Below are 63,467 nucleotides of genomic sequence, written 5' to 3' on the forward strand. Positions count from 1 at the left end.
AATACCTCTCATAAATAAAAGATGTAATAAGTCAATCTCTCTTCCACTTTCAGCCAGGAGAGATTGACATCCATATTATTAATATTAGCTCTCTTTGTACATCCAAGGGCCAGCCGTGCTGCCCTGTTCTGAGCCAATTGCAATTTTCCTAAGTCTCCTCTTTGTGGCACCTGACCACACGACTGAACAGTTGTCAAGGTGTGACAAAACTAGGGCATGTAGGACCTGCCTTGTTGATAGTGCTGTTAAGAAGGCAGAGCATTGCTTTATTATAGACAGACTTCTCCCCATCTTAGCTACTACTGCATCAATATGTTTTGACCATGACCGTTTACAATTTAGGGTTACTCCAAGCAGTTTAGTCATCTCAACTTGCTCAATTTCCACATTATTTATTACAAGATTTGGTTGAGGTTTAGGGTTTAGTGAGTGTTTCGTTCCAAATACAATGCTTTTAGTTTTAGAAATATTTAGGGCTAACTTACTCCTTGCCACCTACTCTGAAACTAACTGCAGCTCTTTGTTGAGTGATGCAGTCATTTCAGACGCTGTAGTAGCTGACGTGTATAGTGTTGAGTCATCCGCAATACATAGACACTCTGGGTTTACTGAAAGTCAGTGGCATGTCGTTAGTAAAAATTGAAAAAGCAAGGGGCCTAAACAGCTACCCTGGGGAATTCCTGATTCTAACTGGATTATATTTGAGAGGCTTCCATTAAAGAACTGTCACGGGCGTCGTATGAATTGGATCAAAACGCAGCGGGAATGTGAATGCTCATTATCTTCTTTATTAAACAAAAAATGAACACTGAACAAAAAGAACGACGAAAACAGTCGTCAGGTGCAACACACTAAACAGGAAACAACTACCCACAAATTCCATAGAAAAAACACCCCTCTTAAATAGGACCTTCAATTAGAAGCAACGAGGAGCAGCTGCTTCCAATTGAAGGTCAACCCAATAAACACCACATAGAATTAGACATACTAGAAGTAACATAGAAATAGACTAACAAAGAACATAGCCCAACAAACCCCAAAACACTCTAAACAAACTCCCCCTGCCACGCCCTGACCAAACTACAATAACAAACAACCTCTTTTACTGGTCAGGATGTGACAAGAACACCCTCTGTGTTCTGTTAGACAAGTAACTATTTATCCACATTATAGCAGGGGGTGTAAAACCAATACACATACGTTTTTCCAGCAGCAGACTATGATTGATAATGTCAAAAGCTGCACTGAAGTCTGACAAGACAGCCCCCACAATCATTTTATCATCTATTTCTCTCAGCCAATCATCAGTCATTTGTGTAAATGCTGTGCTTGTTGAGTGTCCTTCCCTATAAGCATGCTGAAATTCTTTTGTCAATTTGTTTTGTATCTGGTCAAACACCCTTTTTTTCCCAGAAGTTTACTAAGGGTTGGTAACAGGCTGATTGGTTGGCTATTTGAGCCAGTAAAGGGGGCTTTACTATTCTTGGGTAGCGGAATGACTTTTGCTTCCCTCCAGGCCTGAGGGCACATGCTCTCTAGTAGGCTTAAATTGAAGATGTGGCAAATAGGAGTGGCAATATCGTCTGCTATTATCCTCAGTAATTTTCCATCCAGATTGTCAGACCCCAGTGGCTTGTCACTGTTGATAGACAACAATAACTTTTTCACCTCTTCCACACTGACTTTTTACGCAATTCAAAAGTACAATTCTTGTATTTCATAATTTGGTCTGATATACTTGGATGTGTAAGTGTCAGCGTTTGTTGCTGGCATGTCATCTCTAAGTTTGCTTATCTTGCCAATGAAAAAGTAATTAAAGTAGATTACAATATCAGTGGGCTTTGTGATGAATGAGCCATCTGATTCAATGAATGAAGGAGCCGAGCTGACATTTTTTCCCCAAAATTTAGTTTAAGGTGCCCCAAAGATTTTTACTATCATTCTTCATATAATTTATCTTTGTTTCATAGTGTAGTTTATTTTTATTTGTATTTAGTTTAGTCACATGATTTCTTAATTTGCCGTACGTTTGCCCATCAGTTGGGCTGCCAGACTTAATTGCCATACCTTTTGCCTCATCCCTTTCAACCATACAATTTTTCAATTCCTCATCAATCCGAGGGGATTTAACAGTTTTTACAGTCATTTTCTTAATGAGTGTGTGCTTATTAGTAACTGGAATAAGTAGTTTCATAAATGCGTCAAGTGCAGCGTCTGGACGCTCCTCATTACACACCACAGACCAGCAAATATTCTTTACATCTTCAACATATGAATCACTACAAAACTTATTGTATGACCTCTTATACACTATATTTGGCCCATCCTTTGGAACTTTAGTTTTCCTAGATATGGCTATTATATTGTGATCACTACATCCTATGGATTTGGATACTGCTTTAAAGCAAATATCTGCAGCATTAGTAAAGATGTGATCAATACATGTTGATGATTTAATTCCTGTGCTGTTTATAACTACCCTTGTAGGTTGACTGACAACCTGATCCAGGTTGCAGGCACTGGTTACAGTTTGAAGTTTTTTCCTGAGTGGGCAGCTTGATTATAACCAGTCAATATTTAAATCACCCAGACAATATACTTCTCTGTTGATATCACATACATTATAAAGCATTTGACACATATTATCCAGATACTTATCCAGATACTTATCCAGATACTGAAGAGAAATCTCTTTGATTATAATCACAGCCGTGTACATCACCCTACCCCCCCAAGCAGACACCTCAACAGCCCTGAAAGAACTTCATTGGATTCTATGTAAACTGGAAAGCACATATCCTGAAGCTGCATTTATTGTAGCTGGGGATTTTAACAAGGATAATCTGAAAACAAGGCTCACTAAATTGTATCAGCATATCGAATGTGCTGGCAAATCTCTGGATCATTGCTACTCGGATTTCTGCGACGCATACAAAGCCCTCCCTCGCCCTCCTTTTGGCAAATCTGACCATGACTCCATTTTGTTGCTCCCAGCCTATAGACAGAAACTAAAACAGGAAACGCCCGTGCTCAGGTCTGTTCAACGCTGGTCCGACCAATCTGATTCTACGCTTCAAGATTGCTTCGATCACGTGGACTGGGATATGTTCCGGATAGCATCGGACAACAACATTGATGAATACGCTGACTTGGTGTGCTAGTTTAATAGCAAGTGCATCGGTGAAGTGGTACCTACGGTGACTATTAAAACCTTCCCTAACCATAAACAGTGGATTGATGGCAGCATTCGCGCAAAACTGAAAGCACGAACCACTGCTTTTAATTATGGCTAGGCGACCAGAAACATGACCGAATACAAACAGTGTAGCTATTCCCACCGCAAGGCAATCAAACAAGCTAAGCGTCAGTATAGAGACAAAGTAGAGTCGCAAATCAATGGCTCAAACACGAGACGTATGTGGCAAGGTCTACAGTCAATCACGGACTACAAAAAGAAAACCAGCCCCGTCACGGACACCGATGTCTTGCTCCCAGACAAACTAAACAACTTCTTTGCTCGCTTTGAGAACAATACAGTGCCACTGACACGGCCCGCTACCAAAACCTGCGGGCTCTCCTTCACCGCAGCCAAAGTGAGTAAAACATTTAAACGTGCTAACCCTCGCAAGGCTGCTGGCCCAGACGGCATCCCTAGCCGCGTCCTCAGAGCATGCGCAGACCAGCTGGCTGGTGTGTTTACGGACATATTCAATCATTCCTACATGCTTCAAGAGGGCCGCCATTGTTCCTGTTCCCAAGAAAGCTAAAGTAACTGAGCAAAACGACTATCACCCCGTAGCACTCACTTCTGTCATCATGAAGTGCTTTGAGAGACTAGTCAAGGATCATATCACCTCCACCCTACCTGACACCCAATAGGTCCACAGACGACGCAATCACAATCACACTGCACACTGCCCTAACCCATCCGGACAAGAGGAATACCTATGTAAGAATGCTGTTCATCGAATACAGCTCAGCATTTAACACCATAGTACCCTCCAAACTAGTCATTAAGCTCGAGACCCTGGGTCTTGACCCCTCCCTGTGCAACTGGGTCCTGGACTTTCTGACGGGCCGCCCCCCAGGTGGTGACGGTAGGAAACAACACCTCCACCCCGCTGATCCTCAACACTGGGGCCCCACAAGGGTGCGTTCTCAGCCCTCTCCTGTACTCCCTGTTCACCCATGACTGCGTGGCCATGCACACCTCCAACTCAATCATCAAGTTTGCAGATGACACTACAGTGGTAGGCTTGATTACCAACAACGACGAGCCAGCCTACAGGGAGGAGGTGAGGGCACTTGGAGTGTGGTGTCAGGAAAATAACCTCACACTCAACGTCAACAAAACAAAGGAGATGATCGTGGACTTCAGGAAACAGCAGAGGGAGCACCCCCCTATCCACATCGATGGGACAGTAGTGGAGAAGGTGGAAAGTTTTAAGTTCCTCGGCGTACACATCACGGACAAACTGAAATGGTCCACCCAGACAGACAGCGTGGTGAAGAAGGCACAACAGCACCTCTTCAACCTGAGGAGGCTGAAGAAATTTGGTTTGTCACCAAAAACACTCACAACCTTTTACAGATGCACAATCAAGAGCATCCTCTCGGGCTGTATCACCGTCTGGTATGGCAACTGCTCCACCCACAATCGTAAGGCTCTCCGGGGGGGGGGGGGGGGGGTAGAGGTCTGCTCAACGCATCACCGGGGGCAAACTTCCTACCCTCCAGGACACCTACACCACCTGAAAAACAGCTTCTATCTCAAGGCCATCTGACTGTTAAACAGCCATCACTAACATTGAGTGGCTGCTGCCAACATACAGACTCAATCTCTAGCCACTTTAATAATTAATAATTGTGTGTAATAAATGTATCACTAATCACTTAAACAGTGCCACTTTATGTAATGTTTACATACCCTACATTACTCATCTCATATGTATATACTGTACTCTATACCATCTACTGCATCTTGCCTATGCCGTTCGGCCATCGCTCATCCATATATTTATATGTACATATTCTTAATCATTCCTTTACACTTGTGTGTATAAGGTAGTTGTTGTGAAATTGTTAGATTACTTGTTAAATATTACTGCACGGTCGGAACTAGAAGCACAAGAATTTCGCTACACTCACATTAACATCTGCTAACTATGTGTATGTGACCAAATAAAATTTGATTTGATTTGAGGTTAGCACTTGGTGGTCTAAAGCAGCTTCCCACAAGAATGGGCTTTAGGTCTAGCCGTATCTACCTGTAGCCATATTGCTTCAACAGTATTTAACATTAGATCGTCTCTAAGCTTTACAGGAATGTGGTTCTGAATATAGACCGCAACACCGCCTCCGTTGGCATTTCTGTCTTTTCGGTAGATGTTATAACCGTGTATTGCTACCACTGTATCATCAAAGGTATTATCTAAGTGAGTTTCAGAATATGAATGTCATCTGTTACAAGCAAGTTATTGACTTTATGGACCTTGTTTCTTAGGCTACATATGTTAATATGGGCTATTGTTTAGCACTTTTCTGGGTTGATTGTTTTTAATGCTTTACTGGGAAGCTTATCAGAGGTAGACTTACTCATGTTATTTACATTGGAGCTAATAGAGCAGGGTGAGCTGCATAAAGTGGTCTTCCTACTCTTTCACACCACCTCAGTGCTAACAGTGTAACTCTGGTTTATAGGCCCATGATAACTGCTTACAATAGCTGTAGGATAAACAGATGCATTCGGTGCAATTAGGGGTAAATAAATTAAATTACTTCCATTGTGTTTGCCAATGCCCCTAAGATCATGTACATTTGATGCAGCATTATGACGAGTCATTGTCACAATGGTAGGGATTAACTGAGCTGGTCTTGGATCATTTACCAGTCATTGTTTCAACGCAGCCTTGAAATGTGTGGACAGAGTCCAGGAGCCAAGATGATTTGGATGGACTCTGTCATTCCTGTAAAGTATCTTCTGTTTCCAGAAGGTGTCAAAGTTGTCAATAAAAGTGACTTCAGCAGAGCTACAGTATTCTTTTAGCCAGATGTGTAATGCCAGCAGTCTGCTGAATCTTTCACACCTGCGGCCCAACGATGGTACTGGATCTGAAATTATTGGCTGTTTTTTGGAGTCTTTTAATGCTAAAATCAGAAGAAGGAATCTCTAAGCCATCGTGGCTGACTGGGATTTTCTCAAAGTGAGCTCCTAAACAGAATTTAAGAGTTGAGCTCATTCCCTCATGAATTTGTGGGAGCCAAAACCACATTTCAAACAAACCACCCCGTTTGTCTGACGCAATAACATGCAGGCAGTCCACTAAGGCTGATCATCTCTCTCTCTCTCTCTCTCTCTCTCTCTCCATCTCGCTCTCTTCCCTCTCTAGCCTCGTTTGTACCTGGTGCTAACATGCATCCTTTGTCAAGATCTTGTCCACATTCTGTTGTGTCCACATTTTCAGAAATATGTGTACACATGGTATTAACTGTGTCTCGTATCCATCTACTGTGTCCTCATTGTGACCAGATTTCCTGGTCCCTCCCTGTATGCAAATAATTTGACAGATATTCTTTCAAAATAATATGTATTTATTTATTTATTTTAAGACACATTTTGATGCCATAAGTCAATGGTGTTAACTGTCAATGATTTTAGAGGCTTACATAATGATGATTTAAATGTTTTCACAGTCTAGATCCATCAACACTTGTAAGATATACAGACACAATGCGTGCCTGACTACCTCAGGAGGTGGTCAGGAAGACCTGATCACAATCAGATCACAATGCGTCTTTTAATCGTCTACACACGTCTAAAATCTTTGACACAATCAGAATGTGGACAAGATCAGGACAAAGGACGCATGTTAGAACCAGTTATAAACGGGGCTCCTGTCTCACTCACACTACCTCTCTCCCTCTCTCTCCCACTCTCTCTCTGCATCTGGGATCAACTACTACAGACTATGAAGTACAGGGGAGGTCAGCGGAGATCAGCAAGCAGTCCAAGACTGTGGATAATGACACCACCCTTAGTCAGAGCTAAAGGAGCTTCAACTGACCTGGGGTCAGATCTATTTAGATTCCAGCGCCAAAACACATCTGGCTGCTGACAGGCTGACTTATAGCTTAGTGTGCCAAATACAAATTGTCCTGGTCACGGCCAAAGCTTCTGCGTCCAAATGATCTGGCCTTTCTTTTCGCCATACCAAGAGCGTGCGCCGGTGCACGTCTCTCCAAGCATTTTAAAGCAATGGATTTGTGAAGAAAAAGGAAGAGTTCCAGCAGATTTCTTAAACCAGTCAGTTCCTGTTAAATCATGAAGGGAAGAGAATAAGTGTGCACTTAACTGGGAAGAAAGAACAGAGAATTGGGACACAGGGATCTAGGCTGATAGTTCTGAGGTTTAAAGGGGGGTAGACAGTGAGCCACTGACTCTGACCTCAATGGACCTAGATGAAAGGGTGAAATTCAAAGTTTAAGACATCGGTCTGGAATTTGAGAAATGTGAGAATCGCTCCACGTATTCAATGGAGATTGCGTCAGTGGAATAGCAGTTTTTTTCTTGCTCTTGGAGTAGAGAGAGATGTGGATGTAATATTTTCCACACAAAAGCTTAGACTGCCAACCATTTGCCAGTATTTGACTGTACATTTAGCCTAATAGATATATTTTCCATCCATACCCCTATGTCTCTGTTGGATGTTAAACTCTGTTTTAATATACATGATGGCAGTACAGAGGGTCAAATGTCAGAAGAAGGGATAATCCACAGAGGAGTAGAGAACCTCTACATTAATCTCCCCCACAATGCCCTGCTTTCTCCTGCCTGTTGGAGCCATGACACTGACCTAAAACTGATTGGTCTCGCCTCTTTGGTCCCTCTCAGACAGGGGCATTAAATCCTCAGATACACCTCCGCTTTGCTGTCAGGTCACGCTCGGTTTAGGTCCACACATCGGTGGAAAGTAAAGTTCAGAGAAAATGAGAAATATAGTTGACAGTCTGCTTGTGCTATCATGCCAACTCTGTGTCGCTCATTGGCATGTCAAAAATTGTATGGACCAAGTACACAGTCTGCATTGAAATGCACTTGCAGTGAACCAGAGTGTAGTAATTTAGCTAATACGGCAGTTCAGATAAGTATCCATCTATCCCTGAACCTGGCGAGTACAGACATGTATCCATGGCTACCAGAATGCATGCATTCTAAATTCAAAGTTGAATAGTGAAGAAAAGTAATTGCTGCGGTGGTCCATTTCTCAGAAAAGCAATAAAGCAACGATCTTCCTGGAATGTTTGCAGTTGAATAATTCTTGAAGGTAGCCAGTGGAAACTAAGACACTTTCCTGTCCTCTGTAGGCCTTAAGAGCTACACTGGTTGTTAGTCATTTCTTAGAGAAATGCAAATGAGATTTCAAACCTTTCGCAATTTTGCTAAATCCTGAGTTTTGCCCAATCTGTTAGTACATAACTAATCACATTTGTATACTGACACTATGTGGTCTATATTGTATGCACAATGAATATGTACTTTTTATGGATGTTAAAATATAAATCTACAATCTTTCCACTTGATATCTAATTTACAGTGCCATTACACACAATTTACGATGTAAAAACATCATGATTACAGGGCTGTACACCATTACACTGAGTCCGTATCAGATACAGCTGCCTGGGGGCTGTGTTTTTACATGCACTAAACCAGGGAGGCGGATCTACTTTCACAGGGGCTCAGTAAAAACAAACAGCATAAAAATTGACCGTAGAAACAGCCCTATAATGACCAGGTAATGGGTGTTGCTGTGGCGATAAGAGATCGCATCTGTGCCATTTAGGAGAATGAGCTGGCTCAGGCTGGCAACGCCGCTTATAATGGTCTGGGACTGGCAACCCGTAGTTACAGTACTCTCCTGGATATAAAGGCTGGCATTATATCCACTGTGCCATTAGGAGCCGCTGCATGTGTGTTTGTGTTTGTGTGTGCCCGCTTACGCAGGTGTCCTGCCATATGCTGTAATCACTAGTTCTAATTACAGACAGACACCCATTAAGACCACTTTCACCAGCTGGACTGACTGACTGGCTGCACCTCTCAGGCTCATAGATACATATGTCGGATCTTAATTTTACCCCTTTCGTCACAGGAAGAAAATAATCCTGCAGCAGGAGGATTTGAATATCTGAAGAAATATTTTGAATCGCCGCCAGGGGTCAGCTGTATATACAATGCTCACTGTACCTACATTGTACCTTATGTAGGCTACAGAGAGTCCCCTGTGAATTCTTATGTGGATTCTAATAAATGTACATATTTAGGGGGTAGATGCATTTTTCGTTAGGGAAAATCAGTTGTTTTAGATCAACTGTTTTATTAAATGTTAAGGTTTCCTCAATGCATGTGGGGTCCAGCGTTTACAGCCACTGACCCCAGCACACATAACCAAGGGTCGAGTTTGAATCCGGCCATTTGACTCATGGATGAACGTCTAATTTTGATGCATTAATTCTGCATATTAACAGGGTTAGTTCTGCGTGGTTACAAGGTAAAAAAACCCCCCAAAGGTTAACAGTTTAGGCATTAATTCTGAGTGGTTAAGGTTAAGACTAGGACTATGGTTTGGGGAATGCTTCAAATAAAATAATTTAAAACGACATCGGTATCTATGTATCATCAGTATTCATAGTATTCTTAGTTCTTGCTCAAGCATTGTGAACTGCCGTAGCGCAGAGGTCTAAGCATTGTACTTCAGTCTCCGAGCCTCATGAGCTTGCGTCTAGTAGTACTTGAGCCTACATTAGGCCCACAAGGAAATGTAATTTACTTCCATGTTTTCAAGTAGTAAAACGAATAGTCTGATAATTTAAACATCAAAGAAAAGTGTCTCAGCTCAACGAAATCGTCTTTGGATAGGCTCATATGCATAAACATCTTGTCAGCTTTACGAAATGAAATATTAAAGCCACACAATACATGCTTTAATCCACACCAAAGACCAGAACTATATAGACAAATTATACATAGCCTAAAATGTGTACGAGCATCCACACTGGAGGAAAGTTTATTGTTCTATAGTCGACCTACATTTGTCAATCAACTGATGGCCCAAGTCAGCTCATCAACTCAGCCAGAGAAACAAACAGTAGCCTATTATTTTTTTTCACACATTTCATTATGTGTTTAGGCTAACGTGTAGCCGACAGAATGTAGCTCACTGGAATATAATCAAATAAAAAGGGGCCTATTGCAATCATCGATGGCACTAGATTATCTGATGTCTCGTTAAACCATCAATACGTGCTAAATAGCAACCATTATTGATCTCCTCATTTACGCCCCCTAAAAGATTATGTCGGTGTTACCTTAGCAAGTCCTGCTTGTAACCAAAGTCTTTCAAGATGTGTTTGTCCTCTGGTTGGTATTGTAATCGGAACAACTTAGTCCTTTTTGAGCAGACTACAGGCGATTTCTCTATTTGACGAGCAGAAAAAAAGTATTACATTGTTTACCACGTGGTAATTTACCTTACACTTTGTATAAATGGAAATTAATGTTGGTGTGGCATATTGTTATTATTTTATTTGTTTCCTATTTATGTTATCCAAGTGTCTGTGGTATGGTCATTTATTATCAAGATCGGGGATTAAATGTCCCGAGACTTTCCATATTTGAAACGTGTAAATCTAGTCCATCAGGGATTAAGTAAGGCCAGAATCAAACCCACACCAATATGGTAGGCCTATGTGTGAGCACTGAAGGCAGAAACCCTAATCACTAGACCACACCAGGCCATGACAGAATGACATTTGACCTTAGAATATACAGTTGAAGTCAGAAGTTTACATACACTTAGGTTGGAGTCATTAGAACTCATTTTCAACCACTCCACAAATGTCTTGTTAACAAACTATAGTTTTGGCATCTACTTTGTGCATGACGCAATACATTTTTCCAACAATTGTTTACAGACAGATTATTTCACTTATAATTCACTGTATCACAATTCCTGCGGGTCAGAAGTTTACATACACTAAGTTGACTGTGCCTTAAACAGCTTGGAAAATTCCCGAAAATGATGTCATGGCTTTAGAAGCTACTGATAGGCTAATTGACATAATTTGAGTAAATTGGAGGTGTACCTGTGGATTTATTTCAAGGCCTACCTTCAAACTCAGTGCCTCTTTGCTTGACATCATGGGAAAATCAAAAGAAATCAGCCAAGACCTCAGAAAAGAAATTGTAGACCTCCACAAGTCTGGTTCATCCTTGGGAGCAATTTCCAAATGCTTGAAGGTATCACGTTCATCTGTACAAACAATAGTACGCAAGTATAAACACCATGGGACCACACAGCCGTCATACCGCTCAGGAAGGAGACGCGTTCTGTCTCCTAGAGATGAACGTACTTTGGTACGAAAAGTGCAAATCAATCCCAGAACAACAGCAAAGGACCTTGTGAAGATGCTGGAGGAAACAGGTACAAAAGTATCTATATCCACAGTAAAACGAGTCCTATATCGACATAACCTGAAAGGCCGCTCAGCAAGGAAGAAGCCACTGCTCCAAAACCGCCATAAAAAAGCCAGACTACGGTTTGCAACTGCACAAGGGGATCAAAGATCGGACTTTTTGGAGAATTGTCTTCTGGTCTGATGAAACAAAAGTAGAACTGTTTGGCCATAATGACCATTGTTATGTTTGGAGGAAAAAGGGGGAGGCTTGCAAGCCGAAGAATACCATCCCAACTGTGAAGCACGGGGGTGGCATCATCATGTTGTGGGGGTGTTTTGCTGAAGGAGGGACTGGTGCACTTCACAAAATAGAGGGCATCATGAGGCAGGAAAATTATGTGAATATATTGAAGCAACATCTCAAGACATCAGTCAGGAAGTTAAAGCTTGGTCACAAATGGGTCTTCCAAATGGACAAGGACCCCAAGCATACTTCCAAAGTTTTGGCAAAATGGCTTAAAGGACAACAAAGTCAAGGTATTGGAGTGACCATCACAAAGCCCTGACCTCAATCCTATAGAAAATTTGTGGGCAGAACTGAAAAAGCATATGCGAGCAAGGAGTCCTACAAATCTGACTCAGTTACACCAGCTCTGTCAGTAGGAATGGGCCAAAAAACACCCAACTTATTGTGTGAAGCTTATGGAAGGCTACTCGAAATATTTGACCCAAGTCAAACAATTTAAAGGCAATGCTACCAAATACTAATTGAGTGTATGTAAACTTCTGACCCACTGGGAATGTGATGAAAGAAATAAAATCTGAAATAAATCATTCTCTCTACTATTACTCTGACATTTCACATTCTGAAAATAAAGTGGTGATCCTAACTGACCTAAGACAGAGAATTCTTACTAGGATTAAATATCAGGAATTGTGAAAAACTGAGTTTAAGTGTATTTGGCTAAGGTGTATGTAAACTTCCGACTTCAACTGTAGTTAAAATTAGATGATTGTCACGTCCTGGCCAGTATAAGGGTTAATTGGTATTGTAGTTTGGTCAGGACGTGGCAGAGGGTATTTGTTTTATGTGGTTAGGGGTGGTGTTTTTCTAAAAAGGGCATTTGATTTAAATAATCCGGGGTTTTTGGGCACTGTTCCTTGTTTACGTATTTCTATGTTGATCTAGTTAGTTGTATGTCTATGTTTGGTTAATTGGGGTGGACTTCCAATTGAAGGCAGCTGTGTGGTGTTGCCTTTGATTGGAAGTCCTATATTAGTTGGGTGTGTTTGTCTGTTTAATTGTGGGAGATTGTTCTGTGTTTAGCCTTGTGCCTTGCCAGACTGTCTGTTGATCGTTCGTTCTCTTGTTTGTTATCCTGTTAGGGCTAGGGGGCAGTATTGACACAGCTGGATAAAAAACGTACCCGATTTAATCTGGTTACTACTCCTGCCCAGTAACTAGAATATGCATATAATTACTGGCTTTGGATAGAAAACACCCTAAAGTTTCTAAAACTGTTTGAATGGTGTCTGTGAGTATAACAGAACTCATATGGCAGGCAAAAACCTGAGAAGATTTCATGCAGGAAGTGGCCTGTCTGACAAGGTGTCGTTCTTCTTGCCTCTGTTTATTGAAGACTGAGGATCTCTGCTATAACGTGACACTTCTTACGGCTCCCATAGGCTCTCAGAAGGCGGCAAAAAGCTGAATCGTGGCTTTGCATGCTCTGGCTGAAAAAAAGTAGCACGTTTGGGTAGTGGCTGGTTACAGTACTGTGAGACTCAGGCGCGTGCCCGCGTCGACCGAATGCTTTGTTTTCTTTCCTCTGTTTACCTAAACGCAGATTCCCGGTCGGAATATTATCGCTTTTTTACGAGAAAAATGGCATAAAAAGGGATTTTAAACAGCGGTTGACATGCTTCGAAGTACGGTAATGGAATATTTAGAATTTTTTGGTCACGAATTGCGCCATGCTCGTGACCCTTATTTACACTTCGGATAGTGTCTTGGAACGCACGAACAAAACGCCGCTATTTGGATATAACGATGGATTATTTTGGACCAAACCAACATTTGTTATTGAAGTAGCAGTCCTGGGAGTGCATTCTGACGAAGAACATCAAAGGTAATCAAACTTTTGTAATAGTAAATCTGACTTTGGTCAGGGCTAAACTTGGTGGGTGTCTAAATAGCTAGCCGTGATGGCTGGGCTATCTACTGAGAATATTGCAAAATGTGCTTTCACCGAAAAGCTATTTTAAAATCGGACACCTCGATTGCACAAAGGAGTTCTGTATCTATAATTCTTAAAATAATTGTTATGTTTTTTGTGAACGTTTATCGTGAGTAATTTAGTAAATTCACCGGAGGTTTGCGGGGGGTATGCTAGTTTGGAACGTCACATGCTAATGTAAAAAGCTGGTTTTTGACATAAATATGAACTTGATTGAACAAAACATGCATGTATTGTATAACATAATGTCCTAGGGTTGTCATCTAATGAAGATCATCAAAGGTTAGTGCTGCATTTAGCTGTCTTCTGGGTTTATGTGACATTATATGCTAGCTTGAAAAATGGGTGTCTGATTATTTCTGTCTGGGTACTCTGCTGACATAATCTAATGTTTTGCTTTCGTTGTAAAGCCTTTTTGAAATCGGACAGTGTGGTTAGATTAACGAGAGTCTTGTCTTTAAAATGCTGTAAAATAGTCATATGTTTGAGAAATTGAAGTAATAGCATTTCTAAGGTATTTGAATATCGCGCCACAGGATTCAACTGGCTGTTGAGTAGGTGGGACGAATTCGTCCCGCCTAGCCCAGAGAGGTTATTTTTGTACGTTCATTCTGAGTTAATAAACGTCAAGATGAGCTTACACATACCTGCTGCGTTTTGGTCCTCCATTACCAACGACAAGCGTGACAGAATCTCCCACCAACTAAGGACCAAGCAGCAGAAGAAAAGGGATTTCGAGTTGGACTGGCAGGAGAGATGGACCTGGGAGGAAGTTCTGGACGGGGCTGGACCTTGGCACCAGGCTGGGGAGTACCGTCGCCCACGGGAGGAAATTGAGGCAGCCAAGGCAGAGAGGCGGAGGTACGAGGCCTTGGACGCGCTGAGGGAGAAGCATGAGAGGCACCCCCAATAATTTTTTGGGGGGGGGCACACAGGTAGTTTGGCTAGGCCTAGGAAGAGCCGGAAGCCAGCTACCCGTGGTTATATGGAGGAGCGAATGAGGTGGAGAGCGCCATGTTTCGCTGAGGAGCGCACTATCTCACCCATACGCACGCACAGTCCGGTGCGCGTTATTCCAGACCCTCGCAGGTGCCGTGCTAGAGCGGGCATCCAGCCTGGTAGGAGGATGCCTGCGCAGCGCATCTGGTCGCTGGTACGCCTCCGAGGACCAGGCTACCCAACTCCCGCTCTACGCACGGCTACCATCAGGCCCCTGCACAACCAAGTCCGCCCTGTACAAGCACCCCGCTCGTGCAGGGCTACTAGTTCTATCCAGCCAGGACGGGTTGTGCAGGAGGTACGATCTAGACCGCCTGTGCGCCTCCATAGCCCTGGGTTTCCAGCTCCTGTCTCTCGTGCGGACCCGGAAGTGCGTCAGCCCAGTCCCACTCGTCCTGTTCCCGCTCCCCGCACTAGCCTGGAGGTGCGTGTTCCCAATCTGGTACGTCCAGCACCACGCACCAGGCTTCAAGTGCGTCATCCCAGTCCGACGTCGCTAGAGCTGCCCATCAGTCAAGAGTCGCCCGAACTGCCCGTCAGTCAAGAGTCGCCCGAACTGCCCGTCAGTCAAGAGTCGCCCGAACTGCCCGTCAGTCAAGAGTCGCCCGAACTGCCCGTCAGTCAAGAGTCGCCCGAACTGCCCGTCAGTCAAGAGTCGCCCGAACTGCCCGTCAGTCAAGAGTCGCCGGAGCCGCCCGTCAGTGAGGAATCGCCAGAGCCGCCCGTCAGTGAGGAATCGCCAGAGCCGCCCGTCAGTGAAGAGTCGCCAGAGCCACCCACTAGTCAGGAGCTGCCAGAGCGGACAGACTGCCCCGAGCTGCCAGAGCGGACAGACTGCCCCGAGCTGCCAGAGCGGCCAGACTGCCCCGAGCTGCCAGAGCGGCCAGACTGCCCCGAGCTGCCAGAGCGGCCAGACTGCCCCGAGCTGCCAGACTGCCCCGAGCTGCCAGAGTGGCCCGACTGCCTGGAACGGCCAGAACCGGAGCCACCTCCAGATATAGGTGGGTTGAGAAGGGGGGGTGTAGCACAGTGCCGTCGTTGACGGCAGCCACCCTCCCTTCCCTCCCTTTAGTAGGGGGGAATTTTTGTTTTGTTGTTTGGGGTTGTTGTTTTTTTTAAGGTGCTTCCGGGGTTAGCACCTTTAAGGGGGGGGGGGGGGGGGGGGTACTGTCACATCCTAGCCAGTATAAGGGTTAATTGGTATTGTAATTTGGTCAGGACGTGGCAGAGGGTATTTGTTTTATGTGGTTAGGGGTGGTGTTTTTCTAAAAAGGGCATTTGATTTAAGTATTCCGGGGTTTTTGGGCACTGTTCCTTGTTTACGTATTTCTATGTTGATCTAGTTCGTTGTATGTCTATGTTTGGTTAATTGGGGTGGACTTCCAATTGAAGGCAGCTGTGTGGTGTTGCCTTTGATTGGAAGTCCTATATTAGTTGGGTGTGTTTGTCTGTTTAATTGTGGGAGATTGTTCAGTGTTTAGCCTTGTGCCTTGCCAGACTGTCTGTTGATCGTTCGTTCTCTTGTTCGTTATTTTTGTATGTTCATTCTGAGTTAATCTCTCTGGGCTAGGCGGGACGAATTCGTCCCACCTACGCAACAGCCAGTGTAATCCAGTGGCGCGATTTTCAAATACCTTAGAAATGCTATTACTTCAATTTCTCAAACATATGACTATTTTACACCATTTTAAAGACAAGACTCTCGTTAATCTAACCACACTGTCCGATTTCAAAAAGGCTTTACAACGAAAGCAAAACATTAGATTATGTCAGCAGAGTACCCAGCCAGAAATAATCAGACACCCATTTTTCAAGCTAGCATATAATGTCACAAAAACCCAGAAGACAGCTAAATGCAGCACTAACCTTTGATGATCTTCATCAGATGACACACCTAGGACATTATGTTATACAATACATGCATGTTTTGTTCAATCAAGTTCATATTTATATCAAAAAACAGCTTTTTACATTAGCATGTGACGTTCAGAACTAGCATACCCCCCGCAAACCTCCGGTGAATTTACTAAATTACTCACGATAAACGTTCACAAAAAACATAACAATTATTTTAAGAATTATAGATACAGCACTCCTTTGTGCAATCGAGGTATCCGTTTTTAAAATAGCTTTTCGGTGAAAGCACATTATGCAATATTCTCAGTAGATAGCCCAGCCATCACGGCTAGCCATTTAGACACCGACCAAGTTTAGCCCTGACCAAACTCCGATTTACTATTACAAAAGTTTGATTACCTTTGTTGTCTTCGTCAGAATGCACTCCCAGGACTGCTACTTCAATAACAAATGTTGGTTTGGTCCAAAATAATCCATCGTTATATCCAAATAGCGGCGTTTTGTTCATGCGTTCCAAGACACTATCCGAAGTGTAAATAAGGGTCACGAGCATGGCGCAATTCGTGACAAACAAATTCTAAATATTCCATTACCGTACTTCGAAGCATGTCAACCGCTGTTTAAAATCCCTTTTTATGCCATTTTTCTCGTAAAAAAGCGATAATATTCCGACCGGGAATCTGAGTGTAGGTAAACAGAGGAAAGAAAACAAAGCATTCGGTCGACGCGGGCACGTGCCTGAGTCTCACAGTACTGTAACCAGCCACTATCCAAACGCGCTACTTTTTTTCAACCAGAGCCTGCAAAGCCATGATTCAGATTTTTGCCGCCTTCTGAGAGCCCATTGGAGCCGTAGGAAGTGTCACGTAACAGCAGAGATCCTTTGTTTTGGATAGAGATGACAAAGAAGGCCAAGAAATGGTCAGACAGGGAACTTCCTGTACAGAATCTTCTCAGGTTTTGACCTGCCATTTGAGTTCTGTTATACTCACAGACACCATTCAAACAGTTTTAGAAACTTTGGAGTGTTTTCTATCCAAAGCCAATAATTATATGCATATTCTAGTTACTGGGCAGGAGTAGTAACCAGATTAAATCGGGGACGTTTTTTATCCAGCCGTGTCAATACTGCCCCCTAGCCCTAACAGGTTAATAAACGTCAAGATGAGCTTACACATACCTGCTGCGTTTTGGTCCTCCATTACCAACGACAAGCGTGACATTGATTAAGGTGTGGTAGCTATATTTTGTATATCTTTGTTTGTCTTTTTATTCGTTTTTGTTTCATTGACTTTGATACTTAGGAAGTGATAAAGCCACAAACCAGTTCCCCATACAGCTACCAGTTAGTGCCACGACACCGCTCATTTGGGGAAGAAATGTAATGATGTTTTGCCTGAGTGTTGTGCATTATTAACGTCTGCCTAAGTTACTGCCTAGATCCACTAGCCTGGACAACCGGATGACGGGTCTGGAACTGCGAGCCAGCCGGGACCTCCCCTGTCCATTCTGGTGGTGGTTGGCAGCTTGCAGAAATCCTACCAGGTTGACGATAAGACCGTGATTTTAGTTGTCTAAACAAGTTCATAGTAAATCCTGATACCTTGCCTCGTAACTAGCTACGCCCCAGGGTACCCAGAGAGCGTGTCATAAAGACGAAAACGCCCTTTCTACCCTAGGGTATAAAACATGTGAGTTTAGAATTTACATACTAGACTAAGTTGACCACGCGCTGCAGCCGAGGTCTACGACTAGTCATGACCCCGAAACGCAACACGAGGTTGTTGAAGACAAAGGAAATCTCTTAACAATCAATGCTACGGTTGAGTACTGTATCTAAGAAGGTGAATTCAAGCAGGACCACCCGGTTATTCTTTTCAAGTCACCGGTTGTCTACATGGCCCTCCTTCCCACGCTTGGAGTGTCGACATGGCTGAGTAGCCTCCTCAGAAGCCCACTCTCACAGAATGAGTGCAAGGAATAAGACAATTTAGAAAAAGCACATTGTGACATCTTGTGGACAATCAGAGACTTACACCCGATAACGAAGGAGACGGCCATCGAAAGAACAAGGTGTCGGCGGAACCTATGCCACTAAGCGGAACTTGGCACTTGAAGCGATACCCAATGGAGACCTTCAACATGTAAATACAGGCATCACAATTCTTTCCCTTAAGAGTGGCCGTTCGGGGCAAGGTGTTAGGACTAAAACTAAGCATAGTTTACAAATGTATCCAGGTGTTGCTTTTCTCGCTTGCTCTTTCTCTCTCTCTCTTTAATTCTCCATTTGTGTAACACGTGTCATATTGTGTTGGTCCGGTAGGGACCTGTTGTCATTGTATTAATAAGTTCTAACCAATAACCTAGATTGTTTGTGTATCTTATGTTATCATTTGGCTTGTTAGTAAATAAATAACCAACTCAATTTGTGTGGTACGAAATGATTAGTGAGACCCGGATTTGTGCAGATTTTCAAATTATGCGACGTTCAGAATGAAATGAGGAAATTAATTAATTAGTGACTGCTTTGAAATTGATATATTCTGATATTCTTTGAGTTAATTCGGGAAACGGTAACTCATTAAATAAACTTTTCCCGTGGTGCCCCAGGTTACTGAGTTAATTGTTACATGATTAATTTAATTACGTAATAATAATAATAATTAATAATGATTCAATGAATAGCATGTCATCACATTAACGATAGCAACATCACGACAACGTCATCTTAGCTGAAGGCTTGGATACAAACAGCAAAGCAAAAAGAATGCTACATAAACCCTCTCTATTTGACATGTCTTGCTGGTAATGATGGCAGAGGCCGATGATGCAGCTAGCCATTTAACCACATTGCTAACTCAAGAATAGCTCATCTCCAGTATATGTGTCTGAGAGAGAGAGAGAGACAGCAGGAGTGTCACACCCTAATCTCTTTCACCAGTCTTTGTGCTTGTCTCCACCCTCCTCCAGGTGTTGCCCATCTTCCCCATCATCCCCTGTGTATTTATGCCTGTGTTCTCTGTTTGTCTGTTGCCAGTTCGTCTTGTCTTGTCAGGTCTTAACAGTGTTCTTTCCCGCCTTTCTATTTCCTAGTTTTTCCCGGTTCTGACCATTCTGCCTGCCCTGACCCAGAGCCTGCCTGCCGTCCTGTACCTGCCTGACTCTGACCTGATCACGAACCTCTGCCTACCCTTGACCTGCCCTTTGCCTGTCCCGTGTTTCTAGTAAATCATCTGAGAACTGTGCTATCTGCCTCCCGTTTCTGCATCCGGGTCATATCCTGAGTCGTGATAAGAAGAGAGAGAGAGAACAAATGAAAGCAGGGTCTAACATAACATAGTTAAAAAGGAAGACAAGACAGGGCCAAAATAAATCTAATCAAATTGTACTTGTCACATGAGTCATAGACAACAGGTGTAGACTAATAGTGAAATGCTTACTTACGGGTCCATTTTCAATAATGCAGAGTTAAATAAATAAAAATAAAAACAGTGAATAATGAATAAAAATAACATGGCTATTTATAGGGAGTACCAGAACTGAGTCGACATGCAGGGGTACGAGGTAATTGAGATAGCTATGAACTGTACATAAAGGTAGGGGTCAAGTGACTTGGCAGCAGGATAGATAATAGACAGTAGCAGCAGCATATGTGGTAAATGTGAGTGTGGGTGTGTGGCGTCAGTATGCATGTGTGTGCATGTTATGTTTGTGTGGGCATACGTAGAGTGTGTGTTGGGGTGTCAGTGCAAGTACTGTATATGTGAGTGTGTGGCAGTGGGGGCTCCTCAGAGGAGGAAGGGGAGGACCATCCTCCGCAGTGAATTTCATAAAAATAAAAACATCATTTTTACATAGAACTATACTAAATATATTCACGTCACCAAATAATTCATTAAAACACACAGTAGCCTCAGCAGCACTCTGTAGGGTAGCACCATGGTGTAGCCGGAGATAGCTTCTGTCCTCCTCTGCGTATATTAACTTCAATACAAAACCTAGGAGGCTCATGGTTCTCACCCCCTTCCACCCCTAGCTAGCACAGCAGTGCATAAAATGTTGTGAGTAGTTGACTCAAAGAGAGAAAGACAATAGTTGAACCGTTTTGAAAAAATGTATTTCTTCCAAAATTAAGGAGAAGCAAAAGAGAGAGAGCTATCTTTATTTCGTAGTATATATTTTTTCACTTTTACTTTCACTTCAAATGCAGCTAGCTAGTTTAGCCTACTCAAACAGCAGGCTCAAACAGAGAGGGATGCTATGTTAGCTAGCTGACTATGGCTATCAAACACTTGAACTCTTCCAAGTCAAGGTAAGCTTTTGGATTTATAAATGTATTGCCACCGAGGCCCGCCAATGTATCTGCTAAACTGCTTGCTGCTGACTGTACACTGTACTGCATGATTGTAGCGGGTTTACTAACGCATTAGTTATAGTAGAGTTATGGTGAATGACTATTATGTGACAATGATGTAGGCTGTGTGTAGCTCTTAGTGGTCATGATATGAAGGTTTCGTAAATTCAGAGCGTTGTCAGATTGTCCGTTCGTAAATTCAGAGCGTGTCGCTTTCGGGAGCGTTCAGTAGGGTTGATCCGAGTGTTTGGACCTCAAAACTGCAGTCAAGCACCAAAGCTAACTGGCTAAAGTTCGCTAGCTACTTCCAGACACAAACCTCACTCTGACCATTTTACTCGCCCTAACAGAGCTGGTTAGGCTGTTATCATGTTATCTAGAGTGTTAGTGACTGTAACTGGGCAGCTAGCAACAATGTAAATTACATTTTTTTGCCAACGTTTACTGACACCAGTCAAATTCAATGGGTGTTGCGCATTCATAAATTCATCAGTTATTCTGTACTCAAGGCACACGGGCGAGAGTGCTCTGAAATCGAAGTAGATAGCCAGAGTGAATTTACAAATGCACCTCTTGATTAGTCTAATATTTCTCTCGACCTGTGCACCTACATTGTAAACTTTCTTTCATAGGCTAGGTTGTAGGTATAGGGAAAATTCTAGTATCATATAGTAGTCTAAACCTGGCGATGTTACATTGAGCTGGGTGAATGGAATATGAAAGACTGTCATCGAATATGCTGTAATAGAAATAAGGCCATGCTCACCACTGGTGTGTGGGTAGAGTTCAGTGTGTGTGCATAGTCAGTGCAAGAGAGTTAGTGCAAAAAAGGGCCGATGCAGGAAGACTGGGTAGCCATTTTATTAGCTATTTATCAATCTTGTAGAAGTCTGTTGGCTTGGGGGTAGAAGCTGTTAATGGTCCTGTTGGTTCCAGACTTGATGCATTGGTACCGCATGCCGTGCGGTAACAGAGAGAACAGTCTGTGGCTTGGGTGGCCGGAGTCTTTGACAATTTTTTGGGCCTTCCTCTGACACCGCCTGGTATAAAGGTCCTGGATGGCAGGGAGCTCGGCCCCAGTGATGTACTGGGTCGTACTCACTACCCTTTGAAGCGCCTTGCAGTTGCCATACCAATCGGTTATGCAGCCAGTCAAGATGCTCTTGATGGTGCAGCTGTAGAACTTCTTGAGGATCTGAGGGCCCATGCCAAATCTTTTCAGCCTCCTGAAGGGGAAGAGGTGTTGTCGTGCCCACTTCACACCTGTGTTGGTGTGAATGGACCATGATAGGTCCTTAGTGATGTCAACACCGAGGAACGTGAAGATCTCAACCCACTCCACCACAACCCCGTCAATGTGAATGGGGCGTGCTCGGCCCTCTGTTTCCTGTAGTCCACGATCAGCTCCATTGACTTACTGACATTGAGGAAGAGGTTGTTGTTTTGGCACCACACTGACAGGTCTCTGACCTCCTCCCTATAAGCTGTCTCATCGTGGTCGGTGATCAGCCCTACCACCGTCATGTCGTCAGCAAACTTAATGATGGTGTTGGAGTTGTGAGAGGCCACATAGTCAAAAGTAAATTTTTATGGGGTGTGCAATGTATTGCCTAATGTAAAAACAGTGTATTTCCAGTACTATACCATATTACATTCAAAGGGCAATGTTGAAAAATTTACTGTGTATTGGATTAACTGGTAGTTAAAATAACTAAATTGAGAAGATATAATTGTGTTGTGTTTTGGTGATTAAACCAATGTATTCATTATATTGCACAGTAAACATATATATTTTGGAACAATGTTTGTGTGGTAAAACATGACTACAAACAAAATGACTGGCTGTGTTACAATTGTTTTGAAAATTCACCACATAAAAAACTGTAACTGACCAATTATAGTAAGGAAATTACTATCTATGTAGTTCAAATGTAATCTTTGTATGTGATGCGTACAGCATAGATATTTGCATGGAAATAACCTTGGTCTTTTGTGTCATTTCTAAAAGCTAAAACCAGTATGTACTTTTAGCATTCTCATTGGTCTTTTGTTCTGGTTCTCTTCTCCTTCCTCATTTCTTCATAGGAAGTGTGGTGTGTGTGTGTGTGTGTGTGTGTGTGTGTGTGTGTGTGTGTGTGTGTGTGTGTGTGTGTGTGTGTGTGTGTCTGTGTGTGTGTGTGTGTGTGCATATGTTTGGCCAGAGGAAGTGCTCTCGCCTCACTATGCATGCATCAGTTGAGGGTGTGAACTGTGAAACTCTGACGGTCATTAGTAATAGTGTAGCTGACATTCTTCCTCTGGCTGATCTTCAACACACAGAGCCAAAGACCATGTTCAACTAGAATCTCCTGCTACTGGCCCTCCAATCCTGACGACTCCACACGACTCAGCAGCTAGGTGAGTTTTCGAGGCTGTCATACATTTATTGAGGTATGTGTCTGGTAAAAGTGTACTAAGCCTATATATAAATGCAAAATGTAACAATTTCAAAGATTTTACTGCATTTAGAACAAAATCAGTCAATTGAAATAAATTCATTAGGCCCTAATCTATGGATTTCACGACTGGGCAGGAGAGCAGACATGGGTGGGCCTGGGAGGGCATAGGCCCAGTCAATCAGAATGAGTTTTATTACAGACATAAAAAGGGCTTTACTACAGACATAAATACTCCTCAGCACCAACTTTCAAGGAACGGGACACTAATCCGGACGCTTATAAGAAATCCCGCTATGCCATCAGACGAACCATCAAACAACCAAAGTGCCAATACAGGATTAAGATTGAATCCTACTACACCGGCTCTGACACTCGTCGGATGTGGCAGGGCTTGAAAACTATTACGGACTACAAAGGGAAACTCAGATGCGAGCTGCCCAGTGATGCAAGCCTACCAGACGAGCTACATGCCTTTCATGCTCGATTCGAGGCAAGCAACACTGAAGCATGCATGAGAGCACCAGCTGTTCTGGACGATTGTGTGATAACGCTCTCGGTAGTCGATGTGAGCAAGACCTTTAAACAGGTCAACATTCACAAAGCCACGGGCCCAGACGAACTACCAGCACGTGTACTCAAAGCATGCGCTGACCAATTGGTGTCTTCACTGACCTTTTCAACCTCTCCCTGACCGAGTCTGTAATATCTACATGTTTCAAGCAGACTACCATAGTCCCTGTGCCCAAGGAAGCAAAGGTTACCTGCCTAAACGATTACCACCCCGTAGCACTCACATCGGTACCCATGAAGTTCTTTGAAAGGCTGGTCATGACATCAACAGCATACCCTAGACCCACTCCAATTTGCATACCGCCACAACAGATCCACAGATGACGCAATCTCAATCACACACCACATTGCCCTTTCCCACCTGGACAAAATTAACACCTATGTGAGAATGCTGTTCATTGACTACAGCTCAGTGTTCAACACCATAGTGCCCACAAAGCTCATCACTAAGCTATGGACACTTGGAATAAACACCTCCCTCTGCAACTGGATCCTAGACTTTCTAATGGGCTGCTCCCAGGTGGTAAGGGTAGTCAACAACACGTTTGCTACGCTGATCCACAACACAGGGGCCCCTCAGGGGTGTGTGCTCAGTCCCCTCCTGTACTCCCTGTTCACCCACAACTGCGTGGTCAAACACGACTCCAACACCATCATTAAGTTTGCTGACGACACAACAGTGGTAGGCCTGATCATCGACAACGATGAGACAGCCTGAGGAAGTCCGAGACCTGGCAGTGTGGTGTGAGGACAACAACTTCTTCCTCAATGTGTACAAGACAAAGGAGCTGATCGTGGACTACAGAAAAAGGCAGGCCGAACAGGCCCCTATTAACATCGATGGGGCTGTAGTTGGGCGGGTTGAGAATTTCAAGTTCCTTGGTGTCTACATCACCAACGACCTATCATGGTCCAAACACAGCAAGACAGTCGTGAAGAGGGCACAACAACACCTTTTCCCCCTCAGAAGACTGAAAATATTTGGCATGGGTCCCCAGATCCTCAGAAAGTTCTACAGCCGCACCATAGGGAGCATCTTGACCGATGGCATCACTGTCTGGTATTTCAACTGCTCGGCATCTGACCGTAAGGTGCTACAGAGGGTAGTGTGTGCGGCCCAGTACATCACTGGGGCAAAGCTTCCTGCAATCCAGGACCTATATAATAGGCGGTGTCAGAGGAAAGCCCAAAAAATGGTCAAAGACCCCAGTCACCCAAGTCATAGACTGTTTTCTCTGCGACCGCACAGAATGTGGTACCGGACGCCAAGTCTAGGACCAAAAGGCTCCTTAACAGCTTCTACCCTCAAGCCATAAGACTGCTGAACAATTAATCAAATGGCCACCTGACTATTTACATTGACCCCCCACACCCTCCATTTGTTTTTTACACTGTTGCTACGCTGTATATTATCTATGCATAGTCACTTCACCCCGACCTACATGCACAAATGACCTCTAACCTGTACCCCTGCACATTGACTCGGTACAGGTATCCCCTGTATATATCCTCGTTATTGTTATTTTATTGTGTTACCTTTTATTATTTTTTACTTTAGTTTATTTAGTGAATATTTTCTTATCTCTTTCTTGAACTGTGCTGTTGGTTAAGGGCTTGTAAGTAAGCATTTCACAGTAAGGTCTACACATGTATTCGGCGCATGTGACATATAAAGTTTGATTTGATTTGCTGGTCACGTTTGGTGAAAGATTATTTTTTTTACTCTGACTATAAATAGCATTGACACACAGCATGATAAATATTTGCTGACATATCATGCAAATTAACCAAGATATTATCTTCTGATTGTTTCCACTGTGTCACTGTTTCCTGTGTTCTCTTATTAGTTCAGCAGAGTGACAATTGGACACTACAGTTTTAATATAGCATCTACTCCAGTTTACTACTCTATAATGTGAATATAGTGAATACTAGATAGAAACCTGGAAATGCTGAATTTAATCAGGATTTGACAAAACATTTGGAAAACCAGGAATTTTCACTGTGTGTTATGGGTGAGGTAAAAAACATATAGGCTACACAATATAGCCAACTGCTGTACACACAAATGGACCTTCCAATTAGTTAACACATTTTACAACATAAGTTATACAGTATTTTCATTATATAGAAAGGGGGTAGGATGGAAAGAGCTCAGAGCCACCCCTCAGGTTTTACAGTCTACTGCGTGTCCTGGTCGAGATAGCACTCTGGCTGTTAATAGAGAAGTTACAACATGCACACATGCACATGCATGACAGGGACGCAGGTGCTGGATGGGGCCTTCACTGGCCAGCCAGATTACTCTCTGTCTGCTATCTGAAGTTTGTGTTGATGACTAGCTTGATGACCAGCTATACCTTATGTCCCATTAGAGTGGCGCTATGGGGAATGTGATGTGGGGACGGGGAGCTGGGGACAAAACAAATTCAAACTACCATGACAGTGCATTAAAGGGTAAGTCTTCTATCTTTTTTGAGATATTGAGCAGTTATTTGCCGTTTCTTTGTGATACTGCAGTTTTTGATACTGTAATGTGTTTAGGCTTAACAAAATACATGATGTTCACACAGCTTTGAAAGATGACTCAGGACTTTTTAGATGACATACTGTTTACCCATTTGTCCAAGTGTTTCATATAATTCATTTGAATTAGAAGTTACAATGAGACAATTATTTCCTATATTTCTGGCAAATTGTGTCTCTGTTAACGTCTATCTAATTGTGTAACATTGGCGGTTCCTCAGAAGGAGAAGATGACACACTTGTAGTTCTCCATGACTATCCTTCTCCAGACATCAGTGAGCCGATCTTTAGGATGGGAGAGAAGCTGAGGGTCTTGTCTCAGTAAGTAGAGTCAGTACTTTGTCTGTCTGTTAGAACAATTATAAACCCACAGCCTCTGCACTAGCGTTGCAAAGAGAGGGTATATTAGAGGGAATACTATATATATATATATATATATATATATATATATATATATATATATATATATATATATATATATATATATATATATATATATACACACTGCTCAAAAAAATAACGGGAACACTTAAACAACACAATGTAACTCCAAGTCAATCACACTTCTGTGAAATCAAACTGTCCACTTAGGAAGCAACACTGATTGACAATACATTTCACATGCTGTTGTGCAAATGGAATAGACAACAGGTGGAAATTATAGGCAATTAGCAAGACACCCCCAATAAAGGAGTGGTTCTGCAGGTGGTGACCACAGACCACTTCTCAGTTCCTATGCTTCCTGGCTGATGTTTTGGTCACTTTTGAATGCTGGCGGTGCTTTCACTCTAGTGGTAGCATGAGACGGAGTCTACAACCCACACAAGTGGCTCAGGTAGTGCAGCTCATCCAGGATGGCACATCAATGCGAGCTGTGGCAAGAAGGAGACGCTACCAGGAGACAGGCCAGTACATCAGGAGACCTGGAGGAGGCCATAGGAGGGCAACAACCCAGCAGCAGGACCACTACCTCCGCCTTTGTGCAAGGAGGAGCAGGAGGAGCAGGAGGAGCACTGCCAGAGCCCTGCAAAATGACCTCCAGCAGGCCACAAATGTGCATGTGTCTGCTCAAACGGTCAGAAACAGACTCCATGAGTGTGGTATGAGGGCCCGACGTCCACAGGTGGGGGTTGTGCTTACAGCCCAACACCGTGCAGGATGTTTGCCATTTGCCAGAGAACACCAAGATTGGCAAATTCGCCACTGGCGCCCTGTGCTCTTCACAGATGAAAGCAGGTTCACACTGAGCACATGTGACAGACGTGACAGAGTCTGGAGACGCCGTGGAGAACGTTCTGCTGCCTGCAACATCCTCCAGCATGACCGGTTTGGCGGTGGGTCAGTCATGGTGTGGTGTGGCATTTCTTTGGGGGGCCGCACAGCCCTCCATGTGCTCGCCAGAGGTAGCCTGACTGCCATTAGGTACCGAGATGAGATCCTCAGACCCCTTGTGAGACCATATGCTGGTGCGGTTGGCCCTGGGTTCCTCCTAATGCAAGACAATGCTAGACCTCATGTGGCTGGAGTGTGTCAGCAGTTCCTGCAAGAGGAAGGCATTGATGCTATGGACTGGCCCGCCCGTTCCACAGACCTGAATCCAATTGAGCACATCTGGGACATCATGTCTTGCTCCATCCACCAACGCCACGTTGCACCACAGACTGTCCAGGAGTTGGCGGATGCTTTAGTCCAGGTCTGGGAGGAGATCCCTCAGGAGACCATCCGCCACCTCATCAGGAGCATTCCCAGGCATTGTAGGGAGGTCATACAGGCACGTGGAGGCCACACACACTACTGAGCCTCATTTTGACTTGTTTTAAGGACATTACATCAAAGTTGGATCAGCCTGTAGTGTGGTTTTCCACTTTAATTTTGAGTGTGACTCCAAATCCAGACCTCCATGGGTTGATAAATTGGATTTCCATTGATTATTTTTGTGTGATTTTGTTGTCAGCACATTCATTATTTCATTCATTCAGATCTAGGATGTGTTATTTTAGTGTTCCCTTTATTTTTTTGAGCAGTGTATATTATAACTTTCAAAGTTATACCAGAATTTTGGAAACTTTCAAGGTCTTTGGAGAATTTTATCACATGACCTTCCCCGTAGCTCAGTTGGTAGAGCATGGTGTTTGCAACGCCAGGGTTGTGGGTTCGATTCCCACGGGGGGCCAAGTACAAAAAGAAGAAAAAAAAAAATTGTATGAAATGAAAATGAAATGTATGCATTCACTACTGTAAGTCGCTCTGGATAAGAGCGTCTGCTAAATGACTAAAATGTAAATGTAAAATGTAGCCTTTTGGGGTAATTCAGATTATCCCAGGTGTCTGTAATTATCTCTGGCCCTCTGTGTGCCCTTATCACATGTAACGTGTACAAAATGATCAAATAAGATGATTTTGAAACACAAAATAGAATGACAAACCTGGAAAACATTACCCGAAATATAAACCATACAACTTTGTGAATACCATTGGTGTTTAATATGAAGGTTTCAGCATGAAATATACTTTATTTATTTTTTGATGTCAATATGTCTTTCTTGTAAAAGTTTTGGCACCAAACTGAGCGCAATTGTGAAAAAAGCTGAAGAATTTATTTTAAAAATGCCATTGTTGATTAGATGTTTTCATCATTAATTATGATATTTGAACCATATGGTCTATCTATCCACTAGAAACTCATGGACACATATATAAAAAAGCAATACAGTATGCATATATTTTTTTGTAAAGTTATTTGAGTATAAATTATCATAGATTACAGTAACTTTGGTAAATTACCGGTAGTTTTGCGACCCTACTCTGTACTAAAAGCTTCCTAGGGCAGAAATTGATAGATGCAGAGTTACAGATATAGATACCGAGACAACAAAAGAGGACAGACACAGTCCTTTCCAAAACAAAATGGAACACTCTGCATACAAGTATAACTACTAAGCATGCAATAATACAGAACAACACTACACAATCAATAACATTTTGCACACAACAAAGAATGAACACATTGGGGGAAACCTGATGCATAACACTTATCACTTATACAAACAGGGGAGAACTACAATTTCAGATTTTGTTTCCGCTACAGTGTAGCCTATTGAAGTTCTCCTTTAATCTGTGTTCTTCAGGGAAGGCAACTGGTGGAGAGTCCGGTCTGTCCAATCAGGAAGTGAGAACTACATCCCTAACAACCATACTGCCAAAGTCTACCATGGGTAAGCAATGTTAAAACTATGTTCTGTATTGTCATAATTAAAGGCTGTGTTGACTTGATTCTGTACAGTGATATAATGTATACCGTCCCCTTGTGTGTGTGTGTGTGTGTGTGTGTGTGTGTGTGTGTGTGTGTGTGTGTGTGTGTGTGTGTGTGTGTGTGTGTGTGTGTGTGTGTGTCTGTGTGTGTGTGTGTGTGTGTGTGTGCTGTTTTAAGATGGCTGTTTGAGGGAGTAGTGAGGCAGAAGGCAGAGGAACTACTTAGTCTCCCTGAAAACAGAGTGGGTTCCTTCATGATCAGAGAGAGCACCCAGCAGAGAGGTGAGTCCATGAACAGTTAATGCCCTACCAAGTTATTCCTTAAAACCTCACTAGGGTAGGGAGCAGCATTCAGAATTTTGGATGAAAAGCGTGCCCAAAGTAAACTGCCTGCTACTCAGGCTCAGAAGCTAGGATATGCATATAATTTGGATATTTGGATAGAAAACACTCTAAAGTTTCCGAAACTGTTAAAATAATGTCTGTGAGTATAACAGAACTGATATGGCAGGCGAAAACATGAGGAAAATCCATCCAGGAAGTGCTATTGTTTTGAAATGGCTGTTTTTCCATTGAAAGCCTATCCACCATACAAAGACTTATGACCCAGTTCACAATCCCTATGGCTTCCACTACATGTGGCCAGTCTTTAGGCATTGTTTCAGGCTTTTCCTCTGAAAAATAAGGGAGAAACACCACTTTCAATGAGAGGACAGTGGACATTTCCAGACATGAGTCCTGCGCGTGACCGGGAGCGAACCTTTCTTGTTTTTCCTTTTCTATTGACGAAGCTATTGTCCAGTTGAAATATGATAGATTATTTATGACAAAAACAACCTGAGAATTGATTCTAAACATCGTTTGACATGTTTCTATGAACTTTTATGGTACTTTTTTGATTTTTTTGTCTGCCTGCTGTGACCGCGCTTTGTTCCAATGGATTACTAAACAAAACGCACCAACAAAACAGACGTTTTTGGAGATAAAGAGGGACTTTATCTAACAAAACAAACATTTATTGTGTAACATGGAGTCTTGGGAGTGCAACCATATGAAGATCATCGAAGGCAAGTGATACATTTTATCGCTATTTCTGACTTTTGTTACTCCTCTACTTGGCTGGTTACTGTTTGTAATGATTTGTCTGCTGGGCGCTGTTCTCAGATAATCACATGGAAAGTTTGCAGCCATCCACTTCCTTATGTCTGAAACACAGGCTTCCAGCGAGGGCAATTTTGGGGCTTCACCATGTTTCATTGAAATGTACAGCTGTGTGTCATCCGAAAGTTAACATTATGTTTTCGAATGACATCCCCAAGAGGTCAAATATATAGTGAAAACAATAGTGGTCCTAAAACGGAACCTTGAGGAACACCTTTACAAATCACATTTACAGTTGATTTGTCAGAGGACAAACCATTCACAGAGACAAACTGATATCTTTCCGACAGATAAGATCTAAACCAGGCCAGAACTTGTCCGTGTAGACCAATTTGGGTTTTCAATCTCTCCAAAAGAATGTTGTGATCGATGGTATCAAAAGCAGCACTAAGGTCTAGGAGCACGAGGACAGATGCAGAGCCTCGGTCTGACGTCATTAAAAGGTAATTTACCACCTTCACAAGTGCAGTCTCAGTGCTATGATGGGTTCTAAAACCAGACTGAAGCATTTCGTATACATTGTTTGTCTTCAGGAAGGCAGTGAGTTGCTGCGCAACAGCTTTTTCTAAAATGTTTGAGAGGAATGGGAGATTCGATATAGGCCAATAGTTTTTTATATTTCCAGGGTCAAGGTTTGGCTTTTTCAAGAGAGCCTTTATTACTGCCACTTTTAGTGAGTTTGGTACACATCCGGTGGATAGAGAGCCGTTTATTATGTTCAACATAGGAGGGCCGAGCACAGGAAGCAGCTCTTTCAGTAGTTTAGTTGGAATAGGGTCCAGTATGCAGCTTGAGGGTTTAGAGGCCATGATTATTTTCATCATTGTGTCAAGAGATATAATACTAAAACACTTGAGTGTCTCCCTTGATCCTAGGTCCTGGCAGAGTTGTGCAGACTCAGGACAACTGAGCTTTGGAGGAATACGCAGATTTAAAGAGGAGTCCGTAATTTGCTTTCTAATGATCATGATCTTTTCCTCAAAGAAGTTAATGCATTTATTACTGCTGAAGTGAAAGCCATCCTCTCTTGGGGAATGCTGCTTTTTAGTTAGCTTTGCGGCAGTATCAAAAATAAATTTTGGATTGTTCTTATTTTCCTCAATTAGGTTGGAAAAATAGGATGATCGAGCAGCAGTGAGGGCTCTTCGATACTGCATGGTACTGTCTTTCCAAGCTAGTTGGAAGACTTCCAGTTTGGTGTGGCGCCATTTCCGTTCCAATTTTCTGGAAGCTTGCATCAGAGCTCGGGTATTTTCTGTATACCAGGGAGCTCGTTTCTTATGACAAATGTTTTTAGTTTTTAGGGGTGCAACTGCATCTAGGGTATTGCGCAAGGTTAAATTGAGTTCCTCAGTTAGGTGGTTAACTGATTTTTGTCCTCTGACGTCCTTGGGTAGGCAGAGGGAGTCTGGAAGGGCATCAATGAATCTTTGGGTTGTCTGAGAATTTATAGCACGACTTTTGATGCTCCTTGGTTGGGGTCTGAGCAGATTATTTGTTGCGATTGCAAACGTAATAAAATGGTGGTTTGATAGTCCAGGATTATGAGGAAAAACATTAAGATCCACAACATTTATTCCATGGGACAAAACTAGGTCCAGAGAATGACTGTGGCAGTGAGTAGGTCCGGAGACATGTTGGACAAAACCCACTGAGTCGATGATGGCTCCGAAAGCCTTTTGGAGTGGGTCTGTGGACTTTTCCATGTGAATATTAAAGTCACCAAAAACAATGACTACAAGGTCCGATAGGAATTCAGGGAACTCAGTGAGGAACGCTGTATATGGCCTAGGAGGCCTGTAAACAGTACCTATAAAAAGTGATTGAGTAGGCTGCATAGATTTCATGACTAGAAGCTTAAAAGACGAAAACGTTTTTTTTTTTGTAAATTGAAATTTGCTATCGTAAATGTTAGCAACACCTCCGCCTTTGCGGGATGCGCGGGGGATATGGTCACTAATGTAACCAGGAGGTGAGGCCTCATTTAACACAGTAAATTCATCAGGCTTAAGCCATGTTTCAGTCAGGCCAATCACATCAAGATTATGATAAGTGATTAGCTCATTGGCTATAACTGCCTTGGAAGTGAGGGATCTAACATTAAGTAGCCCTATTTTGAGATGTGAGGTATCACGATCTCTTTCCATAATGGCAGGAATAGAGGAGGTCTTTATTCTAGTGAGATTGCTAAGGCGAACACCGCCATGTTTAGTTTTGCCCAACCTAGGTCGAGGCACAGACACGGTCTCAATGGGGATAGCTGAGCTGACTACACTGACTGTGCTAGTGGCAGACTCCACTAAGCTGGCAGGCTGGCTAACAGGCTGGCCCTGTCTATGTTGATAGATAAAATCAAAGCACCCCTCCAGCTAGGATGGAGTCCGTTACTCCTCAGCAGGCCAGGCTTGGTCCTGTTTGTGGGTGAATCCCAGAAAGAGGGCCAATTTTCTACAAATTCTATCTTTTGGGAGGGGCAGAAAACAGTTTTCAACCAGCGATTGAGTTGTGAGACTCTGCTGTAGAGCTCATCACTCCCCCTAACTGGGAGGGGGCCAGAGACAATTACTCGATGCCGACACATCTTTCTAGCTGATTTACACGCTGAAGCTATGTTGCGCTTGGTGACCTCTGACTGTTTCATCCTAACATCGTTGGTGCCGACGTGGATAACAATATCCCTATACTCTCTACACTCTACACTGTAGATTTAGCCAGCACCATCTTCAGATTAGCCTTAACGTCGGTAGCCCTGCCCCCTGGTAAACAGTGTATGATCACTGGATGAGATCACTGGATGATTCGTTTTAAGTCTAATACTGCGGGTAATGGAGTCGCCAATGACTAGGATTTTCAATTTGTCAGAGCTAATGGTGGGAGCCTTCGGCGTCTCAGACCCCGTAACGGGAGGAGTAGAGACCAGAGAAGGCTCGGCCTCAGACTCCGACTCGCTGCTTAATGGGGAGAACCGGTTGAAAGTTTCTGTCGGCTGAATGAGCGACACCGGTTGAGCATTCCTACAGCATTTCCCTCCAGAAGCCATGAGAAAGTTGTCCGGCTGCGGGGACCGTGCGAGGGGATTTATACTAGTATCTGTACTTACTGGTGGCACAGACACCGTTTCATCCTTTCCTACAATGAAATTACCCTTGCCTAACGATTGCGTCTGAAGCTGGGCTTGCAGCACAGCTATCCTCGCCGTAAGGCGATCGTTCGCCTGTATATTATGAGTACAGCGACTGCAATTAGAAGGCATCATGTTAGTGTTACTACTTAGCTTCGGCTGTTGGAGGTCTTGATGAACCATGTCCAGATAAAGCGTCCGAGGTGAAAAAGTTGAATGAAAAAAAAATTGAGTGAGGGAAAAACTAAAAATATAAAAAAAATATATAAAAACCGTAAAGTTGTCAGGTAGCAAAGTAAGGTTAGCAACAAAACACACAGCAGCACGTAAACAAGTCTACAATGTTGTTTATCCATCCTCAGTTTGCTTTCTCCTATCACAGCCATTAAACTCTGTAACTGTTTTAAAGTCACCATTGGCCTCATTGTGAAATCCCTGAGTGGTTTCCTTCCTCTCCGGCAACTGAGTTAGGAAGGATGCCCATATCTTTGTAGTGACTGGGTGTATTGATACACCATCCAAAGTGTAATTAATAACTTCACCATGCTCAAAAGGGATATTCAATGTCATTCAATGTTTGTTTTTTACCCATCTACCAATAGGTGCCCTTCTTTGTGGGGATTTGGTTAACCTCCTTGGTCTGTGTGTATAAAATGCACTGCTCAACGGAGGGACCTTACAGATAATTGTATGTGTGGGGTATAGTGATGATGTAGTCTTTCAAAAATCATGTTAAACACTATTTTTGCACAGAGTCCAGTCCATGCAACTTATTATGCGACTTGGTTAGCAAATGTTTAATCCTGAACTAATTTAGGCTTGCCATAACAAAGGGGTTGAATACTTATTGACTCAAGACATTTCATCTTTTAATTTGTAATTCATTTGTACAAATTTCTAAAAACATAATTCCACTTTGACATTATGGGGTATTGAGTGTAGGCCAGTGATACAAATATAAATGTAATACATTTTAAATTCACACTGTAACACAACAAAATGTCAAGGGGTGTGAATAATTTATGAAGGCACTGTTCTTACATAATTTTTTTCAACTGGTACATAGCTACCTTCAGACAAGTAAGTCTTGTGAGGGTTATAGAGCAAAACGGAGTACACCATTGTGAGAGTCTCATCTTTGGTCCCATCATAGAGTGCCAATTATTATTAGTTTGTAGGCAAACCATTCGGACGCTACAAATGTTTTAGTGAGAAGACCGATATTCGGGATGTCTCATGTTCTGACAAATATCACTGTAGCTCAGCCACCTTCCACCTCAGATGTAAAAGGCTGCCATTGGTGGAGGATTAAACTGACCGTTTTTTAAAATGTATTATGCTAATTGGATTTTCCGGGTGCAGAAATCAACTCAAGGGGGTTATTAAACTGGACGTCAGTAGGATGATAGGAGATATTAAGGTCTATCTAGGCCTATACCTAATGCCTTTTATGTTATATTATATTTGCAGGTGTCTACTCCATGTCTGTAAAGCACAGATCCATCCAGCACTATAAAATCTTTCGCATGGAGAACAGCTGGTATTATATCTCTCCTCGTCTGACTTTCCAGTGCTTGGAAGAGATGGTAAACCACTACTCTGGTGAGTCCAAGACAGACACACACACACACACACTGAAAATAACCTCAAGCGTTTTTAAATAGCTTTGTTCTTATCAGATGCTAGCCATCTTTCCACTGTGCGTTGGCCTAGCTCTGAGAGTACACGCACTAAGAACAAAACAGGAAGTAATGGTGTTGTTGATGACCATTTTAACATATTTGTGCTCATACTAGGTCTTTCATATTGAGTGTCACACTGTTTTACTTTTATTTATTTTCTCAAACAATAACCATACAAAAGACAATAAACAAGCACACACACATTTCTCACAATCCCACTCCCCCTCATCCTTCATCCCCTGGAACTTTCCGGTGCTTGTAGCACTCTATGCCATATGGCCTCAAATTGCGTTCTATTTTTGTTCTGTAGCCCACACTCAATATTCAATATTTAAATAATAATAATAACTAATAATAATAAATAATAATACATTGGATTCATCCACTGTCGTAGTGATGAAGGATCATTTGATTTCCAGTTTTTGAGTAGAGATTTTTTTCCAAATCATTGACGATTAAAGTATGGTCCACCCCATTGGTTCTCTCACTACACCCCCATTTGCCATGTCTTGAAATATGCAGATAGATGGTTTAAAGGTAAGTTTACAGTGGAATACTTCTGACAGCCAACTTTCTAACTCCGCCCACAACTTCCAGACTTCATAGCATTCCAAGAAAGCATTAATTTGAGTCATTAGTTTTACACTGAAGACATGACTCTGACGTGGTGCTGTAGATTTTTTTTATTTTGTATAATACATTTTATACATTGGTTTATAATGGATTAAGCATACATTTGTTAAGTGTAATTTTGTTAGTTATGTTCCAACACTCCCTCCATCTTGTGTCTACCAGTTATTTTTATTAAGTCTTGATTGAAATAGTTTATTTTTTCTAAGAAATTGTCAGTTAGATAGGTAATATATACAAAACCATGGAGAAAGCCTATCATATAAGTTTCCTTTTCTGAGTCAAATACGATTCCCTCAACATTGCTCAGATGTCCAAAAGACAATCTTTTCAGTTACATGGATTTGAGTTTTCAATATTGGAGACGGTGCCAAGAATGTGCAAATCTGTCATCAAGGCAAAGGGTGAAAAATCTCAAATATATTTTTGTAATAATGGAGCTGTGAGTCGGGAAGCAGGTGCAATACCAACTGGTGAGTGAACATAAGAGAGTGACATAAAAGGGAGGAAATGATGAAGGTAATGAAGTCCAGGTGTGAATTATAATGATTAATAGGTGTGCGTAATGATGAATCCCAGGACCGGTGGTTAGTATTCCGGTGACGTCGTACGCCGAAGGGGAGGAGCAGATGTGACAGTACCCCCCCCGATTCACTGCACCAGCCGCAGGACGACGCCGACCAGAGGAACGATCCTGAGGAGTGGGTCGGTCCGGGTGGCGAAAGTGGAAATCATGGATGCTGGGGTACAGAGTGTCCTCCAACGGAACCCAACACCGCTCCTCTGGGCCATACCCCTCCCAGTTGGAGCCGACCCCTATGACGTCGGGAGTCCAGTAGGGATCTGACAGCGTACGCCGGACCCCCCTTGATATCCAGTGGGGGTGGAGGTGTGTCATGGAGGACAGTATCAGCTAGGGGACCAGGAACCACTGGCCTGAGAAGGGAGACATGAAAGAGGGTGAGATATGATAGTGACTGGGTTGTTGTAACCTGTACGTCACCTCGTTGACCCTCCGGAGAACCTTGAATGGCCCCACAAACCGGGGACTCAGTTTATTGCAGGGCTTGCAGAGTGGGAGGTTCCTGGTAGAGAGCCAGACGCGGTCCCCAGAATGGAACACAGGGGTCTCACTGCAGTGGCCTGTTCCTTCTGACGATGGACGGTGCGTTGGAGTCTCACGTGCGCGTCGCTCCACACCTCCTCCATGCGCCGGAACCACTCATCTACCGCAGGAGCTGCGATCTGGCCCGGGGTCCAGGGCCAGCTGGAAACCCAAAACACACTGGAAGGGGGTCAACTCAGTGGAGGAGTGAAGTAGGGAGTTCTGGGCATACTCTGCCCAGGGAAGGAATCGTGCCCACTCACCCTGCCGGTCCTGACAGTGACTCCTCAGGAACCTCTCCAGCTCCTGGTTCATCCTCTCCACCTACCCGTTGGACTGAGGCCGATACCAAGAAGTGAGGCTGACCGTGACCCCGAGCTTCTCCAAGAAGGCCCTCCAAACTTGTGATGTGAATTGGGGGTCATGGTCTGGGGAGCTTCCCTGCTGGAGCATTCCAGGGGGACTTGGTTTGAGCACATACGGAACAGTAGTTGACATACCGAGTGATATCCTGCACCAAGGTGGGCCACCAATATTTCTCAGCGATGTAGTGGATGGGTGCGAGAAATACCTGGATGTCATGTGATGACAGCTGTGTGTGCCCAGGTCAGCAGCCGATCCCTTATCCCTGTGGGAATGTAGATGCGCTCGGGAGGACAATTCCGGGGTGCAGGCTCCCTCTCCAGAGCCTGGCGGATGTCCACATCGACGTCCCATACCACGGGTCTCCTCGCTGTCCGTATGTACTCTAGGTTCCGATGGTCGGTGAGGATGACGAATGGTTCCTTGGCGCCCTCCAACTAATATCTCCACTCCTTTAATGCCAGCTTCACTGCCAGGAGCTCTCGATTGCCGATGTCGTAATTCCTCTGCGGAGGACAGTTTCCTGGATGAAAAAGCACAAGGATACAATTTCAATGGGTTACCCTGTCTTTGTGACAAAACTGCCCCCACGCCCACCTCAGATGCGTCTACCTCAACCACAAAAGTTAGCATGTGATCTGGGTGTTTTAGCAAGGGAGCGGAGGTGAAACGCCCCTTGAGGAGACGAAAGGCCTCTTCGGCTGCTGGAGAACACAGCAACCTACGAGGCCCAACCTTGAGGAGGGAGGTGAGAGGGGCGGCGACGGCACTGAAGTTCCTGATGAAACGGCAGAAGAATTTGGCAAACCCCAAAAACCATTGTAACCATTGACGGTGGTTGGGACTGGCCATGACCTTACCGCATCTACCTTCTTGTCCTCCATCCTCACTCCCTACGGGCTGATTTGGTAACCCAAGTAGGATACAGCCCTCTGAAGGAATTTGTCGCTTCTCTGCCTTGACGAACAGGTGATTGACCAAGAGGCGTTCCAGGACTGTTATAAAGTGGGTGATGTGATCTTCAAGGTTGGTGAGAAGATCAGGATGTCATTGATGTAGACAATCACCTGACGTCCGAGCATGAACACCTCGTTGACGAATGCCTGGAAAAATGACGGAGCATTGGCTAAGCCAAAAGGCATAACCAAGTACTCGTAGAAACCAGACATGTCATGCTGTACGACGTCTTCCACCCCTCCCCATCCCGGATGCGGATGAGATTGTAGACACTCCACAAGTCCAGTTTGGTGAAGAACCGGGCCCCGCGGAACTGCTCGATGGCTGACGGCACCAATGGGAGAGGGTACCGATACTTCTTGGTGATGTCATTGAGACCTCGGTAATCGATACATGGGATTAATCCGCCATCCTTCTTGGCCACGAAAAAGAAACCAGCCAATGCAGGAGACGTGGATGTGAGGAGGAAACCCTGTTGGAGCGCCTCTTGAATGTAATCCTCCAAGGCCTGGGTCTCAGCCACAGACAGAGAGTAGATGCGTCTGCGCGGAGGTGTAGCACCGGAAAACCGGTCGATGGCACAGTCCCAGGGGCAATGAGGAGGGAGACAAGTAGCACGGGTCTTGGAGAATACCTCCCTTAGGTCCTGGTATTCCTCCGGGATGTTGGGCTGAAGGGCAACCACAGGACTCTCAACCGACGTGGAACCACATGGGACAGGGAAGCAGGTCTTCCGGCATTCAGATGACCAGTCTGATTCTCATCATCGACCTTGAGATGGTAGGGTCATGGCGTTGAAGCCAAGGGAGTCCGAGGATGATTTTGTGAACTGGTGCACTGGTGATGAAAAAGGGGATGGTCTCCTGGTGATTGGACTCCACGGTGAGAGTGAGTGGTTGAGTAATGTGTGTGATGGTCCCAGATCATAATGGCCGACAGTCAAGATCTTGAACTGGAAAAGGAGAGAAGAGCGGGTAGATGGTAATGTTGAGGGAGGAGGCAAGGGTCTGATCCATAAAGTTCCCCGCGGCACCGGAATCCACTAAAGCTGTAGACACAGTACATGAGGGACAGTCAGCCAGAGTGATAGACACCAAAGAGTCTACCAGAAAGAGCTGCATCTGGAATCCTCACTCCTGATCCAGGGGATGAAACATCACGTGACCGTCCCTCTGCTCTAGTGGATCCCGGATTCTGACTTACCGGTCACCGCTGGAGCTTGTGCCTTCCTTGCCCACAGTACAGACATAGCCCCAGCTGTATCCATCTGTGTCGTTCTGCCGTGGAATGGCGTGTGACCCCTACCTCCATGGGTTCAGGCTCTGATCCCGAGTACTCGCAGAAGGAGGGAGAAAAGCGATGAGAATGCAAACACTCCCATAGAAGGTTATCCAGGCAGGTGGCCATCGCAATGAGTGCATCCAGGATAAGGTTGTCGTCCCGACAGGCCAATTCTGTCTGGACCTTCTCGCACAGACCTCTTCTAAATAGCGTGCGAAGAGCCGGCTCATTCCATCCACAGGAAGCTGCTACTGTCCAGAAGGTGAGCGGATACTCAGCAGCCGTCTGATTCCCCTGCTGTAGCTGAAGCAGACACTCACCTCCCTCTCTGCCCTCCGCGGGATGATCGAAAATGCATTTAAACAGAGCCATGAACCCCTCATAAGACTCTAGCTCCTCCTCTCCTCTCTCCCAGAAGGTCGTAGCCCATTCCAATGCCCGCCCGGTCAGCAGAGAAATAATCATGGCAACCTTAGACCTCTTGGTGGTGGGGGCTCCCAACTGGTGTGAAAAATATAGGGAGCACTGAAGGAGGAAGCCACGGCATTTGGATGGTGTACCGTCGTATTTCTCTGGGAGGGAAAGACGAGCTTTGCTGACCTGAGCGGGTTTCTGAATGGGCCGTTTCGCTGGCTCGCTGGGTTGACTGGCTCTAGAGTATCCTCCGCTGCTGGTCTGCAACGTCTCTCGAGACGCTGCAAACTGCGGAGAACCTCTTCCATGGCCGTCCCCAGTTGAGCCAGCTGGTCATGGTGTTGACGTAGAAGGTACCGTTGTTCGTCCACCGTCTAAAAGATATCCGATTTTCCTGCTGCTTCCATAGTTTGAGTTGGTATTCTGTAATAACAGAGCGGAGTGGATAAGCAGGTGAAAAGTTGAATAAAACAACAAAAACAGGAACGAGATAATTCTATGAGGCAAAACGCCGTGAAACAAGAACAATACCAACTGGTGAGTGGACATAAGACAGTGACATATAAAGGGGAGGAATTTATGAAGGTACGCCGGAGGGGAGGAGCAGGAGAAGATGTGACAATTTTTATTTGTTTAACACTTTTTTGGTTACTACATGATTCCATATGTGTTATTTCATAGTTTTGATGTCTTCACTATTATTCTACTATGTAGAAAATAGTAAAAATAAAGAAAAACCCTTGAATGAGTAGGTGTGTCCAAACCTTTGACAGGTACCCTATATATATGTAAATGTATGTTTCCTGATCTTTCTTTCATCTCTCAGATACAGGACAGACACTTCAGAACAAACTTCCTTAAGGTTTTTTTGGGGGGGGACTATTAGCAGTAAGGCCAAATTCTATTTTTCAAGGGGTCTTAGCTAAAGGATTCTTGGTATGATAGCTAAATGATTCTTGGTATGACCTTAAAACAATTCCATATACCCCCCCCCAATGTGAATTAAATTAAAGTATTGTTGCTGTGGGGCTTTACTTGGGGAGACTGAGAGACCAAGGTGAAATGAGTGGAGGCACCACACATACTTCCCAACTCCCCGTCCCGATCCCTCGGATAGAGCCCATCTCACCTTTCGCCAATAACCACCGTTGGATCTTAACTACAATGGCAAACAAGGAATAATAATGACTTGTCCTCCTCTCCTAATTTGGCCAGAAATCTTATTCATTTTACATCAGGTTTGCAAGTCACAAAAAGAAATACAATTACATTGCAATATAAATCCTTCCTTCCCTCTTTCCCAAGCCAAGCTTGTCCCTTTCCACCAGCCCCTAACATTTTTTTCTCTCCCCTTTACACCTCCCAGCCAAGCCAAGCTTGTCTAAACCTCCCATCATTTCTCACCCAAGCCAAGCTTGTCCAACCCTCCCATCCTGGCCCACCCAAGCCAGGTTTGTCGAAACCTCCCATCCTTGCCAAGCTTGTCCAACCCTCCCATCCTTGTCCACCCAAACAAAGTTTGTCCCAACCTCTCATCTTTTCCCACCCTCCCTTCTTCTCAGACACATTTACACCCATCCATACGTCTATTCTCCTTCATTCACATGCAACGGCACAACGCCTCTCCCCTATTTGACCTAGATAGTTTGAGCTGTTTTTGTCTATTGATGTTCTGTATTATGTCATGTTTCATGTTTTGTGTGGACTCCAGGAAGAGTAGCTGCTGCTTTTGCAACAGCTAATGGGGATCCTAATAAAATACCAAACGTGACGTGACTACCATTAATGTGAGGACAGTTATTTTATCAAATCAATTAACTACGTTGGAACAATTAACTCATTAGCAATCTTGGGGCACCACGGTCATGCTGGTCTGCATTTAAATTGCAACCATTTCAACGCGTGGATTGTCCCCGCATTCTCTGGTCTGATATGTTAATTCTTCAGCGAGTCCTTTTAACCTCTATGGGACCGGCGGGACGAATTCGTCCCACCTACGTAACAGCCAGTTGAATCCTGTGGCGCGATTTTCAAAACCTTTGAAATGCTATTACTTCAATTTCTCAAACATATGACTATTTTACAGCTATTTAAAGACAAGACTCTCGTTAATCTAACCACACTGTCCGATTTCAAAAAGGCTTTACAACGAAAGCAAAACATTAGATTATGTCAGCAGAGTACCAAGCCAGAAATAATCAGACACCCATTTTTCAAGCTAGCATATAATGTCACAAAAACCCAGAAGACAGCTAAATGCAGCACTAACCTTTGATGATCTTCATCAGATGACAACCCTAGGACATTATGTTATACAATACATGCATGTTTTGTTCAATCAAGTTCATATTTATATCAAAAACCAGCTTTTTACATTAGCATGTGACTTTCAGAACTAGCAAATTCCCCGCAAACTTCCGGGGAATTCGCTAACAATTTACTAAATTACTCACGATAAACGTTCACAAAAAACACAATTATTTTAAGAATTATAGATACAGAACTCCTCTATGCACTCGATATGTCCGATTTTAAAATAGCTTTTTGGTGAAAGCACATTTTGCAATATTCTAAGTACATAGCCCAGGCATCACGGGCTAGCTATTTAGACACCCGGCAAGTTTAGCACTCACCAATATCAGGTTTACTATTATAAAAGTTTGATTACCTTTTGTTGTCTTCGTCAGAATGCACTCCCAGGACTGCTACTTCAATAACAAATGTTGGTTTGGTCCAAAATAATCCATCGTTATATCCGAATAGCGGCGTTTTGTTCGTGCGTCCCAGACACTATCCGAATGGTAAAGAAGGGTCGCGTGCATGGCGCAATTAGTGACAAAAAAAATCTAAATATTCCATTACCGTACTTCGAAGCATGTCAACCGCTGTTTAAAATCAATTTTTATGCCATTTTTCTCGTAAAAAAGCGATAATATTCCGACCGGGAATGTCCATTTAGCTAAACAGAGGAAAGTAAACAAAGCTTTCGGTCGACGCGGGCACGAGCCTGAGTCTCACAGTACTGTAACCAGCCACTACCCAAACGCGCTACTTTTTTTCAGCCAGAGCCTGCAAAGCCACGATTCAGCTTTTTACCGCCTTCTGAGACCCTATGGCAGCCGTAGGAAGTGTCACGGGACAGCTAAGATCCTCACTCTTCAATAAACAGAGACAAGAAGAACGACACCTTGTCAGACAGGCCACTTTCTGCATGAAACCTTCTCAGTTTTTTGCCTGCCAAATTAGTTCTGTTATACTCACAGACACCATTCAAACAGTTTTAGAAACTTTAGGGTGTTTTCTATCCATATGTAATAAGTATATGCATATTCTAGTTACTGGGTAGGAGTGGTAACCAGATTAAATCGGGTACGTTTTTTATCCGGCGGTGTAAATACTGCCCCCTAGCCCTAACAGGTTAAGCACTCATCTTGGAGGGCAGTTCCATCACATTGCCACAATGTCTGTGCTCACATGGCTGTTGTTACTGACTCGGCAAAAGTTTATGTGAAAAACAATTATCTCATTTAGAAGGCTAAAATCACATTTAATCTTCTCACAAATAGTTTCATATTTAATCATATGTTTTACAACATTTAGATGTAAATCCGATAACTAGGACGTGTACACTTGCAGAGTTAGTTATCTTGTTATACCATCCCTAATGACGTCACAAAACAACAACAGATATGATTATTATTATTTGGATCCCCACCAACCATTTCCCACATTCTTTATGTTAGAAATATTGTTTCAATGTCCAGTCTTTTGCTGTTAAAGTTTTGGCCAAGTGTCTCTCTGTTGTAACACTCAGACACTCCATTCTCAATACTGCAAAGGCAAGAGAGAAAAATAAAAAAGTTCCCCCCTTCCTCTCTGGTGGGAAAGCGAGGGGGAGGGGGGCTGGCTATCTTTGATCCTCACCCAGGAGTGCATCCATACACCCATTCTCTCCAGCCCTTTTCAAACAAATAACAGATTGTAGCAGTTTCTTGTTGTTTTGGTGTGCATTGAGAGCATTTTAGCTATCTTTTGCTGGATCTCCTTTAGCTATTCATTACTATCGTTTGCGTCTCCAAGTTGCTCTTTGTCTTTTACTCTGGGGAAGCCATGGATTGTTGGATTTGTGTTGCCGCGCCACTTTACAAACTGATTAGTTCAGAAATAGATGGAAGGGGTGGAGGGGAGCTGAAGGTTGGGACTAAAAACAACAGAAAAACAAGATAACTAGTGTATACTAAACTCAGCAAAAAAAGAAACATCCCTTTATCAGGACCCTGTCTTTCAAAGATAATTCGTAAAAATTCAAATCACTTTACAGATCTTCATTGTAAAGGGTTTAAACACTGTTTCACATGGTTGTTCAATGAACCATAAACAATTCATGAACATGCACCTGTGGAACGGTCGTTAAGACTTACAGACGGTAGGCAATTAAGGTCACAGTTATGAAAACTTAGGACACTAAAGAGGCCTTTCTACGGACTCTGAAAAACACCAAAAGAAAGATGCCCAGGGTCCCTACTCATCTGCATGAACGTGTGTTAGGCATGTTGCAAGGAGGCATGAGGACTGCAGATGTGGCCAAGGCAATAAATTGCAATGTCCGTACTGTGAGACGCCTAAGACAGCGCTACAGGGAGACAGGATGGACAGCTGAACGTCCTCGCAGTGGCACCCACGTGTAACAACACCTGCACAGGATTGGTGCATCCGAACAACACACCTGCGGGACAGGTACAGGATGGCAACAACAACTGCCCAAGTTACACCAGGAACACACAATCCCTCCATCAGTGCTCAGACTGTTCGCAATAGGCTGAGAGAGGCTGGACTGAGGGCTTGTAAACCTGTTGTAAGGCAGGTCCTCACTTGACATCACCGGCAACAACGTCGCCTATGGGCACAAACCCACCGTCGCTGGACCAGACAGGATTGGCAAAAAGTGTTCTTCACTGACAAGTCGCGGTTTTGTCTCATCAGGGGTGATGGTCAGATTCGCGTTTATCGTCGAAGGAATGACCGTTACACCGAGACCTGTACTCTGGAGCGGGATCGATTTGAAGGTGGAGGGTCCGTCATGGTATGGGGCTGTGTGTCATAGCATCATCGGACTGAGCTTGTGTCATTGCAGGCAATCTCAATGCTGTGCGTTACAGGGAAGACATCCTCCTCCCTCATGTGGTACCCTTCCTGCAGGCTCATCCTGACATGACCCTCCTGCATGACAATGCCACCAGCCATACTGCTCGTTCTGTGCGTGATTACCTGCAAGACAGGAATGTCAGTCTTCTGCCATGGCCAGCTAAGAGCCCGGATCTCAATCCCCTTGAGCACGTCTGGGACCTGATGGATCGGAGGGTGAGGGCTAGGGCTAGGGCCATTCCCCCCAGAAATGTCTGGGAACTTGCAGGTGCCTTGGTGGAAGAGTGGGGTAACATCTCACAGTAAGAACAGGCAAATCTGGTGCAGTCCATGAGGAGGAGATGCACTGCAGTACTTAACCTCTTGGGGCTAGGTGGGACGCTAGCGTGCCACCCGTGGTGCACTCCATCAACAGCAGGTGCATTTCAAGAGCGGCAAATTTGAATCCAAATAAATGTCAAAATTCAAATTTTTCAAAAATACAACTATTTTACACCATTTGAAAGATAAACATCTCCTTAATCTAACCACGTTTTACGATTTCAAAAAGGTTTTACGGCGAAAGCATAAATTTAGAGTATGTTAGGACAGTACATTTACAAGAGTTGTGTGTAATGTTTTGTCAAGTCAAAGACAGGGTCACCAAAACCATAAAACCAGCTAAAATGATGCACTAACCTTTTACAATCTCCATCAGATGACACTCCTAGGACATTATGTTAGACAATGCATGCATTTTTAGTTCTATCAAGTTCATATTTATATCCAAAAACAGCGTTTTACTATGGCATTGATGTTGAGGAAATCGTTTCCCTCCAATAACCGGCAGTCAAGTCAGCGTCACAAATTAAATAATTAAAATTAGAAAACATTGGTAAAATATTATATTGTCATTTAAAGAATTATAGATTTACATCTCTTGAACGCAATCAACTTGCCAGATTTAAAAATAACCTTACTGGGAAATCACACTTTGCAATAATCTGAGCACTGCGCCCAGAAAAATACGCGTTGCGATACAGACTAGACGTCATGTTGGGGAGATCTAAAATCGAAAATACTATGTAAATAATCCATTACCTTTGATTCTCTTCATCAGATGTCACTTCCAGGTATCACAGGTCCATAACGAATGTAGTTTTGTTCAAAAAAGCTCATCATTTATGTCCAAAAATCTCCGTCTCGTTAGCACATGATGTAAGCCAGCCGGACTTCTCGTCATGAACGAGGGGAAAAAATATATTTCCGTTCGTTCAAACATGTCAAACGTTGTATAGCATAAATCATTAGGGCCTTTTTTAACCAGAACATGAATAATATTCAAGGTGGACGAATGCATACTCTTTTATAACGTATTGGAACGAGGGTACCCAACATGAACTCGCGCGCCAGGTGTCTAATGGGACATCATCGTTCCATGGCTCTTGTTCGGTCAGATCTCCCTCCAGAAGACTCAAAACACTTTGTAAAGGCTGGTGACATCTAGTGGAAGCAATAGGAAGTGCCAAAATATTCCTAAGCCCCTGTGTTTTTCAATGGGATAGGTTTAAAGTCAATACAACACATCAGGTATCCACTTCCTGTCAGAAAATGTCTCAGGGTTTTGCCTGCCAAATGAGTTCTGTTATACTCACAGACACCATTCAAACAGTTTTGGAAACTTTAGAGTGTTTTCTATCCATATATAATAAGTATATGCATATTCTAGTTACTGGGTAGGATTAGTAACCAGATTAAATCGGGTACATTTTTTTTATCCAGACGTGCAAATGCTGCCCCCTAGACCCAACAGGTTAATGCAGCTGGTGGCCACACCAGATGCTGACTGTTACTTTTGATTTTGACCCCCCTTTGTTCAGGGACACATTATTCAATTTCTGTTAGTCACATGTCTGTGGAACCTGTTCAGTTTATGTCTCAGTTGTTGAATCTTGTTATGTTCATTCAAATATTTACAAATGTTAAGTTAGCTGAAAATAAATGCAGTTGACAGTGAGAGGACGTTTATTTTTTTGCTGAGTTTATGTCCGTAAAATCGAAATAGATTCAGAACTTTTGTGAAACATCAAAGCACAGTTGAAAATATATGGCAAATAGAAATGTTCTTCACAGATAGATGGGAGGGGTTGAGGGTAGCTGAAGGATGGGACTAAAAACAAACAAAAAATAACTCATGTACTAAATACTGTGACCGTAAAATGTATATAGTATGTATAAGCTGGAAGTAGAAGCCCAAGTGTTGTTGTTCATTGGTTTACTCCAATTAGGGGAGGGGTGATATTGTTAGGTGAAAATAAAAACTGATTGGTTTGCTGTTGTACATAACTGACCGCTCACTCTCTCCCAGTTGCTTTGGGATATATTGATCTATGGATTTTAAAGGTTTAATTGTCTGGCTTTTACCTATAACCACAGTTTTGTCGGTACAAAACGGAGCTACTCACACCCAATGCTTCTTATCGGTATGCGCATGCACCTCCTAACTAGACCATATGAATGTTTTAGAAGGCAGAGTTTGTGTGTATGTGTGTGCTTGTGCTTGTAAGGTAACATTCATGTCATGAGCGCTTGTGAGCATACAGTATGTTTTTGTTTTTGATTACATACAGTGTATGTGTCTGTGTCTAACACAGTCCATCTCTGATCTCCTAGACTCTGCAGATGGTCTGTGTTGTGTTCTCACTGGCCCGTGTCTGTCTAGGACTATCAGCCCCATAGACATCACCTCTCAGCCACCCCCTGTAGCGATGCGACACAACAACTTTGACTGGAAGAAAATAGACAGGTACAGACCCATAGTTTAGTATCATTCGTTGCAGCTCTCATATCTCTGCAATCAAATAGTAGTCCTGCTTTCTGGCCAATGGAAAACATGGCTTGTGGGAAAACTGGGAAGATGTGACTCTGCATGATTGGCTGAAACATGTTCTAATCACCCCTCTCTCTATATATATGAACCAATCAACAGGAAAGATCTGATCAGCGCAGGGGCTGCGCAGGGCCAGGAGAACAGGAATGCCATGGTGAGCTACGGTGTCAGAAACAGCATGGCCTCTTACCTCTCTCTGGTCGGGGATCATGACCCAGGACAGCAGAAGAAGAACCGGAAGAAGAAGAGCAAATCTGTCTGTGTGATCCCCGACCACAGCCTCAGCCATATGGACTTAGATGAGGACTATGATATGTAGTGGCCTGGATGGTGCAACACTTAGTTCTGCAAACCCCAGCACACATATATAACCTAGGCTAGTGGTTCCCTTTCAGTCAGTTAACTTCGGTACAACATATTAAAGGGGAGTTGCACTCTCGCTTCTTCGGTTGAAGGATGTATAATCACGCCTGACAAGGCCAATGAAATCCACACCTCACTGGAAGTCCCGCCTTCCACAGGTGATAAACGTGAGGCTCAGATTCATTCCTTCAATTTAATACCACTTTTCACCGAGCACAGGAATAGGTGGTGCTGGGCCAAACAGGTGTTGTACCTCATTTCCCTCCTTCAGGGAACAGTAATTATAGTCATAACGTTACATTTTCTTTCAGTCAGTCAACACACTATGGGGAAATATTATCACACCCCAAGCCGAGATGAGCTAGCTATTACTAGCTATTCCTGCCTCGCCACGGTGGAGTTGCTGGGGTAGCTCTCTTGTTTAGTATTCATACTGTTAAGTTGCTTGGTGATTCTAAACGGACTCGCTGCTATCAAAGAGGCTAGCTAGCCTGGCTTAAGCTAAGTCTCTGTCCACAAGTGGGTGCCCCTCCCTCATTACTGAGATGCATTGCTGATTCCTGCCTGTAGCTCAGTAGTCCCTATGAGGTGTCTAGTTGAGGTGCAGATCTTTTATCCAGGTGGGGCCCTCTCTCTCAGGAGTGGAGGGTTCACCCCTGGGTGGTCTCCCTAATATGGGAAATGTTCAGCAGGGCCGACGTAGATCTTTAAGCATTACGAGAAAACGATGAGGGATCCGAGTGACCTGTTGGGAACGGGCGCTCTGGCACACCAGTGGCCTTAGATCCTCCTTTACACGTTTCCGCCAGTGGTTCTGATTCAGCCCACATTGGAGAGGGTGCGCCGGGAAGGTTTATCATTGAAACTTGTAGCTCCCTGTGGCTCAGGCAGCCTTGGTTCATGGAGATTGTTATTGTTTGCCTTTTAGGCGGAGACCCATGGCAACTCCTGGCAGCGCAGGGATCTGTTGTTCCAGACGCACGGGCAGGTTTGGCACGCGAGGCCTGAGATTTGGTTACTATGGACCTGGCCCCTGAGAGGGCTGATCTGATGGCTAGAGGTTTACCGCTGAATGTTATTGCTAACATTCAGTCAGCAAGTGCTCCCTCCATGAGAGGGCTGTATGAGTATAAGTGGCAAGTGTTTGAGCTCTGGTGCCAAGATAAAGGGCTGGTTCATTTTCAGGGCTCTGGGAAATACGTATGTTTCTACAGGAGCTTTAAAAGCATTCTCCACTTTAAAAGTATATATGACCGCTATCTCAGCATGTGGGAATTGACTGAGCCTCACCAGGTGCTCACCCACTGGTGTTGCAGTTCCTGTAAGGTGTACACCCTTCCTGTACTCAGTTCGCCCCGGTCGACTCTAAGGTGACTTTGTGTCCAAATGTGGCCTTTGCCCCAAAAGTAATGGCCATGCCCTACAAGTCCTTAGCTTTTGAGGTGTTTCCCTTTTTGCCTCCTCCATTTGCTTCTGAAGAGCAACAGAGGTTACATGCCCTGTGTCTGGTGCAAGTTCTACGCACATACATTGAACAACCTGGGATATCTGGTTGTGTGACCAGCTTTTTGTCTGTTTTGCTAATCCAGCTCAGCTGCAGGGCACTCTGGGAGCAGTGTCTCTCCCACTGGATTGTGGAGGCTATCTCCTGCCATAAAACAGCAAGGGACAAGGGTTACCTAGTGGAGTACGCACCCACTCCACCAGGGGGCTGGCAGCATTTTGGCCGTTGTTTAAAGGGTTGACTACAGGAGATATTTGTGCGAGTTGGGCATCACCACACACTTTTGTAAGGTTTTATCACTTGGATGTCACTAATCCCAGTGTAGCCCACAGGGTGCTTACAGCTGGGACAGTGGAAAGTCACTAGGCGGGTCTTCCAGCGAGGTGCGGATTTCATTGGCCTTGTCAGGTGCAATTGTATATACGTCAACCAATGTCGAGAGAGTGAGACTCCACATTGTATGTTGTACCTTATTTCCCTCCTTCAGGGAACCGTAGTTATAGTCATAACGTTACATTCTCAAACTTCTCCTCAGGGACCCCCAGACTTTCCATGTATTTTATCTATTCTAGAGCTAGCACACCTGATTACACTTTTCAACTTATCAACATGCCCTTGACTAGGTGAATCACGTGAGCTAGTTCAGGGCTGCAACTAAATTGTGAAACATCTGGGGGTCCCAGAGGAGAGATTTGAGAAGTGCTGGCATGAGTTTGAATCTGAACCACTGCCCTTCTCAACTACTGCTATCTTTCCTGTCTCCTCTTCACTGTCCTATCTAAATAACAAAAAGCACACAACAAATATGTTTAAAAGAAGGACTAAGAGACTTAGAGGCCAGCTACTCTATTTAGGATATTAACATCTGTTATGAGATACTATTTTTCCTCCAAAGCACACATTTGTCCTTATCTGAGCCTTTGGGATTGATCTGAGAAGGAATTTCCCGTGGGGTAAATCAACTGTGAATTTGAAGTCCGTCTGGAATCCAGAGCACTGACCGAGTGTCCTGCCAGAGTACAAAACATGTTAGCGTCATGACAGTTGATCGATGTAAGACTTGAATGCTATGTTATGGATGTCTACTGTGTGCAAATGTGTAATTTATGGATGTGTGTGTCTGTCAGCATGTCAATGTAAATTGTTACAGTTTCAGAACCTTTTGCCTAACCCTTGCAAACTGATTTCAGTTGAGTGTACAAGTTGCTCATATAAATAAAAGTTCATTCTCATATTAATCTCGGCACCCAGAACCAAATATTGTGTGTGCGCTGGTCTGACCAGCTCGTCTGTCACAAGAGACTAGCCATAACATAAGGTTAATTCTGGAAGGGATATAGAGAGTTATGTCCAGAGAAGCCATAATAAGTTGATAAAACATCACGTTAGAAGATGACTGCTGAGAACAATTTGTCCTCTTGTGTGTAACCCAGGGCTTCAAGTATGCACCAAATTGCAGATTGCAGTTGAGATTACATTAAAAGTGCATGTTGCAAGTGAGCAATGTCGTTCGAGATTCTGCACAGATTTTTACAGCAATTGTGAAGATCTCCACAGACCTGCGATGACCTCTGCATGCTATCGTGAAGATGCAGGCTTTTTATGGTTACGTAAGAAGAAACATATAGTTACAGTATCCTCCAAATGTGGCCATGGATGTGTTACTCAACCAAACATAAACATTTAAAGGATAGCCTGGATAGTTCCATTTGAGCCACTGGCTTAATCCCATTATTTAACTTTTATTTTTGGTTGAGTTGGAGACGTTGATGCACTTTAAATAAAGTTTGACTTGAATTTGCCCAATTCTTTAACTTAGATTTTTGGTGAAGATGGAAACGTGAATCCAACATACACATTTTGAATTTGTAGACAAACTGTAATTAAAGCCAGACTAAGTCAGTGGCACAGATGGAACTATCCAAGCAGAAGATACATCTGCTTCAAATGTTGATATTTGGTTGCGTTGACAACCAAACACAATTCAATATCACTTAATATCATTAGATGTGAAATCAAAAATAGCTTCAAATCCTAGGTCTATTGTATTGTCTATTATTTAGCTGAATTCTGGGTTGAATTCAAACAATTGCTGTTGATGACTTTGCAAATGTTATATAGGCCTAAATATCATAGTTACTGATTGAGTATGGCCACATTTAATTTGCTCTGTTAAGCCTACCCTCTGGAATAACTTCAATAGCAACAGTGAATGTCATTTGTTTTTAAGTGGAAATTTCTCAACAATCATTCTCACGATAGCACATTGACAATAGTCATTGAAAAATATCATAGTTAAGCAGTGCTTGGTTTGGTTAAAACCATGGATTGGGAGACCAAAGGGTAGCTGTACATAGATCAATTCTCTAGCTGGAGGTCCAGCCCAGACAATTTTTTTTAATCTTATAGTGGAAATAAAAAATCTGGACGTTGGTTTGTATATGTTGAAATTTGGTTACCATGATGACATAATCCTCTGGTTGAAATTTCAAGCTCAAAACAACAGTTTACGTTGATTACTTTTTTTAAATCCAATGTGTTTTCCAAATAGATTCCATGTCACAATATGTTGACAAATTACATTGAAACAATGTTGATTCAACCAGTTGTGCCCAGTTGTGCCCAGTGTCTGATATCTGAGGATGTTAACTAATCAATTCTCTGATGCAATTATCTTACATAGAGATGTATAGAGATTACAACATTGTACCTGTCTCAATGGCACTGCCCGTGCACTCACAGGCACCATAATGGGACAGACACAACGGTGCGATCTCGACAACTGGACAGAACGAGGAAGTGGATTGAATCTTGATTCTTATGATTATCAGTCAAATGAACAAATGTATAAAGGATGGATTACTATGTATAGCTTTGTAAAACTACAAATGACCAACCACCCAGCTTTCGAGTAGTTAGAAGGTCTGTTTCCCTGCTTTTGAAGGGGGAGCTGGCTATTGTACTGGGAGACTACCAGCAATTACAATAAAGTTACGATATGCTAACTTCAATCATTTCCAAACTGCAAGCAGAGACATCAAAATGGTATCTGACTCTAAGTAAGTAGAAAAAAAACTGAAATCTCAAAATCTCGCAATATCCCTTTAAGTACTTCCTTTAAGGCTCTATCTCTGTGGGTAACTCTGGTCATACAGAAGACAGCAATGATAACCATGTCTGACAATGCAAACTGTGTAGTCATGTAATTCTCTAAGGAGAAACCTTATCCATGCTGATCAGACTGCTATAAATGACTCAATAAAGTTTGTACAGTGAATTCTTCTGGCTTAACCCAAAATAGTTTATATTTTAGACATTATTAAGAAGTTTACATTTTTATCTTACATAGAGATGTATAGAGATCACAACATTCCCCCCCGTGCACTCACAGGCGCCATAATGTGACAGATACAACAGTGCCTGTTGTGACTGTCCGTTCTTTCACTTTCCTCAAGACAATCACCAGTGAAAGCCAGAAAAGACCAAAAGCCTCAAGATCATTACCTCTGAACTTGTCAGGCTGTAAATGTTGTATCTGGAGCCCGTTGGTGTTACAAAGTCAGCAACATGGCCCATATGATTAATTACATTTCATGAGATTTTTTAGCCACCTGTAGGATCTCTGACTCCTTGAGACAAGTTTAGCACATTGTCTTTATTGAATTCATAACAGGATCAAATATTTGTTTTCTTTGCTTTTAATATCCCCATTAAACATCTGCAAGGCAAACAAATAAAGCTTATTTTGTGTGTGTGTGTGTGTGTGTGTGTGTCCATCGGCGGCTGTACTTTGCATTATGAGCGGGGCATAACACAATGCATTAGCTAGCGTCATTGCTAAAGCATCGCCTGCCTGGTGATGCAGACTCAAGCTGATCTCTGAACCTTGAAATACAGTCTTGATTTCATATAAACTTCCAATATGAGTTTATACGTGTGGTAGCACCCAGAGTAAATAGACTTATACTTATACTATGAGTTATTTAGAAACAAATGTCCTTGTAATGTGAAAACAGGCCAAGCCCTTTCCCATGGATTTCATATTTTCACAAGCAAACATCTAACAAGAAATTACTGCATTTCCCAGATATCATGGAAGTGTTTAAGTGTTTAACAAATGCAGATTTGTAAAGGAATACCTCACTACTCTGCCAATGATCACACAGCCTTGAGAATGTGTCAACCAAAACAAGGGCACACAACGGGGAAGAGAGCGGAAGAGAATAAGTTCAACATTAACAAACTGAAGAACTGGACACCCTCACAGGAGAACACGTTCTCTTCTATCCCGGGAAAAACCTCAAGGTCGACCCTGTTTCAGATGTGACTAGAAAGGCTGTGGAGACATAACAAACTACACTCTCTCCTGTCTTACAGTTCTGATTCCACCGTTCCATTCCTGAGGTCTGTTTGATGTTACACTGGATCTAAGGCACCAAGGAAAACATGGTGAAACAATACATGACGGATTTTCCCTGAATGAGAAGGAAAACAAAATAGTGCTGATGGAGCCAGTGTCACACCATAAGTCTCTATCTTTATCCCCCTCGCCCCCTCTTTCTCATCTCTTTAGACCCTCTCTCGTCCAGAGGCAGTGAGAGCTGTGTTGAGCTAGCAACAGTTAGCGTTATATAATCAGGCCTTTCTAATCTAGCCACATCCTTAGCTCAGAAGCCCCAGAGCCAGAGCAGAGCCAGAGCAGAGCCAGAGCAGAGCCAGAGCAGAGCCAGAGCAGAGCCAGAGCAGAGCCAGAGCAGAGCCAGAGCAGAGCCAGAGCAGAGCCAGAGCAGAGCAGACCCAGCTGTCCAAACGTCTGACAACATCAGGCTCTGGATGCTCAACCCTGACGTGCCTTGACAAAATCCAGATAAATGTTTGCTTTCCTCAATCATGAAGATTGCGCTGTTTCCCCTTATCTTAATTACATCAGGTCCTATACTGTGACCCAAATGGCACCCTGTACCCTACATGCACTACTTTGACCGAAGCCCTAATGTGTGGGCCACAGTTAAAAGATAGGGTGCCATTTGGGACGTAGCCCTATTTCTTCACTTTTCCTTTTCACATGAGAAGGGTAGGCATCAAATTGGTTTAGACACACCCTGGCTGAGTATATACAGAAAGGTGGTGGCTCCTATTGCCCTGGAAGAGGTGGTCTTCACTGATATGTCCCTTAAACAATGTAAACTATGCTTTGGTCATATTATTGCTCACACAATTTCTATTTGCCGCAAAATTGAAAAACAATGTAACTGGGAATCAAAATGGCATGCCCATACTCCAATATTTCACAATAATGCCTTGCGATCTGGAAGGCGGTCTTTTGCATCACCCCAATGCTCCAGATGTGGAATCCGTACCCTTACCGATATCATGGACAGCAATGGTTTGAGAACATTCCAAGATTTAAAGATGCAAACACATTACCAGGCAACTCCTTTTTTCTATATTGTAACGGCTGTCTATGGAAGAAGTGGACCAAAATGCGGCGGAGTTAGGGTTCGTCATATTTAATGTCACGAACACTATGCATTTCACAAAAACAACAAAAACTGACAGCCAACACAGTCCTGTCAGGTACTACCACAATGACAAGAACAATTACCCACACCACACAAAGGAAACGTAGGCAACTTATGTGTGACTCCCAATCAACCACAACCCTCTACAGCTGTGCCTGATTGGAAGTCACACGGCCAAAATCAATGAAACAATAAAAACACTCACTCCCTTCTGCCACGTCCTGACCCAACTACACCCTCTACTGGTCAGGACGTGACAGTACCCCCCCCTCAAGGTGCAGACCCCGGGATGCACCTAAAAAAGGAAAACACAAGAAAATCCCCAACAAAAAGGAACACCTAAACAATAAGGGAGGGAAGGGAGGGTGGCTGCCGTCACCGACGGCACTGTGCTACACCCTCCCTCCCCAACCCACCTATCCTGGAGGTGGCTCAGGTGCAGGCCGTTCCGGGCAGTCGGGCCACTCTGGCCGCTCCGGCAGCTCGGGCAGTCTGGCAGCTCCGGCAGTTCAGGGCAGTCTGGCCGCTCCGGCAGTTCAGGGCAGTCTGGCCGCTCCGGCAGTTCAGGGCAGTCTGGCCGCTCCGGCAGTTCAGGGCAGTCTGGCCGCTCCGGCAGTTCAGGGCAGTCTGGCCACTCTGGCGACTGTTGACTGGCGGGCAGCTCTGACGACTGTTGACTGGCGGGCAGCTCTGACGACTGTTGACTGGCGGGCAGCTCTGACGACTGTTGACTGGCGGGCAGCTCTGACGACTGTTGACTGGCGGGCAGCTCTGACGACTGTTGACTGGCGGGCAGCTCTGACGACTGTTGACTGGCGGGCAGCTCTGGTGACTGTTGACTGGCGGGCAGCTCTGGTGGTTCCGGCTCAGGATTCACCAGGCTGGGGAGACATAACGTTTTACGGTTAAATTGGCCCCAACTCCAAACGGTTCACTGTGTCCCCTAAATCAGTTAGACACATTCCTTCATATTATGTGGGAGTGCACTGCAGTTAAATGCTTCTGGGGCAAAGTTTCAAAATTCATTTAAATATTCAATGCTTTTCATCTATTATGTTACATAACAATAACAGCCCCTTGAATCTCTCAATCAATCAGAGAAGATTACTGCTGGCAGGCAGCACTGCTATTAACTCTCTCCCATTTAACCAGTAGATACAGTTACTATTAGAAGTTATACCATTAGATGTTATCGACAGAGAGAATTATATACTTGACTCTGTAAAGAACAATCTCAGCTGAAGTCCTGCATGTACAAAACAATGAAATACATTCAAAGATTCTTCAAAGTAGCCACGCTTTGCCTTGATGACAGCTTTGCACAGTCTTGGCATTCCCTCAACCAGCTTCATGAGGTAGTCACCTGGAATGCATTTCAATTAGCAGGTGTGCCTTGTTAAAAGTCAATTTGTGGAATTTCTTTTCTTCTTAATGCGTTTGAGCCAATCAGTTGAAGGTAGGGGTGGTATACAGAGGATAGGTATACAGAGGATAGGCCTAAGTCCATATTATGGCAAGAACATCTCAAATAAGCAAAGAGAAACAACAGTCCATCATTACTTTAAGACATAAAGGTCAGTCAATCTGGAAAATTTCACCAACTTTAAAAGTTTCTTCAAGTGCAGTCGCAAAAACAATCAAGCTCTATGATGAAACTGTCTCTCATGAGGACCGCCACAGAAAAGGAAGACCAGAGCAGCAGAGGATAAGTTCATTAGAATTACCCACCTCAAAAATCACAGCCCAAATAAATGCTTTACATAGTTCAAGTACAGACACATCTTAACATCAACTGTTCAGAGGAGTCTGCGTGAATCAGGCCTTCATGGTTGAATTGCTACAAAGAAACCACTTCTAAAGGAAACTAATAAGAAGAAGAGACTTGCTTGGGCCAAGAAACACGAAAAATGGACATTAGACCATTGGAAGTCCAAATTGAGATTTTTGGTTCCAACCACCGTATCTTTGTGAGACGCAGAGTTGGTGAACGGATGATCTCTGCATGTGTGGTTCCCACCGTGAAGCATGGAGGAGGAGGTGTGATGGTGCTTTGCTGGTGACACTGTTGGTGATTTATATAGAATTCAAGGCACACTTAACCAGCATGGCTACCACAGCATTCTGCAGCGATACGCCATCCCATCTGGTTTGCGCTTAGTGGGACTATCATTTGTTTTTCAACAGGACAATGACCCAACACACCTCCAGGCTGTGTAAGGGCTATTTGATCAAGAAGGAGAGTGATGGAATGCTGCATCAGATGAACTGGCCTTTACAGTCACCCGACCTCAACCCAACTGAGATGGTTTGAGATGAATTGGACCGCAGAGTGAAGGAAAAGCAGCCAAGTGCTCAGCATATGTGGGAACTCCTTCAAGACCGTTGGAAAAGCATTCCAGGTGAAGCTGGTTGAGAGAATGCCAAGAGTGTGCAAAGCTGTCATCAAGGCAAAGGGTGGCTACTTTGAAGAATCTAAAATATACCTTTTTTGGTTACTACATGATTCCATATGTGTTATTTCATAGTTTTGATGTCTTCACTAATATTCTACAATGTAGAAAATAGTAAAAATAAAGAAAAGGCCTGGAATGAGTAGGTGTGTCCAAACTTTTGACTGGTACTGTATGTATGTATATATATATACCAGAACCCTATAGCTATAGCCTCGCTAGCTAAATAAGTATGAAGTGTTATTTTCCACTCTTAATTTAAACCTCACCACTTCCTCTCTGCTGAACTGGTTGAATCAACGTTGTTTTCTAATAATTTCAACAACAAAAATGATATGTGATGATGTTGAGTCAAAGTCATCAACGTAAGGGAATTTCGTATTGTTTTCATGCAATGACATGATTTCACGTAGAATTTACATTTGTTGATAACTCAACCAAATGTAAATCAAAACTAGAAGTTGAAATGGCGTCTGTGTCCAGTAAGTAGGGCTAATTGGAAGCCAACATACATTCCCCTGTCCTCTACACTTGACATTGAAATTAATAATATTGACAAACAAACAGAATAAACTCTGTGTGGAAGGCTATTGACTGTTAGCTGACCTAAGATATACTGTACATAGCAACCTTAGAATAATCTACAACATTCATCAGCAGTATGTATTTGGAACTTGCAGCTGCTAGTGAGTTCAAATATAGTTCATTGTTCAATCATTGCCCAATACAGATGTAGGATCTTAATTCGATCAACCTGTTGTAGGATGACTTTCCTGAAATGTACAACATTTTAAACTCTTTCAGCAACACATGACAAGCTGTATTTTCAAATCAAACAAAAAGCCTTAGCCAACACATACAACCATGTCCAACTCTGTCAAGAGAGTCAGAGGAAAACTAACAAAAAATTCCAGACTCCAGAAGAGCCAATGTAATTCCAGAACCTCAACAGAGTTTGGGGAGTTCTAAACGAAACCCCTGGGTGTCTTTTCTCATTCCATTAAACATGTAAGGATCACCCTGAAGCGTGGGCTACATATGTCAAAGTTCAGTTTCTATTCATATGACTGTTACTTATGTACAGTGAGTTACTTATGACTGTTACTTATGTACCTTTAGCTCTACACAGAGAACTAATAGCCATCAGCTCAGTGTGGTCAGTGGAAGTCAGCCTGCTGTCTCTTATTGGGTTTCTATGGCCCTTTATAGTGTAGCCTATAGGACACTGGAATATCACAAAAACAGGCCCGTTCTGTAGTGCTGAATACACACACACACACACAATTGACAGGACAGTGAATGCATTTACACACCAGCCATCTACAAAACAGTGATATCACACTCTCCGAAAGAAAATAATACAGTATTAATCAAATCAATAAAATGTATTTATAAAGCCCTTTTAACATCAGCAGATGTCACAAAGTGCTTATACAGAATCACAGCCTAGCAATGCAGATGTAGAAGCACTATTAAGAATACAGAATTGTACCTAACGCTCGTCACTGGGTAGAATGTCAACAAGGTTTCCTGTAAACGCTCAGTTCACACGCAGAGAGAGAAGGAAATGATATGCAAATGATCCTGTCTGCTCTGCGGGGTGTGGTCTAAATGTTGCAGCATTCTCCCAGCACTGAAATTGCTTGCAGGTTCCGCTTTAATGTTCCACTTATGAGAGAAAATAAACCAAGATAACTACCAAGAACTACAAACACCACTTAAAAATAAACTCAAAGGGGACAAACAATGAGTCATTGCTTTAATTGTTTTAATTGTTCCTTACTGAGAGAAATAAACTATTTAAATGTCCTTTATATTGTATGACCATGACATCACTCACCATATGTTTGGTCACAACATTTCAAAATATGGAAGGCCTATTTGACTATTTGTAGCTAGCTAAGTGCATTCATATGGAAGAAAATACTTCAACTTAAAGACAAAAGAGAGACAATGTCAAAAAGAGACCATTTAATGGAATACGTTTCCACAGGGAAAGTCAAGATATATGCAGTTTTCTAAGAATTTCTGAGATGAGCTGATTAAGGGAGGATGTTTTAGGTTCCAACGAACCAGATAGACCTGTCTGGGTTGGATAGTACGTGGTACCGTCCTTCAAACGGCACTAGAGTTATGACCGGTAACATCCCAGACAGTACGCAGACTACAGGTTATCAAGAGGATGGAGTCTCCTGGAGACACTCTCTCTTTCCATAAAGAGTACATAAACAGCTGTGCTCCAGATGGGTTGCAAATGAAGAAAGAGATAAATGAACATGAGCAGAACGTGTGGCCAGATAATTCATTGTTTAGCTTGTACCTACTGTATATGAATGCACACATAGTGAACATTCTGTACTAAGTATAATTTGTTATAGTTTGCAGTCCATAACCAAGGCACTGGCTCTAAAGCATACTCAAGGATCAGATGTTAAGTTTGTGTTTGTATATACACTCTTAGAAAAATGGTTGCAAAATAGTTATTTGGCTGTCCTCATAGAATAACCTTTTTAGGTTCCAGTTAGCTTTACCAAAAGGGTTCTGCCTAAAACCAAAAATGTTTTTTCAAAGGATTCTCCTATGGGGACAGCCGAATAACCTTTTACGGTTCTAGATAGCAACTTTTTTCTAAGAGTGTACATGATGATCCCAGCAGGTAGTTTGTGCCTTATGGTACCTGGTACATACTGTTATTTTTCATAGCCCACATCCCATTTATCTTCACAAAATATGTCAGAAAGATAGGATTGACTTGAAGCTTTTCAGATAAGGCAAAGAACGGCTGGAGGGTCAAAGCAGTGAGCCTACCTCAGACCAGGTTGGGTGAAAATTAGTGTGTGTGTGTGTCCCGCCAGGGACAGATAACCACATTGACTGACTAACAGATCTTTCTTCTTGATGAAAACCAGGTGTGAGGATGGAAGAGGAATAAAATGGCGCCGGAGAAGAAAGCAGACGTTTTCCGTGCTCCCAACCAATATTTTTTTTGTTTGTTTATTTGCTTTGTTTGTAACTTATTTTTTTACTTATTTTGTACATAATGTTGCTGCTACCGTCTCTTATGACCGAAAATAACTTCTGGACATCAGAACTGCGATTACTCACCACGGACTGACAGAATACTTTTTTTCCTTTAACGAGTCTGATGAGCCCGACGCGAACAATATATTGCTTTCTCGGGAACAGGCCCAGATCCCCGTGATTTGAATGAAGAGGAGGCAGAGAAAAAGGGGCCGGAGGGCGGGCTGCTTTCTGAGAATTCGAAGGCGATCGAATAAACCCCCACTTCCTTCCATTCTGCTAGCAAACATGCAATCTTTGGTCAATAAAATAAATGACCTACGCAGAAGATTAAACTACAAACGGAACATTCAAAACTGTAATATCTTATACTTCACGGAGTCGTGGCTGAACGACAACACCATCAACATACAGCTGGCTGGTTATACATTATACGCAGGATAGAACAGCGGCGTCTGGTAAGACAAGGGCGGCGGTCTACGTATTTTTGTAAACAACAGCTGGTGCACGATATCTAAGGAAGTCTCGCGCTATTGCTCGCCTGAGGTAGAGTTTCTCATGATAAGCTGCAGACCACATTATCTACCGAGAGTTTTGATCTATACTCCTTGTAGCTGTTTACATACCACCACAGTCAGAGGCTGACACTAAGATAGCATTGAAAGAGCTGTATTCTGCCATAAGCAAACAAGAAAACGCTCACTCAGAGGCGGCGCTCCTAGTAGCCGGGGACTTTAATGCAGGGAAACTTAAATCTGTTTTATCAGCATGTTAAATGTGCAACCAAAGGGGAAAAAACTCTGGACCTAGTTTACTCCACATACAGAGACGCATACAAAGCTCTCCCTCGCCCTCCATTTGGCAAATCTGACCATAATTCTATCCTCCTGATTCCTGCTTACAAGCAAAAATTAAAGCAAGAAGCACCAGTGACTAGATCAATAAAAAGTGGTCAGATGAACCAGATACTAAGCTACAGGACTGTTTTGCTAGCACAGACTGGAATATGTTCCGGGATTCCGCCAATGGCACTGAGGAGTGCATCGCATCAGTCATTGGCTTCATCAATAAGTGCATCGATGACGTCGTCCCCACAGTGACCGTACGTACAGTACATACCCCAACCAGAAGCCATGGATTACAGGCAACATCCACACTGAGCTAAGGGCTAGAGCTGCCGCTTTCAAGGAGTGGGACTCTAACCCGGAAGCTTATAAGAAATCCCGCTATGCCCTCCGACGAACCATCAAACAGGCAAAGTGTCAATACAGGACTAAGATCAAATCGTACTACACCGGCTGCTCGTCGGATGTGGCAGGGCTTGCAAACCATTACAGACTACAAAGGGAAGCACAGTCGAGAGCTGCCCAGTGACACGAGCCTACCAGACTTGATAAACTGCTTCTATGCTTACTTCGAGGCAAATAACACTGAAACATGCATGAGAGCACCAGCTGTTCCGGAAGACTGTGTGATCACGCTCTCCGCAGCCGATGTGAGTAAGACCTTTAAACAGGTCAACATTCACAAGGCCGCAGGGCCAGACGGATTACCAGGACGTGTACTGTGAGCATGCACTGACCAACTGTCAAGTGTCTTCACTGACATTATTAACCCCTCCCTGTCCGTGTCTGTAACACTGTTACGTTCCCCAGTTTCTGTGTTTTGGGTTTGTTTGTGTATATGTATGTGTCTATTTCAGGAAATGGCTTCCTGGATTCGAAGCAGCTGATTGGTTGGCCCCATCGACGATTGGAGTTCTGATTCCGCCCTCTTGTTAGGGTATACAGCTGTCGGCAATTACAAACGCCTTCTGCAGCTGGATAAAAGCCAGTGTTACTTTGTTGGAGAGAGAGCTTCTTGGATGTCCTGGGTTGGTTTTGTAAAGTATTTTGTAGTCGGTCCTGCTGAGGTATGTTGATGTCAAAAGGACTGTGTTTGATTATTGAAATTGTTCACGTTACGTTAGTAATTATTCTGTTTTTGTTCCCAGGGAGAAAGGGAAGGCACCTTGGGAGTGCTTAGGCAAGAGGCCTGCGGGCATACATATACTTGTAGTATGTACTCTGTCTATGCACACATTCTCTGCCTCTGTCATTCTTACTCACACCTGCAATCCCATACTTCTTTCACTCCACGGGGAGTTGAGTGTAGCAGGGTGTTACGTTCCCTCCTCCAAGAGGTGTGCG

The 63,467-nt window shown here is 43.4% G+C and overlaps 1 protein-coding gene and 1 long non-coding RNA gene across 2 annotated transcripts; one reads left to right on the forward strand and one right to left on the reverse strand.

The window, feature by feature from the left end:
- The first annotated feature begins 23,138 nt into the window (after positions 1–23,138).
- LOC106570417 (src-like-adapter) lies at positions 23,139–51,523 on the forward strand. The gene is made up of 8 exons (XM_014142719.3): positions 23,139–23,301; positions 26,288–26,369; positions 26,660–26,759; positions 29,567–29,653; positions 29,869–29,972; positions 35,443–35,574; positions 48,202–48,334; positions 48,518–51,523. The coding sequence occupies exons 2-8, from the start codon at positions 26,297–26,299 to the stop codon at positions 48,735–48,737; spliced, it is 849 nt and encodes a 282-aa protein (XP_013998194.1). The 5' UTR covers positions 23,139–23,301; positions 26,288–26,296; the 3' UTR covers positions 48,738–51,523.
- A 4,256-nt stretch (positions 51,524–55,779) lies between these two features.
- LOC145860401 (uncharacterized) lies at positions 55,780–59,826 on the reverse strand. The gene is made up of 2 exons (XR_014380441.1): positions 59,750–59,826; positions 55,780–56,688 (listed from the first exon to the last, which is right to left on the reverse strand). It is a non-coding gene; the product is annotated as an uncharacterized LOC145860401 (long non-coding RNA).
- Between the last annotated feature and the right edge of the window lie 3,641 nt (positions 59,827–63,467).

The sequence above is a fragment of the Salmo salar genome, chromosome 14 (assembly GCF_965601325.2).
Source record: "Salmo salar chromosome 14, fSalSal1, whole genome shotgun sequence".
In the NCBI taxonomy this organism is placed as follows: domain Eukaryota; kingdom Metazoa; phylum Chordata; class Actinopteri; order Salmoniformes; family Salmonidae; genus Salmo; species Salmo salar.

Bases quoted from the DNA above. Each gene is read 5' to 3' on its own strand.
- LOC106570417 (XM_014142719.3), top strand. From the start codon at position 26,297: ATGGGGAATGTGATGTGGGGACGGGGAGCTGGGGACAAAACAAATTCA. The intron at 29,973-35,442 runs GTGAGTCCATGA...TTATATTTGCAG, and splicing joins AGAGAGCACCCAGCAGAGAG to GTGTCTACTCCATGTCTGTA. The intron at 35,575-48,201 runs GTGAGTCCAAGA...CTGATCTCCTAG, and splicing joins GATGGTAAACCACTACTCTG to ACTCTGCAGATGGTCTGTGT.